The 52,583-nt window shown below is 51.5% G+C and overlaps 2 protein-coding genes and 2 long non-coding RNA genes across 6 annotated transcripts; 1 reads left to right on the top strand and 3 right to left on the bottom strand.

Annotated features, from left to right (window-relative positions):
• Positions 1–1,341: 1,341 nt before the first annotated feature.
• On the bottom strand, positions 1,342–4,816 carry Chac1 (ChaC glutathione specific gamma-glutamylcyclotransferase 1). The gene is made up of 3 exons (XM_040746056.1): positions 4,341–4,816; positions 3,700–3,735; positions 1,342–2,450 (listed from the first exon to the last, which is right to left on the bottom strand). Exons 1-3 carry the CDS (start codon positions 4,569–4,571, stop codon positions 2,049–2,051), a joined length of 669 nt encoding a protein of 222 aa, XP_040601990.1. The 5' UTR covers positions 4,572–4,816; the 3' UTR covers positions 1,342–2,048.
• Positions 4,817–18,374: 13,558 nt separating this feature from the next.
• Dll4 (delta like canonical Notch ligand 4) lies at positions 18,375–28,171 on the bottom strand. 2 transcript variants are annotated; one of them, XM_040746055.1, is made up of 11 exons: positions 27,752–28,171; positions 27,371–27,640; positions 26,849–26,906; positions 25,820–26,083; positions 25,400–25,460; positions 25,181–25,311; positions 23,496–23,665; positions 23,140–23,359; positions 21,443–22,145; positions 19,938–20,046; positions 18,375–19,417 (listed from the first exon to the last, which is right to left on the bottom strand). In XM_040746055.1, exons 1-11 carry the CDS (start codon positions 27,815–27,817, stop codon positions 19,412–19,414), a joined length of 2,058 nt encoding a protein of 685 aa, XP_040601989.1. In that variant the 5' UTR covers positions 27,818–28,171; the 3' UTR covers positions 18,375–19,411. The 2 variants fall into 2 exon arrangements, with proteins under 2 accessions (XP_040601989.1, XP_005064778.1); XM_005064721.4 differs by having other exon boundaries at positions 27,371–27,643; positions 27,752–28,170.
• Positions 28,172–28,349: 178 nt separating this feature from the next.
• LOC121140483 lies at positions 28,350–30,818 on the top strand. 2 transcript variants are annotated; one of them, XR_005877339.1, is made up of 3 exons: positions 28,350–28,445; positions 28,612–28,773; positions 30,161–30,818. It is a non-coding gene; the product is annotated as an uncharacterized LOC121140483 (long non-coding RNA). The 2 variants fall into 2 exon arrangements; XR_005877338.1 differs by having other exon boundaries at positions 28,612–29,098.
• Positions 30,819–30,973: 155 nt separating this feature from the next.
• LOC121140485 lies at positions 30,974–37,459 on the bottom strand. Its single transcript, XR_005877340.1, has 4 exons — positions 37,381–37,459; positions 36,953–37,053; positions 34,760–34,917; positions 30,974–31,537 (listed from the first exon to the last, which is right to left on the bottom strand). It is a non-coding gene; the product is annotated as an uncharacterized LOC121140485 (long non-coding RNA).
• Between the last annotated feature and the right edge of the window lie 15,124 nt (positions 37,460–52,583).

The raw sequence follows: 52,583 nt of genomic DNA, 5'->3' as shown, positions 1-52,583 counted from the left end.
CCCATCCAACTTGTCCCATCCACCTTTCATAGACAGCATCCCCTAAAGAGACAGCTTAGAGCCAGGTGGGAGGAAGACCTAGGTAGATCTCTGTGAGGTCTAGAACAACCTGGTCTACAAATCAAGTTCCAAGACAGCTGGGGAGAGAGAGAGAGAGAGAGAGAGAGAGAGAGAGAGAGAGAGAGAGAGAGAGAGAGTAGAGAGAGACAGAGAGACAGAGAGAGACAGAGACAGAGACAGAGACAGAGAGAGACAGAGAGAGAGAGAGAGAGACAGAGAGACAGAGACAGAGAGACAGAGACAGAGAGAGAGACAGAGACAGAGAGACAGAGACAGAGAGACAGAGAGAGAAAGAAAGAGAGAGAGCACCCCTCTCTGAACAACGTCCTCCAGGCACTGGACAGTGGGGACAGGGGAGTAGCTAGGTTGGACTCAGACTCTCTTGCTGCTAAGGTCAATCACTAGGAGTGGCTCTAAGGGGACACTCACTCTCTACGGAGAAACTCCTGTTCAGTGGCTCTAAGGGGACACTCACTCTCTACGGAGAAACTCCTGTTCAGGCTAAGATCTGGGAGCTGTGACTTGTCCCCATGAGCCAAGGTATAAGAAGGAACATCTAGGGACATGCAGAGGGTAAACAAGGAGGGGCAGGGGGACCATTGTGGGTGAGTCTTGACAGGTCAGATCAGAAGGGCCAGCCAACACTGCATCTCCAGGAGACTGGGAATAAAGGAACATCAATTCCAGGCCATGGGACCTGTCATCATCATACCCCACCCCGGGTGCCCCTCCAATAAGAAGCCATGATCTGAAGTGGCTTTCAGAGAGAGTATCTGGCCCTAAAGAGGGAGGAAAGTCTAGCGGAAAGTCTAGCTCTAAGCACACCAGCCTCCTTGGGACAGCCAGGGAGGGTGAAGCATAGGGTTCCAGGGCAGGGGCAAGCTTGCTGCTCATAGGCTTACAGGTGGAGCCTTGGGCATTATTTTTTTTAATTATTTATTTGTATTTTATGTGTATTGGTGTTTTGCCTGCTTGTATGTTTGTGAGAGGGCTTTGGAATCCCTGGAACAGAAGTTACAGACAGTGTAAACTGTGATGTAGGTGCTGGGAATTGAACTCAGGACCTCTGGAAGAGCAGTCAGTGCTCTTAACCTCTGAGCCATCTCTCCAGCCCCGCCTTGGGCATTATTTGTAAACACAAAGTCCTGGAAACAGTGGAACCTGCCCTCCCTGCCAAGGTGCTTGGAGAAGGCAGAGAAGAGTGTATCTTTTCCCTTCCCGGGAGCCTTTCAAGGTTTAGCCTTCACTTACCCAAACCCCATACAGAGACAAAACATATTCTGGCAAAGGAAATTAAAGATTGTTTATGGATAACATTGTGGGACAGACTGAGAAGGGACTGGGACCTGTAGTGATGTTTCCCAGGAAGAGACCAACAGGTCTTCAGGGTGATCTGGACAGACAGAAGGACGGGGAATGAAACTGAAAGTGGAAAGAGGTCCAGTCCCAGCAACTGTGTCTGTGCAGTTTCCAGTGCTGCTCTGGGCCCCAGGGCATGAAGAGAGATGCTGGACCTTGGTACTTGAAGGGCTACCACTCCTCATTCTCTGCTTCCCCTTATCCAGTGGATGGGGACATGGGCAGGTGACATTTCCAGGGCTGGGACAGTTAGTCTGGGTGGGCAGAGGATCAAGGTTCTTGGAGACTCCCTAGGGGTGTGGAGGCCTAGGTGGTGTGGGATTAGCAGCAGCAATGGGGGGATTCTGGTCAGGCACCAGAAGACTAGGGCAGAGCCACCGCACAGCAGGGCCCACGTCCAGGGCAGGTCCCCCACCTGCCCTGCCCACCACACCAACATGGTGCAATAAATAAAGTTTCAAGTAGTAAGTCAGCGTCAATCAAAAAGTGAGTGAGACAGGCAGGGGCAAAAGATCCCCGGTCACCCACCATGCCTTCTCAAGAGTCTAGCTCCACCAAGTCGATTTCGAGTATTACATGTCACTGTTTATCAGCATCCATGCGGCCACTCCCTGCAGGGGCTTGGCTTCTCAAACCAGTGCCAGAGCCTGCTCGGTGAGGTAAGAGCAGGGCAGCATTGTTCCTACAGCGTCTACAATGGCTTCCAGGTGCTCATCCTGTGCCTGAGGCCCACAGAGCTGCATGAAGTCTGCCAATCGCAGTAAGTACTCAAGGTTGTGGCCAGAGAAACCTCGGCAGGCAAGGATCTGTGTGGCAATGGCCTCCTCCGGAGCAGGGCCCAGGTAGCCAGGGTTCTGTGGAGTGGCCACATAGGCCAGGGCTGTGAGGGGTTGGTCAGGGGTGTCTTGAGGATAGAAGGTAACTTCCTTAGTGTCATAGCCGCCGAGCACTGCTTCCCTCACATTCAAGTACTTCAGGGCCTCGTTCACCTGCTCCCCTCGAACCTGGTATGCCACGCCCCAAGTGCAGCCCTAGGAGAAAACAGAGACACCTCCTGTCAGTCATATTCCTGTTGCTGGTCCCTCCTTCATTCTGGAATATTACCCTAGACACATTCCACAACTGTGCTCTATAAAGGAGGTGGGGGGATGGGGAGATGGCTCAAGGGGTAGGGGTACTTGCTCCCATGCCTGATGACGGAACAACCTAAATTCAATCCCTGGGACATTTGTGGTGGAAGGAGGGAATCCACAAGTCCTCATGCCTCCACATGTGAGCGCAGCGTGTGCACATGAGCACACATGCAAATGAACGGAATTTTAAAATTTACGTGTGTGGGTATTTTGCCTGCATGTATGTCTGTGCCACACGTGTACCTGGTGACCCGTTGTCCATGGAGGCTACAAGAGTCAGATTCCCTGGAATTGGAGTTACAGATTGTGAGCCACTGTGTGGGAGCTGGGAACCACATCCAGGCCATTTGGAAAAGCAGGAAGTGCTCCTAACTACAGAGCCATTTCTTCATGAAATTAAAAAAGTAAATAAATAAAGTGGTGCACTGGCTGAGGTACTCAGAAGAAATATCTCTCCCTTGATTTTTTTTTTTTTGAGTCAAAGCCTCCTATAGTACAGGCTGACCTTGTACTCACTAGGTGGCCAAGAACTCACAGAAATCCACCTGGCTCTGCTGGGTTTAAAGGCAAGAGCCACTGTGCCTGGCTATTTCACTTTGCTTTCTTTTATTTTAAGGTTTATTTATTTATTTATTTTATGTATATGAGTGCTCTATCTCCATGCACAACTTTATTCGAGAGGAGGGCATCAGATATCACTATAGATGGCTGTGAGCCACATATGGTTGCTGGGAATTGAACTCAGGGCTTCTGGAAGAACAGCCAGTGCTTTTAACGACTGAGCCATCTCTCCACCCCCCTATTTCACCTTTCTTAAGGGTTGACATAAGTGGACTTGCCCCAGGAGACCAGCATGCCTATGTATATGGTTCACCCCAGGAACTAATACACTTATTAGACATAATACTTCACTCTCACACCCCACTCCACACCGAAATTCGGGCCTGCATCTTTTTTTCTTTTTTTCTTTTTTTTTTTTTGGTTTTTACGAGACAGGGTTTCTCTGTATTGTTTTGGAGGCTATCGGTAGGCCTGCATCTTAATAAGACCCTCAAGTGATTCTCCAAGAAGTAATGAGTTAGGCTATACTTCCCTCCACCCTTATACATTGGGCTCCAGGACTCCCCTCTTGTCTCTGCACACTCACCTCACGATCTTCCAGGAGGGTCACCACTCGACCAGGCTAGAGAGGGAAGAAAGAGTTTGAAAAAAGACAAATTAGGTATTAGCACTTCTAAAAGGGCTGTGTATGTACTTAGTGGCAGGTTGTTTGCCTATCATGCACAAGCCTTAGGTCCAATCTCCAGCAACGCAACACACACACACACACACACACACACACACACACACACACACACACACACACACTGTGACCCTAGAGCTCCAGAGCCTTGAGAGGGACTTTGCTGTGTAAGTTTGAGACCACATAGCCAGAAGTAGGCAAGAAAGAAGAGTAGGAAGAGGAAGAGGAAGAAATAATTATTATCTGTCAACAGCCAAAAGTGCCGGCCCAAGCCCAAAACCTCAGAGCGGGTGCCATTCATCCAGTGACATGGACAGGTAGTGAAGGGCAGATACAGAAGGAACAGGGGGTGGCCCAGACTGGTAACGAACGCAAGACTCCACAGGTGCAAAGAACAACCTGATCCCCAGGCACACAAATTTAAACCACAAACCAGGTTTACACATTTCCTTCAGTTAGCCCCAAGTCCCTGACATTCCAGGACATGGGCGCCCACTCTCCTGCCCAACCCCACCTCACTCCCCTGGACACAGTAGGATGCTCACCATCTTGTCGCTGCCCCTATGGAAGGTGTCTCCCTGCCAGAACCGGCGGCTATAACCACGTACGAAGCCCACACGGCTGTCGCTGTAGGCAAAGTCCGGCTTCCACACTAGGGAGCCGTACCCGAAAATCCACAAGGCTTGGGGGTCGCCATCCTCCCAGGAAGGCTGCGCGGGTGGTGCAGGGGATAGTGAGGGAGGCGGGGTACTCTGGGCTGCGGACTCCTGCTTCATGGTGCCGGGCACAGGGACGGGCCCAGGCGGCCTCCGGGGCTGGTCTCCGGCACGGTCACGGAAAGACCGACGGACGCGTACACCTGGCCTGGCACCGATCCGTCGCTCCTGCTGAGTGGTACCCCCAGGGGCGCTCTTTAAACCCTTCGGCTGGGAGGGCCCTCCAGCGGCTTCCAGCTGTCTCGGTGATTGGGGCGGGGCAAATCTCCTTTTGGCCAATCACATTTGGATTTTTCTTCTCGGTTAACCGCACCGCCCTCCAAGTGGGTACCAGAGCAGCCTGCCCCAGGCCCTGTGAGCGTGCTGATTGGTTCGGCTCCTCCTCCGTGGCAGACCTGGCTGGAGTGATGCAACGGCGGAGAAGGTTTCCCCAGCACCAGCATGCAGCAAGGGTGCGTCGGATTGCGTCAGGCTGCGGGTACTGGGAATGGGCCTGGCACGGGCACCCGCCGTCTCCCCGGGAGGCCCTCAGTGACCCTGGCGATGTCTCCCCGCAGTCTAGCCGGTGCCCTTTGCAGAATCCTTGCCACACAAAGCGGTGGCCAATGCAGGGCACGGTCAGAAAGAATGCTCTGGGAGGCACAAGCTCTAGCCTGTGGGGCCTCGCCTGAAAACACGCACTGCAGAGAAGCTGTCTCTGACACCCTCTGCATTCCACTCTGGTGCCTCATGCTGTTGCCCATGTGAGCATTTGGAGAAACTGAGTCACGGGGCGGTAAGGGTTTTGTGCCAAGGCTGCAGTTGAGTCAGACTGGGTGGTGCAAGCTCAAAAGCCTCACGTGAGGGCTACGCCCCGGGCCAAATGTGGGACCCCAAACTAAACAGCCTTTGGCAGAGCAGTCACTTGGAGGATGGCTGCCAGCACCTGTGGTGCAAGGCCTTAAAAAGAAGAATGCCAGGCCAATTTTACCCAAGGCTATGGGTTTCATTTTTCTTGGGAGCTTGCAGAGATTTGCCGGAATGTTGATTAAAGAGAACACAGAAGATTGAGGGCAGCTGCAGCCTTCTCTCCTCTTGCCAGATAGTGTGTATGGTCCCTGGCACCAATGTGGGCACCGGCTGTCTCCATGACAGTTCGTCTCTGTCCCGAACCCTGCAGGAGCCACCGCAGATAGCTCTTCCCAGCAGCCTGCCCTTGCTGCCCCTGGAGAGGCCACTGCAGCTCCAAACTGTAGGCTGGAGGGGAAATAGAGATTGACTTCCTAAGCAGCAGCAAAAGGCTGACCCTCTGGGCATCTCTCATTAGGAAAGGGAAACGACAAGCAGAAAGCCTTCTCACTTGGAGGAACTGGATTGAGTTCCCAGGCCGTGAAAACTATCTTAATTATTTAACCCCAAAATTATATAAACCAGATGGATTCATCCCAGCATTCAGGAGGATGAGGACCATTCAGGAGGTTCAGGCCAGCATGGGCTACAAAGCAAGACTGTCTCTAAAAGAATAAATGTGGCTGGGCTATGGTGGCGCACGCCTTTAATTCCCAGCACTTGGGAGGCAGAGGCAGGTGGATCTCAGTGAGTTTATAGAGCAGCCTGGTCTACAAAGTGAGTTCCAAGACAGTCAGGACTGTTACACAGAGAAACCTTGACTTGAAAAGCCAAAAATAAAAATAAAATACAGGAAGAAAGAAAAGAAAATAGAATAAATATATGGGTGAACAGAGTGCAAATATTCTTAAAAGCTGGAGGAAATTTTGTTTGGGAATAGAATGTAGGTCCTCACGCACGCTCATGTGCCCTTTGCCTTTGATCTCTGCCTACTCCAGGTCTGGGTCACCTAGGAAGATCACACATTACTATTCTGAATAGAAAATTGTTTAGAAAAATGGTGATATCTGGTAATTTTCCTCTTTATTGCCACTCGCTGTGTTTATCTCCCCTTTCTTCCCTATCTTCTCTGTGAGTTCCTTTTAATAACCATTTGCTGCTGCTGCTTCTTACAGAAAATCGCCTCTAAGAGTCTTCTCTCACCAACTTCCGTGAGAGGTGGGAAGCTGAAAATATCTGAAATTATCTGAGTCAGGACAAACAACCCTGAGTCCCACTCTTTCCCCTCCAGAGAATTCTTCACAATATGAAAAAAAGCCATATACCTGGACATTTTAATGGTATTTGTGGTAGTAAATGCAAAAGAAGAAATCCTTCAATACCTAAAAATAGCTAAAAAGTCAAGTAAATTGTGGTCAGTTCACATGATAGAGAACAAAGATGCACACAGAGAAAGCAAGTGTCCATCCATAGATGGTAAGGAAGTTGCTACACCAACTACCTCTGTGAAACCATTAGACACAGTTCTATATGGCTGGGCTTACTGGGATTGAAACATTAGCTATGATATGTAATTACATGAAAAAAAAGCCTTGTAAGATAACCTCATGTAACTTTTTCAACTTGAAAAAGTCTGAGGTGAAGCCGGGCGGTGGTGGCACACACCTTTAATCCCAGCACTCGGGAGGCAGAGACAGGCTGATCTCTGTGAGTTCGAGGCCAGGCTGGACCGACAGCCTCCAAAACAATACAGAGAAACCCTGTCTCGTAAAACCAAAAAAAAAAAAAAAAAGTCTGAGGTGAAACTGGTAGAGAGCTTTCCTAGCATGAGGGAAGCCCTATGTTCCATCCTCTGCCCTGTGGAGAGAAGCAGTCTATGTCTGTTTATTTGCAAGGTGGAGTCTGGAAAAGCTCATTAAAATGTTCAAAGTGACTGCCTAAGTCCTTACATGTCCCTGACAGCATGGCAGAAAATTTGGACTTGCTTTTTTATATTTATTCTGGTTGAGATTTCAAAAAGAAATATAAGACAGACTGTGGTGGTGCATGCCTTTAATCCTAGCATTTGGGATGTGAAGGCAGGTGGATCTCTTATAGTTCGAGACCAGCCTGGTTTACAGAGCAAGTTTCAGGACAGCTAAGGCTACACAGAGAAACCCTGTCTCAAACAAACAAACAAACAAACCAAAAAAGAAACTAAAACTTGTTTTCAAAGAAGTCTATTTCTGCCAAGGGGGGTGGTTCACAGGTGTAATCCCAGCACATGGGAAACTGAGACCAGAAGATCATGAATTCAAGGTCAGCCTGGGCTACACAGTGAGATTCTTTCCCAAAACAAGACTATTTTGACTTCATTTAAAATCAGTAACTATTATGAAGACATTCTAGTAAAAATACCAATGGCTGCATAGTAAACCAAAAATGCAGGATATGGACTGTCACATGAGCAACAGTAAAACTATTAAAAACAACAATAAACAGTGTGATGGTTCGTGATTGGAACTACTTTGGTTCCAGCACTCTGGAAGCTGAGGCAGGAGGGTTGCAACAAAATTGTGGTTAGTCTTGGCTACATAGTGAGTTCCAAGTAAGCTTGGGCTACAATGTGAGATCCTTTTGCAACAGATAAATAAGTGAAAGGACACAATCATTAATGGTGGAAACACCAAATACAAGCATTGAAGTATGGATGTTGCAGTTGAGAAATGCTAAGGTTTAATGAAATGATTATTCTGTTATGTTTATTTCATATGTGTGTGAGTATGTATATGCATGCATGCATGTGTGGAGATCACAGGACAACTTTTAGGAGTCCCAGAGATCCAGTTTAGGTCATCAGGTATTGTAGCAAGGCCTTTTACGCACTGCTCTGTCTCACTGGTCCTGAAATGTCATTTTCGTTTGTTTTTGTCTGTTGTAACAAAGTCTCATGTAACCCAAGCCGGCCTGAGTTTGCTATGTAGCTGAAGATGACCTTGAACTTCTCATCTTCCTGCTTTCACACCTTAAATGCCAGATTGCAGACATGCGTCAATAGCTCTGATTTGTGCAATTCTGGGGATGAAACCCAGGGTTTGTGTATGCTAGGCAAGCATGCTAGCCACTGAACTACACTTCCAACCTGAAGTGCAATTTTCTTTCTTTCTTTCTTTCTTTCTTTTTTTTTTTTGAGACAGAGTATTACAGAGTATCCAAAAGTAGCTAAATGTTTAAGTAAGTGGTGGATTCACAGGACAGAAATGAACATACACACACAGGCACACGTGCACAGGAAAACTTAAACATTCAGCTGTATATGGTAACATGAAGCTGGTACAGCCCATTAGATTTGTGAATCCACTGGAAACAATTCGGTGTGCCTGTACTTACTGGCGTGGGAACTCAACTATGATGCACAGTTACATAAAAAAGTGCATTGTCCAAAACAATACAGAGAAACCCTGTCTTGAAAAAAAAAAAAGTACATTGTCTGAACCACCTGGGGATCTCTTCCATGATGTTCCTTTTCAGACCTCTTCCTATACACTCACTTGACCCTCCTACAACCCCTTGCGTCACATCTAACTACCCCTCCTCTGCACCTCATGTCTACATGCCAGAAACAGTAATTCTGTGGTTATCTTCCTATATGTCAGACAGTTTGCTAAATACTTTTGCATCCATTCCAACTATAAGCCAGCCTGGTCTACATAGTGAGTTTTAGCCCAGCCAGAACTACACAGTAAGACCTTGTCTCAAAATAAATATATATAAACAATAAATATATAAACTTCTCCACTCTGTTGGAAGGTAGATATAATTTCACAGGTAAATACACAGGTAAGCTGGGCCTACAGCTCACAGTGACATAACTGTAGTTACAGACCCTGAATCTAAACACAGATGGCCTAGTTGCAAGCCTTCTTGCTGACAAGCATTTGGTATCCCTCCTTCCACCGAGGTAAGAGTAACCCCAAAAACGTATTCATCTTTGAAGGCCCAGCGGAGCCAATATTGTAATAGCATACGGAAGGTCATTCACAAATGTGCTAAGAACAGTGTAGGGGAAGGGTGGGGAGAGAAGAAGGAGGAGAGAGGATATGCACTTTGTTTTGTTGTTGTTTTGGTTTTTGAGACAGTTTGTGTGTGTGTGTGTGTGTGTGTGTGTGTGTGTGTGTGTGTGTGTGTGTGTGTGTGTTTGTGTAGCTTTGGAGCCTGTCGTGGCACTTGCTCTGTAGAATAGACCAGGCTGGTCTTGAATTCACAGAGATCCACCTGCCTCTGCCTCCCGAGTGCTGGGGTCAAAGGCATATGCCACCACTGCACGGCAAAAATATATACTCTTACCTTGAAAAGGTAGGGGTAATACCTCACATACTACCTGACACAAGTTCAACACTCTCAAAATAGCAATCTCCCCAAAAGTTGGCTAGGGGATCTTAAACACGTTCCTGTCGTCATCTTTGCTCCCCTTTGCCAACAGTTCTTTCCCAGGCAACCAGCCACTCACTTAGCTGCCTGCTTTCTTTGACACCAGAAGCAAACACGCCTTAGCTTTCCTTCTACAGGACCTCCAGGAAGGGCTGCTGATGTCGATCCCACAGAGGAACCAGCCCAGGAGAAGTGATGGCCCAAGAATCAGCCCTGCCCTGCAGGGTCATGTGTCATGCTGTGCACCTGATGGTTTCCTCTTTTGGATCGTTCCCAAATTAACCCTTCCTTGTTGTTCTAAAAACAGCAGCCACTTCCCATTTCCTTGTGATCTGGTTCTTCTCACTTCTCATTCCAGACACTTGGGTCAACAACTGTTGCTAGTAAACATGTCTGTCTGAAGCAGGGGAAGCTTTTGTTTTGGGAGATAAAGAATTGCATAAATTAATTATGCTTAAGGATGAAGTTACCTTACAAAACTGCTAATTCCAGTAGAATGCCCACCCTGCCCAGACATGGTCTCTAAGTTCAGATTTGAGCCCCACTCCACCCCCTGTCATCCGGGCCACCCTAACCTTGTTCTCTCTGGTCATCAGCCTCCTTAAATGTGAAACAATAGGAATGGCATTCACCTTGTGGGTTTAACGAGGGTTGGTGCTCTTTAGCCAATGTCTGATGCATGGTTAACTAATTGTTTTCATTTAAGATTTACCACTTTCCATTGTACCCAGGGCAGAGTCATAGTCTATCTGTCTGTCTGACTCACTTCTGAAGAATTGAGTGGCTTAGAAATGTGATCAGGCTAAATACTTAAATTCTGTGAAGGCAAATTCTAACCTTCTTATTCCCTTTTCTTACCAGACAATTCACAGATTGGTCCCGAAGAGCTTATATATGCTAGGAAAATACTCTGCCATCTAACACTGAGGTCTATTCCCAGCACTTTTTTGTGTGTATGTGGGTTTTTTTTTTTTTTTTTTTTTTTTTTGGTTTTCAAGACATACTTTCTCTGTGTAACCACTCTGTCCTAGAACTCACTCCATAGACCAGGCTGGCCTTGAGCTCACAGAGATCCACCTGCTTCTGCCCCGGAGTGCTGACATTAAAGGCACCTGGCTAGGGAATTGTCTTGATTGTTAATTGGTAAAGGGAAACCCAGTCCATCGTGGGTATTACTATTCCCTAGACAGAAGGTCCTGAGGGCAGACAGCCAGATGAAATTAGGTGGAAAACAGGCAGGCTGCATGTGCATTCATTCTCCTGTCCTTCTGACTGTAGATGTAATCAGACTAGCTGCTTGAAGTCCTGCCTTGACTTCCCCAAAACACTGGACACTAACTTGGAGTTGTGAGCCAAATCCACTCTTTTCCTTCTAAGTTGCTTTGTGACAGGTTGTTTCATCATAGCAACAGAGATGAACCTAAAACAGATTTCTCTTTTCATATGCCTTCCTAATAGTCCCCCAACCGATAACATGAAAGTCCTTTGCCCTTTTGGGACAAAACGTGCCTCACATGGCCCCAGGAGGAAGACTTATCCTTTTTGCTAATAGAGACTGAAATTAGTCTGAGTGTATGGGCCACTAAGGAACAAACTAGAAGGAGAAACAACTTCCCCTACTAAAATCCATCTAAGATTCCTCTTTATTTCCCCAACAGCAATAACTTTTAAAACTGGATGCACAGGGCTGGAGAGATGGCGTGGTGTGTAACAGCGTTTGCTATTCTTGCAGAGGATCTGAGCTATGGTTCCAGTAACCACGCTTAGGTGCTCATAACTACCTGTAACTCCAGCTCCAGGGGATTACACTAGTTTCTTTTCCATGCTGTGCCCAAAACACCATGACCAAGGCAACATATAAAAGAGAGCATTTAGCTGGGCAGTGGTGGTGAACATGTTTAACCCCAGCACTCCGGAGGCAGAGGCAGGAAGATCCCTGTGAGTCTGAGGCCAGCCTGGTCTACAGAGCGAGTTCCAGGGCTCATTTCAGATGATTAGAGCCCATGAGAGTGGAGTAAGTACACAGTGACAGGAAAGACTGGGAACTCACTTCCTGATCCACAAATAGGAAGCAGCAGCGAGCACTGGGAATAGCATGAGTCTTTTGAACTGGCAAAGCCAACCCTAGTGACACACCTCCTCCAACAAAGCCACACCTCCTAATCCTTCCCAAGTAGTTCCACCAATAGAGACTAAGTATTCAAACTTGAAGGCCATTCTCATTCAAACCACCTCAGCAATATGACACCTCTGGCCTCTGTGGATACTTGAACTCATGTGCACATACACCTGCAAAATACACCTGCATTTACATCATTAAAAATAATAATGTCCAGGGAGCACTACTCCCAGACTCCTGTCCCTGAAAAGTCTCCAGCTCCTGTTCTAGACCTGAGTGTTCACTCACTGTCCAGACATTAGGTGGGGAGAATTGATGCCAGCTCCAGCTACAGTGGGAACTCCAGGCTTCTTGGGGGTCTCACTGAGACATGGTTAGTGTCATTTATGGTGTCTGCAGCATGAGCATGCAGAATCTAGAATCTCATCTGGATGTGGGGGTGGGAATTGAGCCAGGGTCCTGTTGACTGAACCACTTCCCCAACCCCCAGGGTCAGCTTTAATGCTGATGTTTAAAGTCCTTTTTTTTCCTAATGTCAGTTGGCAATTTTGTGTTGGCACATTAAAGATCAATAAAGTCTGTTCTCTTGGCAAAAAAAAAAAAAAAAGAAAGAAAAAAAGATAAGGCACCTGGGTGTGGTGGTGTGTGCACATCTTTAACTCCAGCCCTGAGGTGTCGGGACAGGCAGCTCTCTGTGAGACCAAGGCCAGCCTGCTCTACAGAGTGAGTTCCAGGACAGTCAGAGCTACACAGAGAAAAGCAAAAACAAAAAGCTACAACAACAAAAATAAGGCCAGGGCTTGGGAGGCAAAGGCAGGTGATCTCTGTGAGTTCAGGACCATCCCGGTCTATATAGCAAGTTTCAGGTCAGTTAGAGTTTCATAGCAAAACCCAGCACGAGTGGCTCCTTGTAAAAGCCCCTATAACACACACCTGTTCAGGGAGAAGCCTTACAGAGAACGGAGACAAGTACAGGATGTCAGATTTACAAATGAAGCTGCAACCCATATACTCTCCTGGCCCAGATCCCAAAGAACTCCAAATGGTTCACTGCCCCGTGCTTAATGTATCCAGATTCCAATGCCTATTTGCTTTTGATGACCCAACTTCCCAGGTTATCCAGCTCACCTGGATGCTACTGCCCCCAGGGACTCAGAGATAGCCCTTGTCATGGTTTGAATGACAAAAGCCCCCTATCTCAGACATTTGAATAGTTGGGTCTCCCGTTGGCTGTGCTGTTTGAGAGTTGTGGCCTGCTGGGGGAAATGTATCACTGGGGCTCTGGGGGAGAGGTGTGAGCATGTAAGCACTTGCACTGTGTGTGTTTATGTGCTTGCTACCTCATCTGTCATGCCTGCTGCTTTTCTCTAGAAATCTGTTATGCTAAACACCTCATAGCCACTCAACCTGAGATCAGCCTCTCTTTGTAGATGATTATTTCCCAGGGCAGACCTTCAGATTTTATCCTACGGGGCCCCTGGGATCCCTCTGGACTATTCAGACAGGGTTATCTTCCAGCAAAACATTTATTTGGACTCAGGTATGGCCCTAACCCTGGTGTTGGTTTAAAAAGAGCAGGCTTTTTATTTGTGTGGCTCCTGTCTTTGCCTAGTGCTGTTCATTCTCTGGTGGGGTTGACACAGCAGAGCAAATGCCTTCCCTGACACACAGACCTTTCAGGTTCAAACTTTCCCCATCAGAAAGTTTTGCTAAGTTGGGATCCTTCCTAAAACAAGCACTCTCTACTACAGGATGCTGCTCTGCTCGTGATCAAACCACTGCTTCCCCAAGCTTTTCTGTGGTCCATGACCACTGGAGTTCTCCTCAAGAGTTTCTTCACCATTACTAGTTTCACTAAACCTGAGTTCCATTAAGTAGTCACACTCTTTCCCAAGTCCTACAGTTTTCTTCGGCCTTCGGACAACTGAAACTCAACAGCAGAGCTTTTATTCATTGGCTGATGCAGTCCTTCAAAACTGGATGCCTGGGCTAGAGAGATGGCTCAGTGACTAAGAGCACTGGCTCTGTTTTCAGGAAACATGAATTTGAGTTCCAGCATCCACATGACTATTCACAACCATCTGTACCTCCAGTCCCCAGAGATCTGACACTGTCTTCTGGTCTCTACAAGTACCAGGCCCACAGGTAGTACACCAGCATACACAGAAAATTAAAACAAACAAAAGTCTTAGACATTCTCACTGCTCAGGCAGGTGACACTTGCAATCTTACTAATGAACCCTGTCAATTCTGGACTTGGGGTGAGGCAAACAACTATCAAAAACCAAAGATAACATTATAAAGGTTTAGTCTAGGCAGTGGTGGTCCATGCATTTAATACCAGCACTTGGGAGATAGAGGCAGGCAGATCTCTGTGAATTCAAGGCCAGCCTGGTCTGTAGAGCGAGTTCTGGGACAGCCAGGGATACACAGAGAAACCCTGTCTTGAAAAACAAAACAAAAAAGGAGGGTTTTTTAATGGATGACAGCATAGCTCAAGGTTCTTGGCACAATCAGATCCTAGAAGAAAGAATACACTGGATTTGGTTATTTCTATCGCCTACCATACATTGTATTATTGATTATTATTTGTATCTGCTTGTTTTATCTTACAGTGTATCTTATTTGTGTAGTCTCAACTGAAAACCATACATCACCCACACAACCTGAGGTGGATCTTCACCTAACTGCTACCATGGGCCACTGGCAGGCATTTTAATGGGGTCCTAACTGCTGTCAATATTTAACACCCCTCCTCAGCACGAAGTAGCTTGATTGATCTATGCCCTTCCAAAGTAATTTAGGGTCATCTGTTCTAAGAAGGGATTGAGACAGGAAACAGTGTTTGTCAGGCAGTTAGGGTCCAGGTAAGACTCTGGCACCAACCATTCAAAAACACTGACACCGTCACAGATGCTCCATGGATCCAATCCCCTCTGATGACAGCTCCATAACTATTCTACACTATGCTATTTTATGTGCACGAGCAGGTCATTCACTATTGTTTTCTTGGTTCTGTAACTGTTTAGAAGCACATAGCCCTTGTCACTTGAACAGTGTCCCCTCTTGAAACCCCTCAGGATTCTCTCTCTCTCTCTCTCTCTCTCTCTCTCTCTCTCTCTCTCTCTCTCTCTCTCTCTCTCTCTCTCTCTCTCTCTCTCTCTCTCTCTCTGTTTGAGTGTTTGAGACAGGGTCTCTGTAGCCAAGGGTGTCCTGGAACTTGCTATGGAGATCATGCTGACCTAGAACTCAATCACTGTTTGATCCAAGTGCTGGGGATAAAGACGTGCATTACAATGCCCAATCCTGGAGTCATAGCAGCTTGCAACTGCAACCACCGTGAGCTCACTATTATAAGTAGCTTCAGGTGAATTTACCCCTTTATGCTGACCCCAAGACAAGGTCATCTTTTACTACTTAAGGAGTTCAAAGCCAGCTTAAGCTAAATCCCTGTCTCAAAAACAAAGAAAAGCAAAACAAAAAGCCAAACAAATTTGAATGGTTAACCGCTCCAGATTGATTTAGTCTCTTCAGATAAACAACTATGCTTTGCTGTCAATATCTGGCCTATGTATAATATAGAGGTCCAAAGACTTTTGAAGAAATGGGTGTCCCAGATCACTTGGCAATGAGGGACAGCGTCGGAAGGGAGTTTAGTTTTAGTCTCTAACTCTAACTGCTCCCTTCCATTCAGGTCAGGAGGTGACAGGAAGATGGTGGGGACCTGTCAGAGTTGGCTTTAGCTGGTGAAGGGACCTTGCTCTTCTGAACACCAGGACAATATCTGGAAGAAAGCATCGCACTGGGTTCCTTCCAGTTACTCTGTCAGGTTAGCGGTACAGAACCAGGACCCAGGTCTGCAGAGCAGAGGTGCAAACTAATTCAGGATTCCTGGACTGGTCCCCAGGAGCCTTCTTCGGAACAGCAGCCTGGGCGGCCGCGCAGCGCCCTCTAGTGTCCGGTGGCTGTCCTGCCGTCCCGCCGTGAAGCCCGCTGGAGACTCCCGCTTCCCGCGGTGACCGCCCCGCGCGGGAGGGGGGCGGGGGCGGATACGGAGGAGGCGGGGGGCGGGACCCAGTGGGAGTGTCTCCGAGAAACTCACGGCCTTCGGCGGCTTCCCGGCCCGGGAAGTGAGCCCAGGTCCGCGACCACAAACAGGAAGTCGGGCTGTAACAAAGAGCAGAGGGCGGGGAGCCCCAGAGCTCCCGGGCGCCCGGTGGTGGCGGCAGGTGGAGAGCTGACCCGACAGGCGGGCTTTGCGCACCTGACTCTTCCTCTGCCCGGCACACCCGGGACGCGAGGGGCAGTGGGCGCGGCGCCCCTGGGGAAAGGCCACTGGGGCCTCCCAGGAGCATCCCCTCCCTGGGAAGGGACAGTCACAGTTCCCTGAGTGAATCACTTCCATCTCCTTCCCGGAATGCAGCGGGTCACACGGGGCGGAGGGCTGGGCCCACAGATGGTGCAGACCCACGGGGAGACAACACAGACAGCGAGAGGAGGGAGCTCACCGAGGGCTCTGTAGGGCCCCCGCAGGGGTGTTACAATGTACATGTCGGTTGAGTCCTGTGGCCTCAACTAGCCGGAGCAGAAGCTGGTAGGAAACGTTGTACCCTCATCTGCCCCCAGACCTAGATCCACTGTGGCCTTGCCTGAGCAAGTCAATAAAGACACCACTGCCTTCACGGCCCCTCCCAAGCCAGAGCACAAGGCTCTCCAGGTGGTCACCAGCCAACAAGCTCTGGAAAAGCAGCTGTCCCCAGGACCGAAGGTCATCAGGAGGTCAGAATGATTCTTTAGCGAGGACAGTAACTCCAGGCTGCTGAGGAACTTCCAAACTCGGAATTCTCAAAAAATATACAAAGACGAGCATTTGCTAGGCTACTGAGAGCACTTTACAGCGAGTCTAGAGCTATAGTCTGATCTTGTTTGAATGTCAAGTCTCCCGAACACTTGAGTGATCAAGAGAGCCTTAAATGCCTTCCCTCTGGGGAGGGGCCTGGCCCCTCAACAGAGACCTTCAGGAAATCCTGGGAGAGAAGATTATAATTTGTTCACACTCCAAGTGAGAACTGGAACCCACTTCTGAGTGGCTAGGGAGAGGGCCTGGCACGGGCTGCAGGTTGAAGCTCCCGCAAGCATGCCACACCAAGCCTTTGCATGGATTCCCACTTGCACCAGGAAGCCAGGGTGAAGTGGTGGGTGCTCTGCGCTCCCTAGCTAGGATACCTGAAGCGGTAAAAGGGTTGAGCCGGCAACCAGCACCCCTCCAGGGCTCTTCTCTGTCCATCTGGCAACGAAGCACAGCCTGGTGGTGTGGACGTGCAGGCTTGCGGGTGTCCTACCTGTCTCCCACATGGGAGCCTCGTCATTTAGCCTTCTGTCCCAGCCCAGTTTCCCCCGCCCCCAGAGCCTAGGAGCTGCTTTCCTGTTTCATTTTGGGCAGGAAGAGTGAGGTCGTGTTGTTTCTTCCCCCTGCTGTCGGCTCAGGGCTCAGGCTGTGGGAACCGTTCCCTGAATGTTTTCCTGTTTGATACCCTGTGTGTGCAGCGGAGCAGCAGAGAATGATGACCAAGCCGTGGAGCTGCTGGCTGCTGGCACTCTAATAAGCACCCAGATCCTGGGTCACCACACTGGAGCTGGGGGTGGGGGCAGGTTTGCCTCTCACAGTGGGATTCTGTCAGGAAGGTGTCTGTTGGGTCTGCTTTGCTTTCTGTGAACAGGCTGAGAACTGGGGGGCATTTGAGCAGCTCCCTCATTTGAGGTTGTTTTGGTTTTTCATCATTCGCTCACCATGGGGTATGTCTGTGCAGAGAGAGGATTGGCACCCTAGGGACTATCCTGTGCCTTAGAGGAAGCTGGGCATGGAGTAGATTGGAAACTCCCTCATTAGTGTCTCGGCCTGTGCAACCCAGGCTCAGGAAAGCTCTGACCCCCCACACACACACACTCCTTGTAGCCTCATTCATCCATCCCTTCAGCTCTGTCCAGCTGCAAGAAAGACAAGGCCAGCGCAAATCCCCTACCCATCTCCATTCCAGATCAGTTCCACACTAGGAAGAAAGCAGGCACTAGAGCAGAAGGAAGTGACCAGACAGGACGTAGCTCCTGATCTAATAAGAGTCCTTTCGAATAAGCAATGAGAGAGTCCTCCTCAGTAGGAGAAAATCAAGGACCCCATTCTCCTCAGGCTTGGGGAAAGCAGAGAGAGATTCCAGTCGGGGGAAAGATAGCCCCATGGAATGGTGGGAGCATAAAGTGACACCCAGTCTAAGTCACTAGGCTTGGAAGGTTGGCCTAGGCTGGGGATGAGGTGGATGAGGCTAGGCTCTCCAAAGACTGGACTGAGACACAGGCCTTCCATACAACACGCCACACCCAAGCGTGCGCAGGCCCAAGGGGTTCCAGGAGGGCATTCAAGAGCCGGGGCTTCCTACTATTCTGGGTGGGAAGGCAGGGAAAAGATTCCCACTCCACCATTACAAAAACAGGACCCAAGAAGCAATACATTCCTGTACACATCTGTTCCATATTATAAATACACATTATATACAAAATAATGTTATAAAATGTAGAAAGGTCAGTGCTTCTGATTCTTAAATTATCAAAATACTAGATTCCAAAATAAACTACAAAAAAAAAAACACCTCATATTATTGATTTCTGAAGATCGGCTTCAAGGGTGGTCTGGGGCAGCCACGGGCACTGATAGGGCCCAGGCTCAAGGGCACAGAAACGGGCACGAGGGAGGAAAGGGCCACAGCAGCACCCGCGATCTCCCTCATTGGAATTTTAGCATGATGACCCTGAGCTCCCCAGTTAGGCCTGAAACCCTAGCTGTCAAAAGGGGCAGGCCCTAAGCCCATCTGTTCACACAAGCCCAGAGGCCCCAGGACCAGTGAGAGGTGATCTACCAACTTTTGCCCAGAGGATCTAGGCTAGCTGGTGCCCCACATGCTGTGGTTGGAGGCAGGACCTGCTTCTCTCTGTCACATACAGGGTAGCTCCTAACAAAAGCCAAACTCCAAAGCTTTCCTGCCTAGAGGAGGCCCATGCCTTGCAAGCCTCGTCTCTCCTCCCTCGTTTGGGCCCAGCTGTCATGATGGAGCCTGAGCAAAGGCACTTTGGAAACACAGATGCCCATGGGAGCCACAGCACCTCCAAGACCTATTAGGGCCACAGCTTCTCTCTGAAGAAGAGTCAAGAGCCCCATGATGGCCACTGTTGGCAGAGCAAGTCCAAGTGGCACCTTAGGTATCAGCTCAACTGATGTCCTCTGGTTCCTCAGCTCTCTCCCTTGTTGGTAGGGCTGCCCATCTGAGGCCAGGCAGACTCCTGAAGGCATGCAGAGGTGGTGCAACTCTTGGCAGGTTCACAGTCTGTCCAGTTCATGTCATTCCCTCCTCCTCTTCCTCCTCCTCCTCACCTTCCTCCTCAGAGCAGCACTGTGCATACTAAAGACGTCCCATGCAGGATGCAATGTAAACAATGCGGAAGAAAGGCCCAGCTGCTGGGCTGAAGCTGGGTGTCTGGGTAGGCTCGTGCCTTATACCTGGAGAGCACATACGAAATGGGAAAATGGTCATCTCGGGGAAGGCCCTGTCTGCGGGATGCTCTGGGCCTCTCTGGGAGAAGTCATTGGGGGAGGGGCGGTCCCCTTAGTCTTCTACCCTGAGACAACAAGTGTCTGGGAGTTTGCACTAATGTGGGAGTACAAGGGAGGCTACTGTTCCTCCACTGGCTAGTGGCAAGGAACAGGCACACATGGGCGACTGTCTTCACCCAAATGCAAGTGGGTGATAGTTCCTGAAAGATAGCCGGTACCACGGCTGTCCTTCCCAGCTCTACCCGGGTTCCCCTGGCTCCTTAACTTTGTCCCTTTCATTGGTGCAGCTGCCCAGTCAGGCATACCACCTGGTGGTTCCTGTTTCATGCCCTCTGTGGCAATGAGGCCAGCAGGGGACCCAAGAGCCCACCCCATCAGACATGAGGTCACTAGTAAGCAGGACAATTTTCCATCCACACAAGGCAGGAGGGGACATGCTGACAGAGAAGGCCAGCCCAGAACTCACCTCTGTGGCAATGACACATTCATTCCTCTCTTCTGATATCAAACACACTGACTGGTACATGGAGTCCCTGGGGGAGCATATCGCTGATATTCGACACTCTGGCTTTTCACTGAAGGAACACAAGACAGGCAGGTAAGAATGAGGGTGGAGGGAGGAGGGGAGCCTGGAGATGCAATGAGGTGCTAATCTAGATCCCAGAGAGTTAAAGGGTATGTACTGCAGTGGTCCAGAATGATGTAGGCTGGGGATGCTCAGTGCTGACCTTCGGGGACAGATAGTTAGAACCGGCCTAAGAGAGCCACAGGACTCAACCAAACCAGATAAGTCATGTATTGAAAAAGCCAGTATCGCTGGGCAGTGGTGGTGCACGCCTTTAATCCCAGCACTCGGGAGGCAGAGGTAGGCAGATCTCTGTGAGTTCGAGGCCGGGCTGGACCGACAGCCTCCAAAACAATACAGAGAAACCCTGTCTCGTAAAAAAAAAAAAAAAAAAAAAAAAGCCAGTATTGCCACTAGAGAGAAGTTGCACTGTAGAAAGCTGGAAGTCACAAGAGATACACTGTAGACACTTGATATCTGGGAGTGAAGAATGAATGAATCAGCGAGAGGGGCTTCCCTTGTAATCCATCCCAAGAAGAAGCTGGGTGGTGGCAGCAGCAGCTCAGGCCTTTAATCCCAGCACTCAGGAGGCAGAGGCAGGTGGATCTCTGAGTTTAAGGCCAACCTGGTCTACAGAGCGAGTTCCAGGACAGTCCCGGAGTTTCTACAGAGAAACCCCATTTAAAACATAAAAAAAAAAAGCCGGGCGTTGGTGGTGCACGCCTTTAATCCCAGCACTCAGGAGGCAGAGGCAGGCAGATCTCTGTGAGTTCGAGGCCAGCCTGGTCTGGTCTACAGAGCGAGTTCCAGCACAGCCTCCAAAGCCACAGAGAAACCCTGTCTCGAAAAACCAAAAAAAAAAATAAATAAAATAAAATAATCCCTCGAAGAATTATTTAAAATTATTAAATTGTACGTGGGGGGGCAAGGAACAGGTATGTGTGTGTGTGTGTGTGTGTGTGTGTGTGTGTGTGTGTGTGGTGTGTGTGTGTGTACATGTGTGTGCATATTGCAAGCCACTGCACCATTGTGGAAGTCAGAGGACAACTTTCAGAAATCTGTTTTCTTCTTCTAAGACGTGGGTCCTAGGGATCAAACTCAGGTCATCAGTCTTGGCAGCAGGAACAGTTACCTTCTGAGCCATTTCATTTTGTTTTTGAGACATGATCTGCTGTGTTACCCAGGATGGCATCAACCTTGCCGTCATCCTGCTTCAGCCTAAGTAGTTAGAACTACAAGTATGTGCTCCCTACAGAAACACAGCTGGGCTATCTTGTTGTTAGTACCACATCCCTACTTGTTTAAAAGGAGCCAGGGCCTGAGGCCAGTCTCCCACTCAGCCTGGGAGACACAGTCAAACTATGTAAGGGTCAATAGCCAAGCCCTGGCTTCCAAGTACGGCTTACCTGTGTAACCGAAGTGGCACCTTCTCCCCTAGGCTCTTGTCACTGTGAAGATACTTCCCAGACATCGTCCCCCGCCCCAGGGGTCCTGGAGCCAGATTATAGTCCAATGTGTGGTTCTGCAGTTTGCCACAGTTGGACTTGTCCAGGCCACAGTCCACTTCTAACTCCTTCTTCTGGTTTGTGTTCTTGAGCTGGGCCGCGGGGATTAGGTTGTCCTTCTGGAAGTCTGACAAGTTGTTCATGGCCTCCCTGCTGCCATCATCGGGCCGCCGAAGCCGCAGTTGCCTCACAGCGACTGCCACCATGCCCAGCAACACCAGCAGTACCACCAGCCCCACACCCAGGGAGACAGCGACCCAGGGGAAGCTGGGTGGCAAGCCCACGGGAAACTCGCAGCGGCTGCCCACAAAGCCATAAGGACAGTTGCAGACGAAGTTGTCTAGGGAGACGCCATTGTAGCAGGTGGCCCCGTTGAGGCAGGGCCCTGAGGCACAGGCATCCCTGGTTATGCGCACCTCACAGCGCCTGCCGGAAAAGCCAGCAGGGCAGGTGCACACGGGCCCATTCTCCAGATCATGGCAAGTGCCCCCATGGGCACAGGGGCTTCGGGCACAGTCACTGATGTGGAGTTCACAGTGGGCACCTGTGAATCCAGGTCGGCAGCGGCAGGTACGGCTTGGACCTCTGTTTAGACACTGGCCCCCTGAAAGGACACAGGACCCAAGTCAGCAATAGCCTGCAGATTCCCAGGTGGAAGGCATGGGGCCTAATCCATTAACCTAGTCCCCATGTGTCCAGACTCATGGACAGAGCCCTATACAAAGGGGTTGTACAGACTCCAAAGTCCTGGAGTCAGGCTGACCCTGCATCTCCATGCCTCAGTGGACTTTGTATATCAGTTACTGGCATCTTCTAGAATTTTAGGGTAAGACAGCTATGCTTGGCTTGTTCTTTCTAGCAGGGAATCTGACGCCTGTGGCTTTACTGATCCCTTGGCCTTGGTCGCTCTGAGAATCAGGTAGGGAAGATAAAAGGCAGGTAGAGACTACGTACAGGAAGCACCAATGCAGGCACAATTGCCATTTCATTTAATCTTTGCAACCACACCAAAGACACTTAGTTACATCTTCCCATCCAGGGATGATAAAACTGTGGCTTGAGGGAGCATAGTGGGAACAGATTACATTGTCACCCCCAGTCCCTCAACAGTTCCCCAATGGCTGCCTGCCTGCCTTATAGACAGTCACCTGCTGACCAAGATTACCAACCTGCTTTGTGTCTCAAAAAAGTGCTGGAAATTCTAGATACTTTGTGTCACACTCATCCTAGGTGAGGCCTCACGATTCAGAGCTCTAACCATCACTGCCTCCCTTGACAAGGAATGTGAAGCCTCCATCATTCTTTCTAGTTCAAGGCTTCCTGGGGAGGGTCACTTGGCTACTCTCATCAGACCAGGGACCATCCATGGGAATAAAAATGGAAGTCATATAGGATGGGGCACCCCCCTCACTTATGGCCTGTGCTGATCTAATTCTCCTCCAAAGCGCCACCCCCAATTATGAAAGCTTTTCACCCTCCAAAGCAAAGGAGAGTCCATTTCAGTCTGAGTAGCAGACAGGACTCCCCCTTCCCTTGAGTCTCTCTGGCTCTCTGGAGGGTCAGTTCAGCACATTAGTAAGGTGACAGAAAGGACTCACCATTGGCACACGGGTTGCTGGTGCATCTGTCCACTTTCTTCTCACAGTTGGAGCCAGTGAAGTTGGGGGGGCACTCACAGGCGTAACTGGCCCCCTGGTTTCGCTCCCGGCAGGAGCCCCCATTGAAGCAGGGTGAGTCAGCACAGGTCAGGGTACTATGTTCACAGTGCTGGCCATAGTAGCCTGGAGGACACAGGCAGTGGTAGCCGTCCTCCTGGTCCTGGAGAGAGACCACAAACAGGCTAAAGTTAGGCTGTGAGAATGAGACTGGCGGCTGGCCTCTTCTTGCCCATAATGCCTATCCACGGATGCTATTTAATCAGACCCCTGCCTCCCTGAGCAGGCTTGGGGCTCACCTTACAGCTGCCGCCATTTCGGCAGGGGTTGCTGTCACACTTGCTGAGTTCCAGCTCACAGTCCACACCAGTGTATCCCGGGCGACAGGTGCAGGTGTAGCTCCGCTGTCCGCTGTTGGAACATGTTGCTCCATTCTTGCATGGGGAGTGGTGAGTGCAGTAATTGAGATCTGTGGAGACCAGAAGCAACCAGCTGAGTGAGACCAGAAACTGTCCCACCTACCTGCAAAGAAGTCACCCTGACTTGGCCCAAAGAAGCTTCAACTCAAAGTTTTCCAGGCCTAGGCATCCCTCTTCTCTGACAGTGAAGTCGTGAGTGTTGAAGTACCCTAACCCACATATAAGCTGCTCAAGTAGAGGAAAACCAAGCACAACTGGTCAACTGGATTAGTATGCACACACAACGCCAGTCACAGCAGGATGAGGAGGAGAAGGAGGTGAAGTCAAGGCCCCTAGCCAATGAGGAAGTCACAAAAGGCTTCATGGAGGAGGTGCAAGCTTAGAAGGACCTAGAAGGAGTAAAATTTCAACACGTGGAAAGAGTAGCAGGGAAATGACAGAATGATAGTTATTTATTTTCTTATTGGAGAAGAACAGTGAGGGAGAGCCAGACTAAGCAAACAGAGGGGCTATAAGGGTTGTGTTTGCATACAATGAGTATATGACTGTACCACCTGGGAGCAAATCGGGACCGCAGAAAGGGAGAGAGCAAGGGACCAGGTGTGTGTGTGTGTGTGTGTGTGTGTGTGTGTGTAGAAAAATGGGGGAAGTTCTGTGTGTCAGAGAGAGAGAGAGAGAGAGAGAGAGAGAGAGAGAGAGAGAGAGAGAGAGAGAGAGAGCATGAGCATGAGCATGAGCATGCAAGGACTGAATTCAATGCTGGCAACAAGTCAGGGCCTAGGCAAACTTTTTCCAGCATGGCAACCCCCCTCCCCATCCTCTCTAGGCCTATGCAGTGTCTCCATGGCAGCAAGCAGAGTGCTTGACCCTGAAAATGAGAGGATGCAGCTGGGTACAGGGATGGAGAAGAAAAGGTTCCCTCTCTCAAGGCTGGGGCTCACAGACTCCTGTGGAGGCAGAGGAGTGACAACCCTCAAATACCAGGTAGAGACTGTGTGAGCCCAGGCAGCTGCCTAGCAAGTGTCACTGGAGAAAGGCAGGTGGCTGTGCCCACACTAAAAAGAGGCAGTTAGACGTCCCCTCCACCCAGAGGCCCAGGTTGGCCACAGCCCAGGGCAGCCAGTGGGCACACCCCACCAGACAGCTGTTTAGGGGAGAGCTGCTCAAACAGCCTTGGAAGGTGAGCAAACACTCAGAGGGTTAATAGGTAACTAAAGGCAGAAAGAGGAACAGAGCTCGGCCTCCCTTTCTCTTTGGTCTTGCTAGAATTTATGAGCATAAGCTCCAGGCTGACAAGCTGTTACCCTTGGGGCCTCTTTAGTCAAACTGGCTCTTCTGTACCTGGGGAAGAATGTCCCACTATCCTTTCTAGCTCTTTAAAAGCACCAAGATTGAGCTGCGGTGTAGAGTGTTTGCCTAGCACGTGTGATGCCCTGAGTTCCAGCCCCAGCCGCACACACGCGCACATATACTAGTCCTGAGATCTTTGAGCAGTAAGAGGAGAGAGGGCCCGTCACCATCTCCAGTTTCAGCCCCTGCCACCCTACCCTCGTTCCCTCACTCACCTTGGTCACAGAACAGACCTCCCCAGCCCTCTTCACAGGTGCACTGCCAGGGGGTGCTGCAGGTGCCATGGCGACAGCCGTTGTGGGGGATACATTCATTGCACAGGCGGCCCTGCCACCCTGGACGGCAGCTGCAGGACACAAGGGGAGCTGAGTGTGAGGTGAGAGCCTGGTTACAAGGAGTCCTCCTCCTACTCCCGCTTCCCGCCCCCAACTTACAGGCACTCTGCTGGCTTGCTGCAGTAGCCATTCTGTTCGTGACAGCCAGAAAGACAGATAGCTAAGGAAAGGAAATAGGGCTGCATGAGGTTGGGGTACCAAAGTCTCAATCTCCTGTCCTACTCTCCTGAGCTCACTTCCTACCGTTAGCCTCTGAGAGGAGCCATGGTTATCTTAAAGGGAACCAGGGACAAGGGGGTGGGAGAAAACCATGCTGGGTGGAATGAAGACTAGGGATCCCTGTGGGTTTGTGCCCGCTGGGAGAAGGCTCTGAGTCCCACATTACAGCATCCCCAGCTGGCTCTGAGGCCCAACTTGTAGGTAACACAGACCCACTCTGAGGGAAGCTGCGACAAGTATATAATATTTTCTTGGGGGAAATCCCCTCCTTTCCATTCCAGTAGGGGCCTGGCTGCTTACGCTGATCACAGTATTTCCCAGTCCAACCGGGCAGGCAGGACAGGCTGCCGTCTGGCTGGCACACATAGTGTCCGAAGAGGTCATTGCGCTTCTTGCACAGCCGGGAACAGTTATCCCCATAGTAGTTGTCACTGCAGATGACCCGGTAAGAGTAGCGCAGTCTTGTGTGGGACTTGTTTTGCTCATCGGGTTGCCAATTCTGGCCCACAGCAAGGGAGCCTTGGATGGTGATTTCACTGATAAGTGCATCGCCTGGTAAAGCCTCTGCAGGGAGAGGACAGGGTCAGAGAGCCAGAGACCAGCACCCACCACTGTCTCCTTCGCCGCCGTGACATCGCGGTCAGTTAACCACCGGACTAGTTATCCCCGTAGCCCCACCTGCCAGCAAGCACAGCGGGTCCCAAAGCCTTGCTACTTAGCTTCCCTGGGTGTGTGCATGTGCAGGGGGGGCTTGATAGCATTCAAAAAGGGTACAATAGACGGATGTTAAGATACCCCAGGGTTGTGAAGGCAGATACAGAGGGGAAAGAGGAAAAGAGGTCAAAATGGAAAAAAAATCTGATTCGAGATTTGGGAGCAAGGGGTTCTTTGGTGCGGTTTCAGGGGTTCTGCTCCAGGTAATGTTTTTTTCTTTTTTCCTTTTCAAAGTGAGAATTGTTGTGCTGGTGAAATATCCTTTTCCTCTGTGTCAGAACAACATCCCAAAGCCATTATTCCCTTTCCAAAGGAGCGGAATTCGCAAAAGGTGTAAAATACAGGAAGGGGCCCGTCAGCGGCGCTGGCAGCCTCGGCCTTTCTCACCGCCGTGCTCCCCGCGTTCCCACGCCAAAAATAACCCGCAGGAAACGCAATTGTGCTCTGAGTCCAGGCAGCAAGCGGAATCCGAGCGTCCAGCGCGGGGCGCAGCTCCGGCCAAGCTAAGCGTCCTGGCCCCCACCCCCAAGCCCGCGTTTCCCCCGCCTATAACAGGTTAACTCTTTCGGCGCTGTGTGATGTCGCCCCCCTGTGGCTGAGGAATGAGATACTCACCTGGCCGCAGGTCGTCTCCCGGAGCGTGCCAAGCTTGGATGTTGAGTGAGAAGGTACCCTGGGAAGCAAAAGGGGGGTGGGGACAGAGAGATAGCGATATGAGCAGGGAGGGAAAGGAGAGGGTACCTCGCAGCAACCTATTTAATTAATCTAATTGCAGGATACAGTTACCGAGCTCAGGTCATAACTGGTGCTCGGGCAGCGCGAGCTGAGAGGACAGGGGAGGGATGAGGGAGGCGGGAGAGTAAATGGGAGCTGGGGATGGGCGGGTGGTGCAGAGTTGGGGTATCGGTAATGAAACTCGTATCCCAAGAACTGGGTGGGAGAAAAGGCAAGGAACTAGGAAGAAAGACTAGTGGAAGTATTTTTCGGGATGATCCTATGAGAGAATGGAGGTGGGGGAGAAAGGGCCCCTGGGCTCTCGGGGCGGGCGGGGGGGGCGCTTAGGAGAGAGGCTCTGGTTTCTGGGCGCTCCCTTCTTTTGCCTTCGGTGATGTCCCAGTGCATTCAGGTTGTGCTTACCGGCCAGGTGAAATTGAAGGGCAGTTGAAGAGGGTTGCGACCACCGCCGCTATTCTCGTCCCTGACGACGAAGGAGTTGGTGCCCAATACCGGTGTGGAGACGCTGCCGAAGGTGCAGGGTCCCGGCGAGAAGGTTGCCTGGAAGTGCTTAAGGCAGATGCGGAAGAAAGTCCGGCAACCCGGCTCGCAGGGCCGCCCATTGGCCAGCACACCGCGCTCGTTGGCGAACTCCTGCAGCCGCAGCTGGAAGATGCCGGAGCCCGCCGCGCGCTGCTGCACAGGGACGGAGAGAAGGAGGGAGGAGAGCGGTCAGGTTCAGCTGGCGCCGGGGCGCAAGCCAGGAGCGCTGCGGGAGGGGGCGGAGAGGGCGCGGGACGTTACCTGCGGCCACAATACCGCCAGCAGCAGTAGCGCCCAGTGAAAGGCGCTCCGAGACGCGGGCGTCATTCCTTGGGGGCGTCCTCTCCACGCGGGGACTCTGAATCTGCTTGTTAGGGATGTAGCTCTCCCGCTCGTCCGTCTGCCAGTTCCTGAAAAGCTGATTCCTCTGGGCACTCTTGCTCCCTTGTCACCTTCTCGAAAACTCCGCGTCTCGATTCTTCTGTAGGTAATCCAGGTGGAGGCGACTGGGCGATGGTCACTCTAAGTATGTGTCCCGGAGCTAATCCTAGGGCCCCAAGCGGTCTAGTGCCGGGGTACACTGCACCCAAGCGGCTTTGACTGAGGCTCTGGGCCTCGGGTTCCTGGCCGGCGAGCAGCGCCGCTACTGAAACCTGCTCGCTCCGGAGCCTTTCTTATATATATTGGCTCCTCTTCGCAGCCTGTCACTCAGCCGGGCTCATGGTTACTCTCCCCTCCCCTCCAGGCCTCTAGTGGCTACAGTCCCAGCACCCACCGGCGGGGGCCTCCGCCCCCGCCGCTCCCCCGGTCAACTAGCCAGTAGGGCGCAGGTCCCCGCCCCTCTGGGCTCCCAGCACTGCGCGTGCCCAGGGAGCAGTCCTCAGAGATCGTCTGGTTAAAGGCTGAGACCCTCGCCACCAGAGGATAGGAGGGTAGCCCAGTGATGCGGCGGGAGGTGAGGCGGTTCCGGGATGGTCCTGGGGTGGAAACTCTAAGGGGTACCCCTAGGCGGTGCATCTGCTCCAGGCATAGCTACTATAGTCCTCCAGCAGGTGGGACGAACTTAAACCAAAAGAGAGAAAACCAGCGCCAGGGGACTTGGATCTCCCTTTCCTTCCCAGACTTTAGGTGGCTCGTGCCTCGCTGGCCTCCAGCCTATGAACACCCACCCACCACGCGTCCCCAGCACCGCAGGGAAGCCATCGGACGCGTTAACCTTTCCGTGGCCATTTCAAGCGAGGCGAGGGGCCAAGCGTCTACAACTCTTGTCTTCCCTGCACCTGGTAGGCGTGTCACTCTCCAGCAGCGGGGCGTGCCCTGCGCGTGCCTTCTCTCTTCTCCACGCCCCCACCCCCAGCCCCGGCTCGTGCTAGCCGGGACTAGAGGTCCGAAGGGGAGGTAGGGGGCGTGGTTCTCCAAGTAGGGGTGGGGGTGCGCCCTCAGCTGTATGATAATGAAGTCCTGGCCTCTCCCTCAGTGCCTACCTCACCTGGGTCACGCTTGGGCTCCGTCGCCTATCCCGGCCCCGACCCGTGTCCCCTAGCTCCACTGGGGTTAGGGAGGAACTGTCCTAACTCCGGAGTTTCCACGGGCCACTAGAGACGCCAGGTGAGAGAGCCTGGGGCTGAGCAGGCCCAGTTCTCTCGGCATAGGGCAGGATGTAGGGTGGGACTGGAGGCGCACAAGTTGTTTGAGTTTCGGGCGGCTTCACCCATGTCGCACGCGTGCCTCTCCTGGGTGGCCTCTGAGCACAAACGGTGCAGCTGCTTTCCCAGAACCCATCGTGCTCCCCGGAGGCCGCAGACCAAGGGGGGCTGGCTTCTCCCCGTCTCGGGGGTGCTCAAGAACTCTCTCGGCTGCACTGAGGGCAGTGGGGCACTGTGGCTTCATCTGTCAGCCCGCCCGCGTGGTGATGGCTGGCTGTCGTCGGATGATAAGATCAGTGCGGGGCGGGGGGGGGGTGAGCGGGGACGCGGCTCCAGCCCCAGGGAGGCCTTGTAGGGGAAGAGGAGCCCAACAGCTGCCAATGACGAATATGGTCTGATTTTTGACTTGGTTGGTGTTGCTGGGTGTGTGTGTGTGTGTGTGTGTGTGTGTGTGTGTGTGTGTGTGTGTGTGTGTGAGGAACATGAGGTTCTGAGCGTGGGGTGGGGGTGGGGTGAGGTGAGGAGAGAGGCTCCGGGGTCCCCCACGCACGGCCACCCCTCCCAGCCGCCATCTGGCGCGAGCGGGTTGGCGTGGGGAACCGAGGTGGGGCGGGGGCCGGCAGATGGGCCCAGGCTGCACTAGCGAGTTAATGTGGGTTATGGGCAAGCCGAGTCCCAGGCCCGAGGGAGGGGGAGCTCAGGGAGTACCTCCCGGCGGTCCTGGCAAGTGGACTTCCAAATCCCCTCTCTCTGCATCCTCGTGTATCCCTAGACCTGCGTTGGGTGTCCGAGAATGCTCCCACTTTCTCCTTAGAACTGGCATGCAACCGACCCTACCAGATTCTATTAGCTCTCATACCAAAATCCTAGCCTGGGAGTTCACCGACACGTGCTCTCTCTTTCTAACGCTGTCGATTGCCTAACTCTCAAGGGAGACATCTACTTCCATACAGGGTACCTATTAAATACTCTTGGAAGTGTTCTACTCAGTCATACACATTAATGTGCCGAAAATACTTTGCAGATAGTCAAGGACCAAACAAAAGTTGGGATCACTGTTTTCCTCAGCATGGACAATGTGAGCCATCCAACCTAGAAGACTTCTGACCCAGACAGGAAAGCGTTACGTTTTCCTCTTCACCAGAGAACCTATTCATAATGTGCCCGCGGTTCTTCCCTGGCCAGGGCACCGCTCTTAGCCTCGGGCCCCATCGGCTGGGGTCAGTTGCTAGGTCTGAATGTGTAGGGGATGGTTCTCCAGCACAGTTGGAGCCCTTCTCTCCCACTCCCTCGTTATGAGCAAAAAACGCGACTCAGGTGGAAGAAAGGCAACACTGTCCTGGTCACTCGAGGGAACGAAAGACCGTGAGGCAGAGGATGCAGTGGACCTCGTTTCTAGTCAGGGCCTGCTGACTCTGACCCTGATATAGACACTCCGACATGAGTCCCCATAAACTGAAGCCCTTTCTTGGGTCCACAGCTCCTCAACTCCACACCATCCTCAACGTTTCCCAGCTCAGAGTCTGAGTACTGGAAGCCTGTGAAAGCCTTTCTCCCTAGAAGGTCTCTGCCTCTGCTGTTGCCTCCTCCTGGCCACTGTGCATGCATGCCACTTCTCAGTTTCTCCAATTATGCAGAACCAACCCCTGGAACTGAAAAAAAAAAAAGCCAAAGTTTTTTCAGCTATGTCTCCAAATTGGCCGCAGGTTATTGGGGTGAGGTTTCGGGCCCCCTTCCCCGCTGGAAGCCTATGAGCGCAGCTCAGAGACCTCCAGCGCGGTGTTAGCCCTCCTCTTGGCCGCTACTCTTCCCAAGGGACAGCGGTCTGGAGCCGGCACACTGCACCCGGGTAGAAGCGAGGTGGGGTCTGGGCTACTGCGCCCGCAGGACAGGCTGGGGGCGGGGAAGCAGGCCTGTCTGAGGCGGGGCACTTAAGCCTTGAGAGACCCTGCTGCGGTCGCTGCGGTGAAGGGGCCACGTGCTGGGAGCCGCGGCCGGGGAGTTGCACAGAAGGCGGGGAGATTTGCAAACTGTTGCTGCCACATGGCTGCTTCATTCGATCCATTCTCATTGAAATGAGGCCGGCGCGTGCCTCATCTGCCGCAGGGCGCTGCCACGCGTCAGGCTGGCCCGCCGCGTGCCAACTGGGGCAGTGGGGCTGGCAGAGCCTGCCAGCCGTGGGGGCGCAGCTCGGGCCCTGAGGACAGGAGGGGATAGGGAAGGGAATTGAACTACACTAGTCACTCGGGCGCTGCAGTTTCTCGGACCTTGGCCCTGCATTTAGGAGTGAACCGACAGAAAGGCCCAGGACGAACGGTTTCAGAGGGGGGCCAGGATCGATGCCGCCGCTCCCCGCAGATGCGCCCGGGCAGCGCTGCTCTCCATCTGCCGCTGCTCGCACCTGCCGGTCAATAAATCGATTTTACAATTTAATGCAGCAGCTTCCCGCCCGCCTCGGACAGATGCCGCCGCAGAAGCACCTCCGCCCTCTCCCCTCCCCTCGAGGGGCGCCAGCGGTTAGGATCTGGATTCCCGCTTAGCAGGCAGCGCCCCGCAGCGCGGCGCACTTTCCCCTACAGCTCCATTGAGAAACTGCGAAACTGCGTACTTTGAGTTTTCGCCCAGGGTCAGAGTGGATTCCCGTGAGAATAGGCCTGAGGCTAAGGGAGGAGAGAGGAAGATGATGATTTAGCATTGGCCTCCAGAAGTGGCTGGGGGACTTCAAGGGAGGAACAGGATGCAGGAACTGAAGATAAAACCCGAGGGCTTGGGAGACAAGAGGGGCACGGTGTTCTAACTCACAATGGGTTCTGATCTGAAGAGCACTGACCAAGGCCAAGTACTGAGGTGGCCTGGGGTCTGATGACTGAGTGTGCCTGGGACCTGGCCATGTGGTCCTGGGCTTTTAACTTAACCATGACTCTACACCTGCTTTTTCCTCTGTGCGATGTGATGATAATAGTGACCTGGGAGAGTGAAGGACTGCACTCAACTACGCATTTGCAAGACTCAAACAGTAATTTAGCTCCTTTCCTTCCCTCTAGGCAACACAAAGACAACCAGAGGCCACCCAGGGGACAGGGCACAAATGAGTGTCAGAGTTTACGTAAAAGAAGAGAAAAGAGACACACACTCCTGAGGGAGGAGGCGCCAGGAGCAGGAGGAGGGGAGCAAAGTGTGAGAAGTCAAGAGGTCAGGCCCTTTTGCAGGATGACTGTGGCAGAGGTCCCGGCTGGACAACCTGGAGGATAGCTGTCCGCACTTCCACCTCCTAGGGAAAAATCTTTCCACTGAGGCAGCCCTCTTGCTGAGGTGGCCTGTGAAACCAGGAAGGCCAACCATCTCCTCCTCCTCCGTGGTCCCAGGCACCTAGGGCCTGGAGTAATTCCATGCTGTCTCCTTGGCCTTCCCAGAGCTCTCAAAGCAGGTGGGGTCTGGGACTGAGATAAGTGCTTTCTCAATAAGGGCAGAGACAGTAGGCCTGAGAGGAGAAGCTAAGGCTTCTCGAAGTTTCTTTTTATCTGTTTGTGGTCAGTCAAAAGACTGGAGGGCAGCGGTGGTGCACACCTTTAATCCCAGCACTCAGAAGACAGAGACAGGCATATCTCTGAGTTAAGACCAGCCTGGTCTACAGAGCAAGTTCCAGGTCAGGGCTACACAGAGAAACCCTGCCTCAAAAAAACCGAAGTGGGGGGGGGATGACAGGAGAGAGAGAAGGCAGGGTATAGGTTGGCAGCTGCAGAGTTGAGATAAGCCTAGTGGCCAGGGCCAACTTGATGATGACCGGGCAGCTGCTTCAGCTACATCTGCCAAACCCAGGAGATGCCTGGAAAGCTAGGGCCAGGAACCACACATCGGGTATTTCCAGTCACAGAGGAGGCTGGCGCTTAAGGCAGCCTCCATGGCAACTCGCCCAGAGCCCTGGTTTCCCCTTCCCCAGTTCCTTCCTGTCCACACTCTACCAATGAGCAGAGAGGCACAGGAGAGGGAAGGAGAGGCTCAGGACGACCTTGCAGAAAGACCCCAGGCTTAAGCAGGAGTAGCGGGACACATCTATAGTCCCAGCACATGGAGGTAGATGAAGGAGGATCAGGAGTTCAAGGCCATCCTTAATTATATCACTATCTATAGTCTTCTGGAGGACTCCAGGTTGGTTGCCAGCACCGGTGTCAGGCAGCTCACAACCATCTGTGACTCCAGATCCAGGGTATCTGACTCCCTCTTCTAACTTCCTCAGGTGCGACACACACACAGCACACACTCACACAGACACACTTTAAAAATGAAAATAAAATCTGGGGTCAGGCAGATCTCTGTGAGTTTGAGGCCAGCTTGTTCTAGGCACATAACAAGTTCCAGAACACCTAGGGTTATGAAATAAGACCCCGTCTTTAAGAGGAAAGGCTTTAGAAATCAAAAACACAGGGCAGGCTGGAGACCTGCCTTGTGTTCCTCAGTGTCCAAAAAGTCGCTGTATCAAAAGACAACTTGGTCTGAAGAATGTGGCAGTGCTGGGGTGGGGGGTTCACTCTCTTAGCCTGGCTTCTTGTCCTGGGGTTAGGCTTTTCCAAATAAGCTGCTTCATCTGTTCATCCCGAACCCTCACCAGGCTGACCCACCAGGCTGACCTCTGTGGTCCTCCCCACAGGCCTATTGTCCCCGTGGTCTTTCCCAGGGCAAAGCTGTCCAGGTTGCCTCTCAGCCCTCCTTGATGCTTCAAGCTTCACTTAGCTTGCAGGCGCACCCCTCCCCAGTCCCCAAGAGCCCCTGGGTACTTTTGTGTCCTACATCTTCTCCCACAAACCCACAAGTCACCTCTTAGAAGTGACTCTGCCCTCTCATTTCCCGACATGAACTCTGATCTCTAGTCCCAGATGCCACCCAGGACGAGTAAGAGGAGGGGGATGGGACCACACCTGGCTTTGTCTATCAGCAGGAACCTAGGAGTGGGGGCTCTAGTGCCCAGTCTCCTGGAAGGAAGGGTTAGGCCTGAACCAGGAAGTAGGGCGCACATTTCTCACATAGAGAGAAAGGCTGGGGACAGGTGCCGATGCTGAACAGCTGCTTGGGCCAGCAGGTCACTGTTGCCTGGAGAAAGCTGAGGAGAGATCTGACTGCCGTGGTCAAGCAGGTGATGGGTCTAAAGCAGAGGACTGTGTCCAGCTATCCCTTTCTCCCAGCACAGAGGAAATGGACTTCAGTGGTGGCAGGAAGGATTTAGGTTAGACATATGGGAGAACTTCCTGTGACAGTGTCTACACTACGTATTCCAGTTGCTAATCCAGGTTGAACTCTCCCCTGGAGTTAATGAGAATCACATACTGACGTTTGCTAATGAATAACTTGACCTGCCTATAGTTAGCAGAGAACCTCCAGCCCATCTAGAACATCTAGGAAAATGTCCCCACAGGCCTAGAGGCCATAGGAACTGGGCTTCCTCTTAGCCCCAAGGAGTTTGGGCCATTGTAAGTGCCTTCCTGCGGTCCTGTAGGTGTAAGAAAGTCAAGTTTGGGTACTCATGGGGAATTCCTGAGCAATGGTGAAAAGTCAGGGTGGCCAATACCAGGGGCTCAGTTATACACAGCTCAGCAATAGAGAGCTCAACACTCTGGTACACACTCACCCTTCTTCAGGATCTTTCTTAGGTCACAGGAGAACCACCATGGTTGGAGTCATCTTGGCATCTGAGACCTCAAGATGCTTTGTGCTCAACTTCCTTCCTTCTCTTCCAGGCCTTGATACCTCCTTTCAGCATTTCAGGTTAGAGGAAGCTATGGGAAGCTGAGACAAATCCATCAACAGGGCTACCAAGAGCTGGGGTTCGGAGTTCAGTGGTAAGGCATGTACTTAGCATGCATAAAGGCCTGGGTTCAATTCACAGTAGCACACTCACACACTCATACAGCATGCATAGTACTACAGATTCCTGGTTCATTTTCCTGAGGGAGGCTTCACTGAGTTCATGTGCATGTGCGTGCATGTAAGCGGGGATGAAACATAGACGCATGAAGATTGGGTGCAAGAGTCTGGAGCGATGGCTCAGAGTTTAAGAGCACTGGCTGCTCTTCTAGGGGATCCAGGTCAATTAATTCCCAGCACCCACATGGCAGCTCACAACTGTCAGAAACTCCAGTTCTGGCATCCTCACACAGACGCACATGCAATAGCACATAAAATAAAGATAAATAATGTTAAAAAAAAAGATTGGATCCCAGAGCCACCTCATTGTGGAGGAGATCCACCACCTGAGGACACAAGGGGACGGTGATTTGGCTCTGCCCAGGGGATAAGATGTGGAGTTTGAAGAGATGGTAAAGTGCTTGCCACACAAGCAGGGAGACCTGAGCTTGAATTCCCAGAACCCACATAAAAGCCACGTGCAGTCGCGTGTGTCTGCCATTCCTGTGCGCCTGTGGGAAGACGGACGCAGAGAAGGGAGGCTCGGGAACAGTAAGAGACTGTGTCTTAAAAAGGAGCTGAAAGGTGAGGACTGATACCTGAGGTTGTCCTATGACCCGTACATGTACATGTGTCTACACGCACACACAACTAATTAATTAATATATTTTATAAAGGGAAAAGAAGATTTTTTTCTTTTTTAAGATTATACAGTGCTCTGCCTACATACCAAAAGAGAGCACCAAATTGAATTGTAGATGGTTTTTTTGAGCCACCATGTGGTTGCTGGGAATTGAACTCAGGACCTCTGGAAGAGCAGTCAGTGCTCTTAACCTCTCTTAACCTCTGAGGCATCTCTCCAGCCTGTGGTGCACACCTTTAATCCCTGCTCTCGAAAGGCAAAGACAGGCAGATGTCTGAGTTTGAGGCCAGACTAGTCTACAGAGCGAATTTCAGGACACCTAGGGCCTGAAAAAATCCTGTCTCAAAAAAAAAAAAAAAAGAAAAAGAAAAAAGAAAAGAAAGAAAGAAAAAGAATGTGCTAGCAGGGGCTGGAGAGATGGCTCAGAGGTTAAGAGCACTGGCTGTTCTTCCAGGGGTCCTGAATTCAATTCCCAGCAACCACATGGTGGCTCACAACCATCTATAATGAGACCTGGTGCCCTCTTCTGACATGCAGGCAGAACAGTGTGTACATAGTAAATAAGTCTTTAAAAAAAAAGAATGTGGTAGCTAGTCTGTGGAACCATGGCTCAGAGGACGATTCATGGAGGAGGCAAACAAAAAAAAATCCAGGTCTTTGTTGTTTGTTTATGTGACATGTGTTTGTACATATGTGTGAGTATATCTTACATGTGTGCAGGTGCCTGTGGAGGCCAGAAAAGGGTGCCAGATGCCCTAGACCTGAGGTTACAGGTGGTTGTGACCCCTGACCTGGATGCCAGGGACCTAACTCCGGTCCTCTGGAAGAGCAGTCAGCACAGATCCATATCTCCAGCCCAAAGCAGTTCTTGGAAGGAGGGAAGGAGACCGTTCCTGATGGGCACAGAGAGGCCCAGGATAAGGGAGGAAATGGGTAGGTACTGCTCGCAGGGCTGGGTAGGGGACAGAGTCTTGAATTGTGAGTTTGGATGTGAGCATGGTGGCCAGGGCATGGAAACTCGCCAGGCAGATGAATTCAGCTCTTGAGCAGAGGTAATAGCACAGCCACCACTGGGCGGTGGTGGACATAGAAGTGTATGTGGGGAGGTGCAGAGAGACCGAGGCATAAAGCCTTCCGGCATCTGAGGCTGGGGACCAAATGTACAGCTTCCATGGGTGGATGTCTGGGTGGTCTAGAATGCCAGAATCCAAGCATTGTTACAACCTCTCACCCCAAAGACCCCGCCCCCTTCCATCAACCTCTGCAAACCTGCACCTGGCTTGTCCAACGTCTGTAGAGTGGAGGTAGCTTGACCACATTTTCTTGTGGCTAGCTCCCTATGTCTTCTGGTTCCCTCAGCAGGATGCCCTGCTGACCTGGTCAGCAGAGGAGACAGGGTTTAGTCAAACCTGGAATCCACAAGGTGTTTTGGGAGAGTGACCTGAGGCCCTGTGTCTGGAAAGTTCTACACATAAGCTCAAGGTAAGGGGAGATCTTGAGTGCACTTAGACCAGTTCTGTGCTGTTTAAGGGCGTGAGGTCCCACCCCCCCCCACAGGACTTTCAACACAGGTTTTGACTATCCCGATGTCTTTTGAAGATTTGGTCATAGAAAGTACATTCTACCCCGGGGTCCTCAAGTTCTACTGTGATCAGTGTGGGCTGCTGGTCTGGACCTCCATTAGGACCAGAGGAAGTCTCTACCAGGCTCTTGGGTCCAAGATCTCTCTCCTGGGTTCCAAGGACCTGCCTGCTGCTCCTGGATGGCGCCAGGTAGGGCAGGGGTAGTTTAAGTGTATGGGAAGTGCCGGTCTGTTCCCAGCTTGGGGGTGGGGCAGTCAAAGTGAGGCTCAGGTCAGCCCTTCTTAGTCTCACTGGGGAGGCCAGGCTCAGGTCAGTTTGTCACACTGGCCAACTCTCCCAAGGCTGAGATCATCGCTCTCCAGCCTCCATGGCAGCCTCCACCCCCAGCTGAGCTCACTACCAGGGCCTACTGGGGGGCATTGTTGTCTCTCGGGCCCCTCCCCAGGCTCAATGAGCTGTTTGTTGGCATGTCCGGTGAGGGTAAGGGAGGGCGGGCATGGGGCGCCCACACACAATGGGGATTCCGTCCATTCTGAGGTGGCTGCGGGAACCAGGCCGGCTTTGTCCGGGGGACCCTCATTCCCACCATTTAGGAGCCGGAACTTCAGGCGGAAGGCCCTGTAGTATAAGAACAACAATGTCGTCACCCTGTCTGTAGGGGAGGGTGCTGCAGGCCAGGCCTCCTAGGGACCCAGGGGATCTGCAGCTTGGACATTTACAGCACAAGTGGCATTTAGGTCCTGGGGCCTGGACTGTGCCTCAGATCTGAAGGGGATTCAAGCAGCCAGATGGTGTCCCCTCAGCTGCCCATCCGCCCAGCTGCAGCATGTGGCATGTCGCTTGTGAATGGGCTCCCAGACACCCCCAGTGCTCTGCTCCTTAGGGGATAGCCAAGGAGAACCCCAAAGTGCAAAGGGGATTGCATGCAGTCTGCAGGCTCTGCTGGCGTGGTCCAGAGGGGCTGACTTAAGGGGTAGCCTGATCTACAGCCTGCCCTTCAGAGGTGGCTCAGGTTTCTCAGACAACAAGTGTTTATTTTCCAGTGGGAGGAGGGGAACACGACAGGACGTCACAGCATTTCCCTCCTGCTGGTGCTGCAGCGGTTCTCACAGTCTGGGCACTGGTGACATCACCGGCCTTTCCTCCACAGCTCTGGCCTCCTTGCCTCCCTCACCCCACCCTGAGCCCTGGCCAAGCCACAAGGTTCTTAGGCTCCTGTTTCCGGAGAGAGCACTTCTGGGTGGGCACTCCTGGAGACTAGGGGAGCAGTGAGCTGAGCATTGCCCAAGCTGACCCCAGAGAAAGCCCCTCTAATTTCACCCTGTCAGGACGCTGTCCCACCCAGGGCATACGCCCAGTGTGATGCTGGCCCTTTAAGGGTCTTGGGAAGCCAGAACAACAGGAAATCCAAACGGCCTCATTAGGCAGCTCCAAGCTCAGCACAGTAATTAGTGCCCTGAAAACAAAACAAGGAAAAGCAGGTGGTGGAGTGCCCTCATCTCTGCTGCCCCTGGCGCAGCCTGTTTAGTACCCAGAGCTAGGCAGCTGGGACTGGACCCCCTCCCTGCGAGGCCCCCTCACTTCAGGCCTCTGAGGCCTGTTCCTCACTACCCAGGCCAAGGGTCAGCACTGAAGCTTGAGGAGAAGTAGGCTGCGGTGCCTTCCCCATGATGCACCCCTAGGGATATGCACTGGGGCTTCCCCTTGCCCACGACCAGGTGGCCAGTTGTCCATGGCATCTTTCACCTGTTTGGAAAACACTGTGATGGGAACCGGGGACCATGTCTGCCTCCTCCAGAGGGAAACAGGAGACTGGGGAAAGTCGCCTCAGGGGGAACACAAAAGCTTCTCTGAGGTCCAGCCCCTCTGGTTGCCTTCTAGGTGAACAAGACCACTTAAGCAGAGGGTGTGGCAACCTATGGTTTCTCACTTAGAAACCCCTTGGATGCCAAAAGCTCAGGTGGCAGGAGACAAAGAGGACCTTGATGACTTCTTTTGGCCAGGCTTCAGGTGACGCCTCATTCTGTCTTCACTCTCCTGCATTTGCTGTAAGTGGAAGCTCGCACTGGCCCTGCCCCTAAGATGTCTACCTTCACCTGTAAAGTCACCTAACAGCCAGATATCCATTGACTGAGCGAATATAGACGGAACAATTGTAACGTTCTGCCTACCACGCTTGTAGGGGCCCTTGGGAAGGTAGCAGGGACTATGAATGACATTACCTTGTGATGGTGCTTCCTTCCGTCTGACAAGGCCTTTGAGAGCAGGGTGGGTGACTTTCTGAGTATATACTCTTCAAAGAGCTTAGCATGTGACTGACTGCACATAATTATAAACAACAAAAAGTGAGTTGGGGGGCGGGTATTAAAGAATAGTGAGTTGGGGCCTGGAGGCTACTCTTTGCTATTGCAGAGGACCTGGGTTCAGTTCCCAGCACCCATATGGAGACTCATAGCCATTCATAACTTCAGTTTCAGGGAACCCATTGACCTCTTCTGACCTCTGCAAGTACCAGGCATGCATGTGGTACACATATATACATGCAGGCGAACTGTGCCTCACATAAAATAGAATAAAGAGTAAATCACATTGGACTGTGAGTTCAAGAGAGCCCGGAATTTGGCACAGCAGTATGTCATTGTAGTAGCACTATATCAGGGTCACTGATGCTCAAGGAGGTCACAGCCTTTATGCTTTGTGCAGAACAAGGGCTGAAGGTACTGGGGCAAGGGAGAGCAAGGTCTTCCTCGGAACAAAGCTGGCATGACCCTGAACACGGTGGAGCTGCACTGGGCTGGTCTGGGTTGGAAGCCCCATGGGGCCAAGTGGAGCAGGTTGAGTGAGGATGGTGGCCAGCCTGTGGCCACTGAATGGGACTGTAATTAAACTGTGGGTGGGTTTCTGGTCACACTCCTGTTGGTTGAGAACAAAGGCCCCAGGCTTCATTGCCCAGGGGGGAGGAGAATCAGAGGGAGGGGCTGCAGTAACCCAGAACCTGCTATTGGGCTGGGCAGCTGGCCTCCAGCTGGGGCAGGGAATTCTGCAGACACCTCCAGAGACCACCATCCTAGGTGGCCACTTCTGAGGGGCTCTCACATGGAAATCCAAGGGTCCAGTTCTGATGGTGGTGGTGGGACGAAGAGAGAGAGTGACTAAAGTTACAGGAACATAGGGCTAGAATCCTCCATCCTGGCCGCACACAGAAATCATTGGAGCCGTTCCCTGGAGATTCTGATAGGCCAGGTCTCTGAGATGAGGCCTAGGGGGCAGATGTTTCTAAAGGCTCTCCTGCTGGTGTAAGGGGTGGGGGTGCTCCCCCCCAAAGCTGGACACACCCAGCCCAGGAGTCAGTGCCGCAGAGGACAACATGGGCAACAGAGTCTTCTGACCCAGGGACAAGGAACAAGGCATTCACAAGTGTCCAACTCTTTCTGCCCCTGTGGAAAAGTACCCAGGAAAGCGGCTGTGGGCAACGAGAGGAGTTCTTACAGGGTCCCAGTGACTTCAGTCAGGGGAGTGACTTTCTCTCGGGCCTTACAATTTCTTAGGGCCTGCAGCCAGTCCCTGAGAAAGCAGGCTGGGTCCAGGAGGGAAGGGAGATGGGCTGAGCACACCTGAGCAAGGGTCTGGAGTCCTGTGTGGGGACGTGACCCTGTCCTGAATCATTTCCCGGATGTAGCTCAACAGCCCAGACTTCAAGGTTTTGGGGGTGGAAATATTTTTTCCAAGTTCCTCGATCTGTCATCCCCCCTTCCCCGCTGGCCGGATAGGACTGGACCAGTGTCCTTAGGGCTCCCACTCAGCCTTCCAACTTAGCCCTTCTCCACAGAGCTCTCCATGGACATTGTTTTCCGCCTCAGGAAGTCTCGCATGCCCTGCACTGGATTTTGTTTTCCTTGTTATCGGGACAACTAATATTTTTTCCTGTGCAGGGGGGGAGGAGATTTTCCCAGGCAGATTACAGCTGTCAGGGTGGGGGAGGGGGCTAGAAGTTGAGGCTGCCCTTCACTGTGTCGTCGTCCACCCCCCCCATCACCCTCCCGCCTCTGAGCTTTTGGATAAAGGAAGAAGTTCTGGCCCTTAAGCCAGTCAGGCTGACTGGACACCAGGGGCAGCTTTGACTTAGCTTGGGATTGGGAAAAGTCCATGCCTCTCCCCAGATTTCTTCTACAAGTATTGCCCACAGCTAGGCTACATGTTTGAAGACGAGAGAGGGAGGGTCCTGGGCCGGCCTTCTCTCTAGAGTGGCAGGAAGGTAGTCTCCCCCTCCCTGGCCATGTGGGACGGATTCCCGTGCGCCTTGGGAACTATATCTTCCCAGTCAGAATTCTGAGCTACCAAGGCAGCCTTGTGTCACAAGATGAGGAAGAGCTAGCACACACAGGAGCCTCAGTTCTTATAACCAGTGTGACTTTGGGAGATGCAATGCCCCCTGTTATATTTTAGGATGTGTATCTCCAGCATGGCCATATTGACTTCCTGCCTCATTTACCCAGATAGATCTTGTTGTAAGGACACAGATTAAAATGATCTGATTCGGTGTCAGGAGGTTCTCCCGACTGGACAGGAGCTGGGTGATTGGTTCAAGTTTGTAATTCCAGAGCTCAGGATGCTGAGACACACACACACACACACACACACACACACACACACACACACACACACACACATGCAAAGCTGCTAATGGCAAGCATCTCAGTTTTCTGTGGCCTTCAGGAAGGCCCCATAGATAATGGACCAGAAAGCAGAAGCAGAAGTCATCAACAAACAGGTTCAGTGTGTATGTTCTTCCTTGATAAACTCTCACTTTTTTTGAGACAGAGTTTCATGTATTCCAGACTGGACTCAAACTCGTTTTGTAGCCAAGACTGACTATCAATTTCGGATCCAGTTGATGGAGTTCGAGGGACCTAACTCAGTGCTTTGTGTGTGCTAGGCAAGCCCTCTGCCAGCTGAGCTTCATTCCCAGATCAATAAACTCCCACTCACTATGCTGTGGTGCTGCAGTTCCCGGGGAAGGATGCCCGGGTCTCTGGGGTGCCAAACCTGCAGCATTCCAGCAGTAGGGCTTTGCTCACGGTGACTAAGTCCTTTTCAGCTTAATGACAACAAACAGGGTCTGTGAGATGGCTCCAGGGGCCAAGGGGGCTTGCCACCAAACCCGATGACCTGAGTTTGATCCCTGGAATCCACACGGAAGAAGAGAGCCAGCTTCTGTACGTAAGTTGTCCTTTGACCTTCAGTTGTACCATGGCATGTACCTCCAGGTGTGCCATGGCATGTGCATTGCCTGTGCACCCACACATGCGCAAAATAAAGAAATGTAAAAGAAAATGACAACAAACAGAAGGGCTTCAGCTGTGACTTTCTAAGTCACAGTTTGCCATGCACAAAGAAAATAATTGGCCCACTCTTGAAATCTCCTTCAAGGAGATGGTCTCTCCTCCTCCATCAGCATGGTGGGGACCACACAGTGACCTGTGTGCCAGGCTCGGAAAAGCAGCTATCAAGGTTGAGGGTCAAGGGAAATACAATTTCTATTTAGATTTATTTTTTAGCTAAAATGAAAACTGAATTCTAATAACATTTTTTTCTTTTGGTTTCCCAAGACAGGGTTTCTCTGTGTAATAGCCCTGGCTGTCTTGGAACTCACTCTGTAGACCAGGCTGCCTTGAACTCACAGAGATCCACCTGCCTCTGCCTCCTGAGTGCTGGGATTAAAGGTGTGCGCCACCACTGCCTGGCCCTAATATCATTTTTATTTTAGATTTATTTTTTGTGTATGGGTTTCATGTATATATGTGCACCACACATGAGCCTGATGCCCAGGGAGGTCAGAAGAGTTTGTCTGATCCTCTGGAACCAGATTCGCAGCTGCGAGCCACCATGTGAGTGCTAGAAATGGAACCTGGGTCCTCTGGAAGAACAGCAAGGAGATTTGGGGAGAGTTTTGAGACAGTTCTTTTGTGTAGCTCTGGCAATCCTGGAACTTGCTTTGTAGACCAGGCTGGCCTTGAACTTGCAGAGATCCACCTGCCTCTGCCTTCTGAGTGCTGGGATTAAAGGTATGTGTCACCAAGCCTGGCTAATAGCAAGTACTCTTAAAAACTAGGCCGTCTCTCCAGCCTCTTGAATTCTAGTAACATTTAACATATGTCCTTCCTTCCTTCCTTCTTTCTCTTTTTGTATGTGGTACTGGGCTTCATATATGCTAAGGTAGATCTATAACCACATTTTTATTTTAAATTTATTTCTTGAGCCAGGGTCATATACAACCCAAACAATCCAACTATTGATGGTCTGGCCTCTACTTCCCAGATTACAAGAATGTGTCATCATATCCAAACTAGACCTTTAAAAATTTTTTTATTTTTATTTCAGGTAAGTTCTTACCTAACCCAGGGTGTCTTTGACCTCTCTATACAGTTGATGTCCTTCAACTTCTGAGCCTCAGGATTTCAACTCTTGAATGCTACAGGCCTAAGGCACCATACCCATTGGTTAACTTTTGTGTTTATAAATATTCATACAGGCCGGGCGTTGATGGTGCACGCCTTTAATCCCAGCACTCGGGAGGCAGAGGCTGGCGGATTTCTGTGAGTTCGAGACCAGCCTGGACTACCGAGCGAGTTCCAGGACAGGTTCCAAAGCCACAGAGAAACCCTGTCTCGAAAAAAAAAATAATAAATAAATATTCATACAGCTTGGGGATGTAGCTGTAATAGAATTCCTGCCTAGTGTGCTTGAGGCCCTGGGTTCCACTCACTGCACATAAACAATTAAGTAAATAAGTAAAACTAAAAGCAAATACAAGTTGCTGTTTTCACAGGTACGGTAGCTTGCATGTGTAGACCCTAGCATTCAAAAGGCTGATGCGACAAGTATGCTTAGACCCAGGAGTTCAAAGTCAACCTTGGGGAAATAATGAGATCCTGTCTTAAAATAACTTCAGGAAGTCCCTGAAACTGACCAGAGTCAATAGGCCTCACCCTGCCAGCGTTATCTATAAAAGCTGGAAGGCCCTCTCAGAGGAGCAGAGTCAAGCTCAGAGAGCAGCTGCCTGGTAGAGACAGAAGCCAGGTGAGCTGCCCAGAAGAGGGTTAGACCAGCTGACACACTTGGAAAGGACGCTGTCTGACCTGTGTGCTACAGGTTCCCAGCTTTGTGAGCTGTCACCCATGCTGGGGTGGGCTTTGGTGACGAAGCTGTCTTTGAGTTATTTCTGCTCCTGTAAGTAACCTCTCACCTATATTCCTGTAAGCAACCCCAATAAAACTCATTGGTTCACAAGTTGAACTTTGGCGGTATCTGTACCTTGATCTGTCATGGGTTCCCTGTCTAGGGTGAGTTAGTGTGTGTGTTGCATCTCCCCAGAAGAAGTTTTGTCACACAATAGCTCTTGATGTACAAGACTGACGACTTGAGTTCAGATTCCAGAATTCATACAAAGGAAGGAAAGAAGGAAGGAAAAGAAAGAGAGCCAGGCAGTGGTGGCACAAACCTTTAATCCCAGCACTCGGGAGGCAGAGACAGGCAGATCTCTTGAGGCCAGCCTGGTCTACAGAGAGAGTTCCAGGACAGCCAGGACTACACAGAGAGACCTTGTTATCTTGTTTTGAAAAAAAAAAAAAAGGAAAGAAAGCCAAGTCCACTGGGCTTGCTGGGAGACAGTTGAATGGAAAAACTCCAGATTCATTAATTAAGAGACCCTGTCTTAATTTTTACTCAAGGAGTGAATGGAGAGTGACTGGCAGATAAGGACACTGTGACCAACACACGCATACACCATATACACTGCATCCAACACACGCATACACCATATACACTGCGTCCAACACACGCATACACCATATACACTGCGTCCAACACACATATACACCATATACACTGTGTCCAACACACGCTACACCATATACACTGCGTCCAACACACATATACACCATATACACTGCGTCCAACACACGCTACACCATATACACTGCGTCCAACACACGCTACACCATATACACTGCATCCAACACACGCTACACCATATACACTGCGTCCAACACACGCTACACCATATACACTGTGTCCAACACACGCTACATCATATACACTGTGTCCAACACATGCTACACCATATACACAGGTGTGTGCATGAATACAAATATAGTAACAAAACAAGGAAAAATTACAGATCTTTGCTGGCCCCGTTAGTATAGGCCTGTTCCTAGCTGCTGTAGTGGCTGAGGTAGAAGAGTAGAAAGTTAAATGAATCTGAAAAGTTTAGTGAGATTATCTTGGGAGGGGGGGAACAGGGGGAGGAAGCAGGAAGCAGGAGACATAGAGAGACCTAGAGACAGAGAGAAACTAGAGCTGGGATGGCTTAGTTTCCAATGCTGAAGGGGGGGGGGAAGAAAAGGTAGAAGAACATTTGGGGCAATTGGTGCTGGAGAGATGGCTCTGCTCTTAAGAGACTTTTTGTTCCTGCAGAGGACCCGGGTTAGACTCCCAGCACCCACATGGAAGCTTACAACAGTCTATAACTCCAGTTCCAAGGGATCCAATATCCTTACCTCTACTTTCACAAGGCACACACATGGTACACATACATATATGTAGGTAAACACTCAAACAAAGAAAAAAATAAATCTTTAAACATAACCTAATAATTTGAAATAATAGTCTGGAAGGCTAATGACACGCTGTCCTATCAGACTGAGCGCCAGGAGGAGGGAGGAGGGCTGAGGTGCTCCTGGGGCAGCACCCCACTGGTTCCATGGGCCTAACCTTCTCTGTGCCTCCCTTAGGCAGCTTAAGTCCCAGATGGTACCCTCTCTCCTGCAAGGGAGAGAACAGTAGCGTACTTCTGGCATAGTCACTTTGTCTAAAGTGCTGCCTGGCGAGGCTGGGGTCCCTGAGGCTTCCCTGCATTGTGTCATCCCCAGGAGAAAAGTCCCTGGCCGGAGCGGCCCTCTGTTGGAAGGCCATTTCCCTAAGTGGCCAAGGTAAGAAGTGGGGGATTTCCAGGCCAGTCCTCGGGACTGACTTCATTACTGGGGGCTCATCTTGACTGGGATGAGGCAAAAACTCCAGTTAAGCAGAGCTGTGGGTAAGGGAGATAGACCCACAGGCCTCCGGCCCCTAAGGCCTGTTCTGCAAGGAACACTAGGGTTGCACACGGGAACCACAGTGACCCAACCCTGGAAGACCCCAACAAGCAGGTCCAGGAGAGGGGTGGGTCTGAAAATCCAGAGTGGGACTTACTCATGGGCCTGTGGGGAGTGAGTCAAATCAATGAATGCCCCTGCCTAACCCCAGCTTCTGCCCCAAGACTGCTGGTGGGTCTGGTGGTTAGAGGAAGGGCAAGTCTAAGTCTGTGGTCAGGAGTCTCTCCTAACTAGCCAGTACTTCCAAGGCTGCAGGAGAATCGAGGGGCAGCATGAGCCCATTCAGAGTTGGGAGCCCCACACCCCAGACCACCATGCCCTGAACACTTGCAGAAAGGGGGACTTCTACCTAACAGCATTACTGTGTACTACTACATTGTACTGGGCTAGGAGGTGGGTACCCCAGAGACCCAGCGTGAAGAGCGGAGGGAAGCCCTGAGGCTTGGGGCACACACGTGACCCAGCTCCAGTGTCAGCATACATAGGTGTGGGTTAAGGGAACAGCTAGACCCTCTCGGGTCTCCCACGCCTGGGCAGCCATGAACTTCCTTTCATACCCAGCATGCAATAGTCCTGTGTAGAAAAGAATATGAACACTGTCATAACAAACGCAGCCAGTATCATAGTGAGCCAAACCCTGAGCCAGCATTGCAGGCATAATCACCAATTTGCCCATGCTTCAGCCATTCCCCTCAAGGAAGGTATTATTATCTGCAGTTTATAAGCCAATAAACAGAATTTGTGCCCAGGTCAACCTAAGACCGAGCCAGAGACTTTTCACCAAGCTCTAATGGAGTGGTTCTCTTCAGTTATGCCCCATCTGTTTCTTGTCTCTGAGGCTGGGTCTGAGGTGACAGATCCCCACTCCATCCCTTTTCCCTCCCTACTAGCTGAGGTGGCCTGCTCAAGGCCTGCCTGTGGAGCTTGGGGACACTGAGCATTAGACTTTCCTGGTTCAGAGAGGGTCTGGCTGGCCCTGGTCGGATCAGCTGGGGTTGAGCCGGGCCAGCTGTTTACAGTAAACAGAAAGCACTGGAGGAAGGAAGGAGGGGAGTTGCTCCAGTAGTCATGGAGACTGGACAGAGCAGTCAGGCCTCAGCACTGATCACAAGGAAGACAGCTGCATCTTTGTGGCTCTAAAGCTGGGATGGCCCAGGGAAGATCTCTCGGGAAAGACAGAGTGGCCTTGAGAATACACTCCTGCCTGTCAAGCTTTGGACTTGTCACTCACACTAACAACAATCACTTATTGGGCTTCTACAGTGTACTTAGCTCTAGGCCCTTTTGAATATCTTTTTTTCTTATTGAATTAAGTGGTGGACACAGTAACAGTATCTAGTTTATAGATAAGGAAACCGAGGTCCAGAAAGAGTAAGTGGGGCTGGGAGTGGGGCTCAGTGGTATAGTGCCTGCCTCACCTCACAGGTATTGGGCCTTAGGTTCAATCCCTGCAGTGGGGGGCAGGGCATTGAAAGTAAATTAAAGGCATGGTGGCGTAAGCTTTGAATCCCAGCACTCAGGAGGCAGAGGCAGGCAGATCTGTGAGTTTGAGGCTAGCCTGGTCTACAGAGCGAGTTCCAGGATAGGCTCCAAAGGTACAGAGAAATTCTGTCTCAAAAATACAAAACAAAACAATAAAGTAAATGAACTCCCTTCAAAAAGATTAAGCAATTTAGTCATGCTTAGTCATGTCCCAGGTAGTGCAGCTTGTCACACCACAAGCTAACAGATTCTATTTATTTCCTTTATTTATTTTTGAGGCAGTGGGGATTGAACCTGACATCTCACATGCGCTGGCACCTGTGTTCCTGCTTGCCTGTATCCCCATCCCTGCTTCCAGCTTCTAAAATCTGAGACAGGTTCTCCCTAAGATGTCAGGGTTGACCTTGAATCGCTCCATGCCCAGGTGGGCCTTGGATTTGTGAGCTCTCTGCTTCAGTTTCCTCAGTAGGTAAGGTCCAGAATGTAGAGATATCTAGGCAAGTTTCTGAACAAGTAGGGAAACTGAGTCCCCTAGGTGACACCTGGACTTTCCCAGACTTCTGGCGTTAGTCAAAGAGGTTGCTGGGGGCAGACCCCATGTGTTCTAGCCCTAACCACTAGACCACACGAATTATCCACAGCTTAAGCTGGGAAGGTCCAAAGAGAAACTCCCTTTCTAGTCCCAGCCTGGAGTGTAAGCTCTTACCCAGCAAACATGCTGGCTCTGTGGGGGCTTTGCAGGCCAGGATGCTGGGGGATGCTGGGGGGTTTCTGCCCACACATATGGTTTCCAGATTCCTGGGGATGAAAGGAGGCCCTGGGGCACGAAAATGGGGGATGTGTGATGACAAATTTAGACTGATTGCTTTTAGGAAAAAGCCAAGAAACCCTAAAAAATAAAAGCAAAAATTCCACTCGGAAACCAAAAGGGAATTATTCGATTGTGAAACCAAGTGCCGAGAGGGGCAGTACAGTTTAACGTGGAACGTATCAAGGGGCCTTGACACTTCGGAGGATACAGGGAGGGAGGGGACTCTGCTGGTCCTGTCTTGTCTGTTGGGACAGGGATCGAAATGGGCAGAACATTTAGGAAGATGCCTGCTGTCAGGAGAACCCGTGGCCAGCAGGTGAGAGCCCAGCGCCGCTGTCTGTGCCAAAAGGCCTCATTGGCTGGTGTGGGGAGCTTCACCACTGGAGGTTCTAGCTGGACTATGCAGGAAAGCACAGGAAAAGATGGCCGTACATTGGGATTTGGGGACAACTCAAGTTCCAGCCTTTAGGCCAAGAGCAGAATGTAGAAGAGAAGACATCTGTCTGGAATTCGGCCTACAGCAGACCCAAGAGTCAAAGATCAGAGGGGGACAAGGGGACTTCCTGAAGCTCTCAGGGGAGTGCCTGCCAGCCAGGCTGTTGTGCAAGCTCTGGGCTGGACCACAAAGATAGACTGGCAGAGGGACTGGGCCTGGTCAGTGGCCAGAGTGATGCTTGCCCAACCCCCTGGGCCTGGAGAACTGGAGTTGTGTCTTGTGTTCCTCTAGGAACCCAAGACCTGTTGCCCTAGAAAGCATTCCTATGGTATTTCAGGGCTGCATTCCACATCTCTGAGAGAATCCTCATTCTGGTCTTGGTCCATTTTACAAGAAGCCTTGAAAACCTTCCCAAGCAAGCCTCTTTTGAGATAAGAGTGGTTGGAAGCAAGAGCTGCTGGGGGACTCGGAAGAAGGGCACCTGGACGCTAAGGTACCAGGCCCTGATCTAACTATCCAGATGTGCCTCATGGTACTCAGTGAAGCTTCACATTGTTCTTGAAGGTCTAGTATATTCTCATCTGGCAAGTGAAGAGACTGCTCCAGGGGTGTGGCTAAGCTGATGACTGACAAGCCCAGGGAGATGCTTATCCTCACTCTTCCAGATCACCTCCGGATACCTTACTCCCTATCTTTCGGCTCAAGCCTTTTGGGCTGGTGATGGAAAATGAGTATGAGGACTGCTGAGACGGCTCAGTGGGGAAAGATACTCGTCACCAAGTCTAAGGACCTGAGTTTGATTCCCAGAACCTATCGCACTCGTGTGCGCATGTATGCACGCGCACACACACACACACACACACACACACTAAATAAATGTAATTTTAAAAAGATTTAAGAAAAGGTAGTAGTGGTGCATACCTTTAATTCCAGTACTTGGGAGGCAGAGGCAAGTGGATCTCTGAGGCCAGCCTGTTCTACAAAGTGAGTTCCAGCACAGTCAAGGGCTACACAGAGAAACCCTGTCTCAAAAATAAACAAAAAGAAAGAAAAGGAGCTTTATAAAAGGCTGAGGACAACAACTAATCCATAGCAAGCATGAAATCTCGTGGAGAAAGGAGAGGATCCTGGATACAGTCTCCTGTCAGTCATCAATTTTTCCTCTTAGATTCAGCTTTTGTAAATCAGGAGGTAGAAAATGGCAGCTTAGTGGTTTCCGAACTGAGATTCTTGGCAGCCTGGCATCCCAGCCAGACTGGAGTTGGGAAGGAGAGGCCAGGCCAGATGCATGGGAGGCGTGGGCACCCCATCCTGGTTTCCACCAGATACTCACATATCAATGTCAGGTGTTGTATACTTGCAGAAAACCCTTTGCGGCAGAGTTCTCATAACACTACATGACCTCTGGCTAAGGTTTCAGAGTTCAAGCCTCTGAGAGCCAGGAGCAGGGTGAATTCTGGGTTGGGGACATGGTAAGAGAGATGGGCCAGACCATTTCTGGGTTTTAACCCCTATGGAGAGATGAGGGGGAAACAGCCTGGATGTGTGGGATTGGTCCATGGAAGGGAGTTAGGGGCAAGTATGAGGTACAGAGACAATATGGCGCCTGCTATGCGCCTGGGAAACACAGACCTTTGACCATAGCAGCCTGGGGACCAGGATCAGCAACCACATTCCTGGGAGTCACACTAGTACCCTTTTCCTACAGGTATTTTCTGGTTTGTTCTCCATGGGCATCAGTTGCTGGCCACTGACCTGGGCCATTCAGCATCCTGTGATATCACCATACGGGGACTGGCTGCTCAGTTCAAGACTTTCTTCAAGGCCAGCACCCAGCAAAGGCAAGCTTTGGGAAAGGAAGTCACCCAGTCGTGGGCATCTGAAAGTGGAATCTGCTCCCTCAAAGCCTGCTGCTCTGCCAGCCTTCCCTTTTGGAATCTGAGCGGGAGAATGTCGCCCCTCCCCTGGTGGCTTCCACATCATCTCCACGCTCAGGTGTAGGAGGAAGCAGAGGGCTGGAGACATCCAAGGCCAGGGCTACTCAGCAGCATCCTCCTATCTCAGCGCCCTGCAGGCCTGCTTCTGACGATTGTTTATCCTCAACCTGCTGCAGGGACAGCCTGGCTCCCAAGGAGCAAAGCTGCCAGCAGGGTCTTTTGTGGTTCTGCTCCCGTGTGGTACGGCCTAGGGGCCCTACCATGGGGGCAACAGATGGACCTATGGTCTCTACAAAACAATGGTGGGGGAGGGGCCTTGGCATCGTCTGCCCCAAACAGGAAGCTCGGACTGAGCTTCAAAGGACTGGCAGGGCCAAGGGGCCGAGTGGTGGATCCAGTGCCAGGACTGGAGGCTGCATGAATTGCCTGCTGCCCGACAGCCTTGGGATGCCCAGCCCCGCAGCACGGGTGAGGCCACAGTGGCCAGGGCAGCTGGGATTTGGGCAAACGATTGCTTGTACTCTCAGGACATCAGCCCCGGGCCTGACAGCAGGCTGGGGAAAGGGGGCATAGAGGCTGGGCTTTGCCCCGTTCAGTTGCCGCGTTCCAGCCAGGCTGCAAGTTCTATACCCAGCCACAGTTGTTCTGTTTCTCCCACATGAAGGGCAGGGCTGGCACTAAGCCTGCTGCCCACTCCCTGCCTCCTGCTCCCAGCTGCTCTGCTCAGAGCCTTTTCCTCTGCACTTCCTGTTCACACAGGGGGGGGGGCGGGAAGTGGAGGGAGGAAGTTAGGGGGTGGCGTGGAGGGGGGGCCATTGAATAAAAGGAATTAACCGTTTCCCTCCTCTGACCTCTGGGAATTTCCGCCTGTGAAAGTGTCTCTAAGAATCAGTAGTGTTGGGGGAGTGGAGGGGAGGTGTGCCCCTCTTGCCCCCTCCCCCACCCAGTGGTGGTGGGGCCAGATAAGTCCCTCTGGGCTCCTAACCTTTTGTTTCCCTGGCGCCAGGGGATGGGGGGGGGGGGAGAAGCGTCAAGGGCAGCCAGGAGTTTGGTGGCCTCGGAGCCCCCTCCCAACCAATAGAGTTGGTGCCAGGCCCTGGCCTGAGACCTGAGTCTTATAGGAGAGGGGCAGGAACCAGAGACTTGGTAGTCGCGCAGGAATGAAGTCACACACAGGCTGGTTAGCGTGAGTCCTGCGCCCTCAGTGTCTGGGCTAGTGCCCTTGGCCAGTGTGCTTTGGGAACAGGAGGGAGGGCGGCTGGACAGGGGGCCTAGGGATCTGGGTGGGCACACCCTCCAGTAGCCACACTCCTTAGGAACTCTGGTAGACAGCAGTGCGGTCCAGACGCCAGTCCACAGCGCCCCCTAGTGCCTGAGAACAACTGGACGAGGCGGCCCCTAGGGCCCTGTCAAGGGCGGGCCCCAGGAAGCACCTGCTCCCCAGGACCAGCGGCCGCCCCGCATCTCCCCCAGGTGGCTTCCTTGTTTACAGGCCGCCGGCCCTG

Source organism: Mesocricetus auratus, unplaced genomic scaffold, assembly GCF_017639785.1.
Source record: "Mesocricetus auratus isolate SY011 unplaced genomic scaffold, BCM_Maur_2.0 Super-Scaffold_100004, whole genome shotgun sequence".
NCBI lineage: Eukaryota > Metazoa > Chordata > Mammalia > Rodentia > Cricetidae > Mesocricetus > Mesocricetus auratus.
The sequence above is the reverse complement of the archived record's forward strand: the minus strand, read 5'-3'. Positions and strand labels throughout refer to the sequence as shown.

Bases quoted from the DNA above. Each gene is read 5' to 3' on its own strand.
- Chac1 (XM_040746056.1), bottom strand. From the start codon at position 4,571: ATGAAGCAGGAGTCCGCAGCCCAGAGTACCCCGCCTCCCTCACTATCC. The intron at 3,736-4,340 runs GTGAGCATCCTA...TTCCCTCTCTAG, and splicing joins ATAGGGGCAGCGACAAGATG to CCTGGTCGAGTGGTGACCCT. The intron at 2,451-3,699 runs GTGAGTGTGCAG...GTTTTCTCCTAG, and splicing joins CCCTCCTGGAAGATCGTGAG to GGCTGCACTTGGGGCGTGGC.
- Dll4 (XM_005064721.4), bottom strand. From the start codon at position 27,817: ATGACGCCCGCGTCTCGGAGCGCCTTTCACTGGGCGCTACTGCTGCTG. The intron at 23,666-25,180 runs GTGAGTGAGGGA...TGGTCTCCACAG, and splicing joins AGGTCTGTTCTGTGACCAAG to ATCTCAATTACTGCACTCAC. The intron at 23,360-23,495 runs GTGAGCCCCAAG...GTCTCTCTCCAG, and splicing joins GAAATGGCGGCAGCTGTAAG to GACCAGGAGGACGGCTACCA.